This window comes from Silene latifolia, unplaced genomic scaffold (assembly GCF_048544455.1).
Source record: "Silene latifolia isolate original U9 population unplaced genomic scaffold, ASM4854445v1 scaffold_79, whole genome shotgun sequence".
In the NCBI taxonomy this organism is placed as follows: domain Eukaryota; kingdom Viridiplantae; phylum Streptophyta; class Magnoliopsida; order Caryophyllales; family Caryophyllaceae; genus Silene; species Silene latifolia.
Genome location: NW_027413701.1, coordinates 4,046,974 through 4,119,062, shown reverse-complemented (window position 1 = coordinate 4,119,062; position 72,089 = coordinate 4,046,974). Strand labels below are relative to the sequence as shown.

General features: G+C 36.4%; 4 protein-coding genes across 6 annotated transcripts; 3 read left to right on the top strand and 1 right to left on the bottom strand.

The window, feature by feature from the left end:
- Positions 1 to 24,923: 24,923 nt before the first annotated feature.
- Positions 24,924 to 28,835, top strand: LOC141640355 (disease resistance protein RPS2-like). 3 transcript variants are annotated; one of them, XM_074449164.1, is made up of 3 exons: positions 24,924 to 27,849; positions 28,094 to 28,261; positions 28,391 to 28,835. In XM_074449164.1, exon 1 carries the CDS (start codon positions 25,099 to 25,101, stop codon positions 27,808 to 27,810), a length of 2,712 nt encoding a protein of 903 aa, XP_074305265.1. In that variant the 5' UTR covers positions 24,924 to 25,098; the 3' UTR covers positions 27,811 to 27,849; positions 28,094 to 28,261; positions 28,391 to 28,835. The 3 variants fall into 3 exon arrangements, with proteins under 3 accessions (XP_074305265.1, XP_074305263.1, XP_074305264.1); XM_074449162.1 differs by having other exon boundaries at positions 28,078 to 28,261; XM_074449163.1 differs by having other exon boundaries at positions 28,078 to 28,261; positions 28,379 to 28,835.
- A 930-nt stretch (positions 28,836 to 29,765) lies between these two features.
- LOC141640357 (diacylglycerol O-acyltransferase 1A-like) lies at positions 29,766 to 43,573 on the top strand. The gene is made up of 16 exons (XM_074449166.1): positions 29,766 to 30,401; positions 33,219 to 33,299; positions 33,421 to 33,494; positions 33,608 to 33,683; positions 33,941 to 34,008; positions 34,749 to 34,872; positions 35,303 to 35,389; positions 35,902 to 36,003; positions 36,096 to 36,232; positions 38,403 to 38,484; positions 38,608 to 38,628; positions 39,166 to 39,228; positions 39,549 to 39,596; positions 41,504 to 41,566; positions 42,753 to 42,806; positions 43,031 to 43,573. Exons 1-16 carry the CDS (start codon positions 30,102 to 30,104, stop codon positions 43,133 to 43,135), a joined length of 1,485 nt encoding a protein of 494 aa, XP_074305267.1. The 5' UTR covers positions 29,766 to 30,101; the 3' UTR covers positions 43,136 to 43,573.
- A 1,310-nt stretch (positions 43,574 to 44,883) lies between these two features.
- On the top strand, positions 44,884 to 45,282 carry LOC141640381 (uncharacterized). The gene has a single exon (XM_074449186.1). It carries the CDS (start codon positions 44,884 to 44,886, stop codon positions 45,280 to 45,282), a length of 399 nt encoding a protein of 132 aa, XP_074305287.1.
- A 15,959-nt stretch (positions 45,283 to 61,241) lies between these two features.
- LOC141640356 (casein kinase 1-like protein 1) lies at positions 61,242 to 71,124 on the bottom strand. The gene is made up of 14 exons (XM_074449165.1): positions 70,930 to 71,124; positions 70,796 to 70,836; positions 66,468 to 66,537; positions 66,020 to 66,168; positions 65,842 to 65,937; positions 65,627 to 65,697; positions 65,423 to 65,484; positions 65,267 to 65,330; positions 65,099 to 65,183; positions 64,872 to 64,998; positions 64,620 to 64,702; positions 64,440 to 64,506; positions 63,993 to 64,135; positions 61,242 to 62,144 (listed from the first exon to the last, which is right to left on the bottom strand). The coding sequence occupies exons 1-14, from the start codon at positions 71,003 to 71,005 to the stop codon at positions 61,872 to 61,874; spliced, it is 1,407 nt and encodes a 468-aa protein (XP_074305266.1). The 5' UTR covers positions 71,006 to 71,124; the 3' UTR covers positions 61,242 to 61,871.
- Positions 71,125 to 72,089: the final 965 nt, after the last annotated feature.

Below are 72,089 nucleotides of genomic sequence, written 5' to 3'. Positions count from 1 at the left end.
CCACAATCGAGAGAGCAGCCCAACCCGTCCCCCTTTCCACGGGATGGCTCTTGACGGCTGATAGCGCTTGACCGGATGGAATGCGCATGGCAACCGCGTCACCTCCGAACGGGCTTTTCAAATTCGATTCGCGAGCACGTTTTGTGGACTCGCCCTATGTCATCATCTGTTTTCCTCTTAACAAAGATTCAACTTTCTTGTCAACGGATGACCGCAGCAATGTTTTGAAAAAACCAACCCTGGCCAGGATATCTTCTCCGATCATCGTTAATGTCACAGGAGGACGAGTGTTGCAGCAATCTCAAAGACGGTACAAACTCATAGCATCCTCTTTCCCGAGGTCACATTGAAAAGGGCTTCCGCGGTAGAACATCATATGTAGCATCATGAAAACACCACAGTCATTTCTCGAATACCCTTGACCTTGCCAAATGAACTCAATGTTGACAATCTTGAACCCGCCGACCTTTGCCCCTTAGACAGCCCTTTAGACACCAAATACTTCCCCATTATATTTGCCTGGACACAAAAAAACGTCATTGAGTTAACGTAGTACGACCCACTACAATTCGTTGACTTTTAAGATATCAAAGAAAAGAAAAGTGTGATTGTAGTAGCACAAAGTGTTATTTTAACTAACATAAGTGTGATTGTAGCAGAGGAAAGTGTAATTCTAACAAAATAAAGGGTTATTTTAACAGCAAATGTGACATTTTAACGAGAAAAGTGTGATTTTATTAGACAAAAGTCTAATTGTAGCAAAGATAAAGTGTTATTTGAGCCACAAAAGTGTGATTCTACCAAAGGGTCAAAAGTGGGATTTGTAGCAGAATAAAGTGTTATTTTAGCTTACAAAAGTGTAATTCTAACAAAATACAGTGTTATTTTAACAGACTACATTGTAATTTTAGCAAAGAAAAGTGTGATTTTAGGTGAGAAAAGTGAGAAAAGTGTAATTCTAACAAGATAAAGTGTTATTTTAACATACTACATTGTAATTTTAGCAAAGAAAAGTGTAATTCTAACAAAAGGGTAAAGAAAGAGTAATTGTAGATATCGGCCACTTACGGAAATACGCGCTATCCCTCCGTAAGGGAGCGTTTCTATTGGGTCATCGTACTTGCGGTTGTCGAGGTAGTCAATCTGCTCGGTGAGAAAGTTGATGCACACGCAATGTAGTGATCACCGTCACGATAAAACGGGAGAAAGATCTGCACCATGTGTTGCTAAGATCAGAACAATTAAAACTTAAAAACCATTAGACAAGATTACATGTTTTGTTACCTACCATGTCCGTATCAAGTCGGAATGGTGCACGACACATTTCACCCATGAATCCCAAACACCAAAAATGTCTTCGTCTTTGTTCAACACTTTCCCAAGCTTTTGTGCGTCCCAAATCATAATTGCGGGGACCGTAATTTGAAAAGTGTTAAATGCGTGAATGATAATTAAAAGAACTATTTTATACAAATAAAGTGAACCTTTAACCAAAAAAGTGTTAGAATTAACTCGGAAGGAGATGTTAAAAGTATAATTTAAACAATCAAAAGTGTAATTCTAACGGCAAAAAGTATCATTTTAACGGACAAATGTGCAATTTTAACATACAAAACCAACGTTTTAACTTTAAAAAGTATAATTCTAACGGACAAATGTGTAATTTTAACACACAAAGGTAACATTTTAACTTACAGTGTGACTTAGTCCAAAGAAAGAACGGGATATGTCCGAAGGTTTCATGATGTGGTTGAGTAGCAAGCACCAACCATCAATAACACCGGTCATGATTTGCTCCCCCAGGGTTCAAAGTTGCAATATCTTCCCGGTAATGAAATACCACTACTGAATTGGACCAATTGTTCCCTACAACGAAAAAATGAAATTAGCCAACAAATATATATATAATTAGCAATGTTAAGAGGCTCTTGTAAAGAATAATACACTTACAACTCGTTAAACACGTCCGATCGATTGAACGCATAGTCAATCACATATTTCCCGTCACCGAACATTGGCACTAGGAGCTCCCGACAATGCTAGGTTTTTCGTCGCAAAGCACAAATCAGGATTAGGTGCCCCACAATCAAGAGAACACCCAAGGTTCTCATTGACGTGATCCATGCATGGTAAGGGCTCACTCGAGTGAAGTAAAAAGGATGGTAGCTCGAGATCACCGAGGGACGTACGGGACCGGATAGGAATGTCAACGTTCTCCGCCTCGAAGAACGTCACCGATACCTCTTTTCTCTCGACACCCTTCCGAAGCCTTCCCAACATCCTCAATCGCCGCATCTCGTAATAAAAATAGTGTTATTTCATCATCGTAAGTAAGTGTAATCGTGCAGAGAAGAAAGTATAATTCAAAGAGACAAAATTATAATTCAAACAAAATTGAGTGTTATTTTATCACAAATAAGTGTAATTTTAACTACAAATAGTCTAATTCTAGAAGACAAAAGTGTAATTGTAAGCTACAAAAGTATATTTTTAACTTAAAAAAGTGTAGTTTTTAGTAGAGAAAATTGTAATTCTAATCAATAAAGTTTGATTTTAACTAACAAATTGTCTAATTGCAGCAGAGAAAAGTGTCATTCTAAGGCAAAAAAGTGTTATCAGAAATAACAAAAGTGTAACTTTAAGATAGAAAAATGTAATTCTAACTAAATAACTTCATCCACGGCATTACCTCCGTGATCCTTCATCAGCCCCATCCACTACCTTCTCTACCACCGACCGAGAACTTATATCCAAATTTGGCTCATCATTATTCCAACCCTCCTCATTTACAATCGGACACGATATTGGGTGCTCCTCGAACAAACGCGTTTACTTCCGTAGAAGAATATACAAAGTGCTTGTCCATTCTACGTCCATAAATTCCTTTGCACCGCAACGCATATACATATTCAGCCGCTCGTTTTCCTTTAACACCCGCTCGTCGTGGTTTCGCCTCCGCCGTTTCCCCGCACCCTCTTGATAATGTTGTTCACCAAGCGCTCTCGCATCGCATATCTCAAAGAGAGAGAACATCAACGAGTGGCAGGGGGGAAACTTTGTGTTCAAACTTCCGCCAAAGCATTATCCGCCTTCTCGCCTCCCCCCAAGCATCGGGCCCTCTAAATTCCAAAGATTTAGAGTCCACTTGTACAAGATCGTGTAGGGTTGCAGAAACCACAATTGAACTTGAACATTGGAGACCAGGTTCAACATTACCCTTCCCAATCTTGTCATCATCCTTTCCCGCCTCGGCATTCGTAGCTTCACTCACATACACAACCGCTCCCGTAGTGTCGGAGGCCACATTCACAAATTCTCTTACCTCTCCAATTCCATGGTCTTCTCGACCGACCTTTCGGCTTTCAGGGCGGTCCGCTTTTCAATAATCTCCGCAGACGAAATCGCGGCTTGAGAGGCGGTGGAACAGCGTCGGTGGGCACATCGTCCTCATTTTTTTTTCCCGCTATCTCATTATCCCCGCCACCCGCACGTCCCGTATCCATCTTCTCGCTCTTCTCGGCCTCATTTTTTTTGTCGCTATCTCATTATCCCCGCCACATGCACGTCCGTATCCATCGTCTGCTCTTCTTCCTTTTCACCGCAGATTCGCATAGAACTTCTTCTCATCCTCATCAAGCTCTTCTTTTGAATATATATCTTCCAGAGCTTCATGGTCAAATTTTGGTGGTTCTTTAACACCACCGCTTGCCATCTGCCTTCCTCCTTCGTATATATAATGTAAATCTCACGAGTACTACCAACATCCACGTCTGTGTCCTTCTGTACTCGTCTCTGTGACCATGTCCGTAAATTGGGCCAGCGAGCCGTAATATTGCACGGCCTCCATTATCCTGTTGTGTAGACACCTCCAAAGCTTTCTCACTAGCCGCATCATCCGAAACAATTGACGCGCCACCGGCCTTCACGGTCTCTACCAAGATCTGCAATCACCTCTTTCTCATTATCGGATCCATCATCCTCCATATCATCACCGTCCTCCTCATCGCCAACATTATCAACATCCTCGTCATCTCCCTCGTCCTCATCACCATTGTCCTCCTCTTCATCATCGCACCAACATGCCGCCGTACCGCCGTCATCTACCTCATCATTCTCGATATCGATCACCTGGACTTTGTTGCGTAACAGTCTTGATTTCACGGAACGATTTATTCGTTCACCATCTCCTGCATTTCCACATAATCCTTCATCCTTTGGCTTTGAAAGAATGATTGCGTGCATTGTGTAGCGACAGGTCACTAGGATGGTTCATCCCTCCCGTTAACCTTTTGAGCGTCATGGTCGCATCTCAGCATACCATGAATAGAAGACAGTAGCATTCCTTTGCATCTTCAAGTAAAGCTCATGCACAACCTACATTAAAATACGTATAATTGGACAATTGTTCAGTCAAAAGTGTTCATTAAAAAGTATAATTTTAACCTTAACAACTCAGAATTCTAATGTCCAAAAGTATAATTCCAACGGACGAAAGTGTAATTGTATGCTACAACAAGAAAATATTAACTTTAAAAAGTATTATTTTAACGGACAAAAGTGTAATTGTAACATACAAAAGTGTAATTTTAACTTTAAAAAGTATTTTTTTAACGGACAAAAGTGTAATTGTAACATACAAAAGTATAATATTAATTTTAAAAAGTATTATTTTAACGGACAAAAGTGTAATTGTAACATACTACACTATAATTTTAACTTTAAAAAGTATAATTTTTTATCGACAACCTTGTAATTTAAGCAATTATTGATTAATATCGCAATTACAATTGTAGTGTAATTGTAGTGAAAGAAAAAGTATCTTTAAAACATTAAAATAGCACTTACATCTACAAAATTCTCGAGCTTTCAACTCCTCGTCATCATCAACACCAGAAGGGAGTTCAATCTCGATGAACTTCTTCCCGTCTGAAGTTGAAGTCACTTGTAATGCCGTATCCCTAACCACATTTCCAATGGCCAACACTTGGCTCGTTATCGTGCACCCCACCAATGCTTAACAGTTCTTTTTGTAGGCACCGAGGATACTTAACCACGGACCAAGTTAGCCACCCAAACGGCTCTTGTCAAGCTCACCATGTAGTCCGTCGTAAAGCGTCTTCCTGGTCCCAAAGTGCTTAATGAGGGGCAGGGTGTGGCGACAACTCTCACCACGGAAATCGAAACGTTGAAAGTACGTAATCATTAAGAAGGATACACCCCAGAAATCTGTTTATTTTCACCAAGATTCTGCCGCAGCCTTCACCAAATTTTCCAAAGACATAAGAACACCAATCGTATGCGTAATCGAGTCCACATCTTCAACACTCTCAAAAGCTTGAAGTCAACCCCACCGTATGACGTTGGAGTTAGGAATGATGACATTGCGAGCGTAACAAACACTGCACTGCGGACCTCCTTTTTGTATTTTTTTTTAAAATATCTTAGAAGACAATTCCTAAATTAATGCCTTCATTAACCCCTTTTATGTTGTACGCTTTTCGCCATTTATCTTTCAATTGCTTGTTCTCCGGCGCTTGAGAATCCTTTTGGCGGCTTGTAGGTACTAGATCAAGAGTTTTAGGACCAAGTGGTAACATAAAACAGTCATACACGTCATGCTTGGTGACCATGAACTCCTTATCCTTGGCCCGAAAAATATACGATTCATCACTGAATGCTTTCAGAAAATCTTTAACGTACCCCATCGGATATGTTTTGAGCTTAAGCTCCAGAATACCACCGAAACCAATCCTCCGTACCGCATCTCGCTGTGCATCATTGAGCTTTTCAAGGAGCTCAACCACCGCTTCTACCGACTTGACCCACCTTTGCTACTTTCTTCGTGTCCGGTTTCGCAGTTTTGGCTGGTTTGGCAACAACAAGCTCCTTACTCGACTTAACAGCACCTTTGCTTTTTTGGACTTGCCTCGATTTAACCTCATTTCCACCGACATCCGTTAACATTACTCAAAATTCATTGTTAAATACAAAAAAATAAGACAAAAAGAAAATTTAAAATTGTAGCAAAGATAAAGTGTAATTATAGCAGCCACAAGTGTAATTCTAATAAAATAAATGGTTATTTTAACAGGAACAAGAAACTATCAAAGAAAAAGAAAAGTGTGATTGTAGCAAAGACAAAGTGTTATTTTAACTAACAAAAGTGTAATAGTAGCAGAGAAAAGTGTAATTCTAACAAAATAAAGGGTTATTTTAACAGGGAACAGAAAACTATCAGCAAAAGAAAAGTGTGATTGTAGCAGTACAAAGTGTTATTTTAACTAACATAAGTGTAATTGTAGCAGAGGAAAGTGTAATTCTAACAAAATAAAGGGTTATTTTAACAGGCAACAGTGTAAAGTGTAATTATAGCAGCCACAAGTGTAATTCTAATAAAATAAATGGTTATTTTAACAGGAAATGAAAACTATCAAAGAAAAGTAAAGTGTGATTGTAGAAAGACAAAGTGTTATTTTAACTAACATAAGTGTAATTGTAGCAGAGGAAAGTGTAATTCTAACAAAATAAAGGGTTATTTTAACAGCAACAAAGACATTTTAACAGAAAAAAGTGTGATTTTAGGCGACAAAAGTCTAATTGTAGCGAAGATAAAGTGTTATTTTAGCAACAAAAGTGTGATTCTAACAAAGGGTCAAAAGTGGAATTTGTAGCAGAATAAAGTGTTATTTTAGCTTACAAAATTGTAATTCTAACAAAATACAGTGTTATTTTAACAGACTACATTGTAATTTTAGCAAAGAAAAGTGTGATTTGATCTGAGAAAAGTGTAATTCTAACAAGATAAAGTGTTATTTTAACATAATACATTGTAATTTTAGCAAAGAAAAGTGTGATTATAAAGCAGAGAAAGTGTTATTTTAGCATCAAAAGTGTAATTCTAACAAAAGGGTAATCAAAAGTGGGATTTCTCCAACAAAAGTAGGATTTCTCCAAAAAATATGACTAATCTTAATGAATATGAACATATATACTCAAAACGTTAGTTGACAAAATACGATGATAAAAATAACGCGTTCATGTCCTAAATGTGCTAAAAATAATCGGCTAATCAAAATGAAGAAACCAAAAAAAGATGATCAAATAGAACAAGACATCAACAATGGTGACAAAGTATCGTGATCAAATACAGTCCAATAGCATAACAATGTCCAATAAATTAAAATAAACGTCTAAATAAATGAAGAGAACAAATAATAAAACCGTAAAAACCTTAAAAAAATCATAAAACTATAAAAACCCCAAAAAAAATTACCTTCTGAAGTGATTGAATGGACGACAATGGCAGTTTGCAAGTGAGCAAAGAAAATGGAGAAAAAACGATAATAAGGTAGCAAAAAACGATAAATTTGGGGGATTTTTAGAGCGCTTTAAATCTTGAAATGAATGTGGTTTAATTTGGGGCAAATGTTTTGGGGAAAAATTAATTTTGAATAATTAAGAGATGGAAAGTGGGGGGAAGTTTTTAGGACGTGTGTGTGTGTGATGTTTTGATTGACAACCCGTCGCATGCATGCTAATACCCACCCTATGAGTGGTAGGAGGAGAGAGGTAATTATTTTAGCCATTAGAATAATATTATTAGTTGCTTTTTACTTTTAATCTAAGCCATTCAATAACATGATCTAAGGGATGACAATAGAACTCATGGACTCAAGTGTAAGACATGGACTTAGATGATCTTATTACTATATATATATATATATATATATATATATATATATATATATATATATATATATATATATATATATATATATATATATATATATATATATATATATATATATATAGAGGAAGGATCAACTAAGGTCCATTATATATTTGAGTCCATAAGGTCTTTTGTGAGCCATTGGATGGAGGGAGATGGAGGGATGAGATGAACCCACCAAAAGTCATTATACAAGCAAATTAACACACTTTACTAATCCACCCTAATTAACCACTAATTTACTATATATTTGTTTTCTACCCACCTATTTCTCTCTCATCTCACACATTTCACTCTTCTCTTCTCAAAAAAAAAAAACCCAAAAATCCAAATAAATAAAAAACCCAAAAAATCCAAATAAATAAAAAAACCCAAAAATTCCAAATAAATAAAAAAAACCCAAAAAATCCAAATAAATAAAATTCATTTCTCTCTTCCTCATTCACCACCACCCACCACTATCCCACCCGACACCACCCACCGCCCACATCCACCGCCACCTCCACCACCGCCGTCGGTAATTATATAAACTCGTTTTTTTTTTTTTTTTTTTTTTTTTCAGATTTTGCGTCTCGGTTTATTTTCGTCACTTTTTTTTTTTTTTTTTTTTTTTTTTTTTTTTCGATTTTGTGTTAAATTAGTTGTTTGGGGTCGGTTTATTCTATTTCTTAATTTTTGTTAGTTTTTATTGTTATTTATTCTTTTCAAATCTATTCTTATTATACGTTTTTTAAATAAAAATTTCGGGTTTTAAATATCGTTTTTTTGGTGATGTACTTTTTTTCAACTAAGATCTACTAAAATATTGACTAAAGTTATACAAATAAGGACTAAAGCTATACAAAAATTGACTAAAGTTATACAAAAATGAACCAAAGTTATACAAAAATATACCAAAGTTATACAAAAAAAGACCAAAGTTATACAAAAATTGGACTAAAGTTATACAAAAAATTGGACTAAAGTTATACAAAAATTGGACTAAAGTTATACAAAAATGAACCAAAGTTATACAAAAATGAACCAAAGTTATTCAAAAATCGACCAGAGTTATACAAAAATGCACCAAAGTTATACAAAAATTGGACTAAAGTCATACAACAATGGACTAAAGTTATACAAAAAATTGGACTAAAGTTATACAAAAATGAACCAAAGTTATACAAAAATGGACCAGAGTTATACAAAAATGCGATTATACAAAAATTGGACTAAAGTTATACAAAAAATGAACCAAAGTTATACAAAAATGAACCAAAGTTATACAAAAATGCACTGAGTTTTACAAAAATGCACCAGAGTTATACAAAAGTTAGTCCATTTTTGTATAACTCTGGTGCATTTTTGTATAACTCTGGTGCATTTTTGTATAACTCTGGTTCATTTTTGTATAACTTTGGTTCATTTTTTGTATAACTTTAGTCCAATTTTTTGTATAACTCTCATTTTTTGTATAACTCTCGTCCATTTTTGTATAACTTTGGTTCATTTTTGTATAACTTTGGTTCATTTTTGTATAACTTTAGTCCAATTTTTGTATAACTTTAGTCCATTGTTGTATGACTTTAGTCCAATTTTTGTATAACTTTGGTGCATTTTTGTATAACTCTGATCGATTTTTGAATAACTTTTGTCTTTTTTTGTATAACTTTGGTCTATTTTTGTATAACTTCACCCATTTTTGTATAACTTTAGTCCATATTTGTATAACTTTGGATCATTTTTGTATAACTTTAGTCCATTGTTGTATCACTTTAGTCCAATTTTTGTATAACTTTAGTCTTTTTTTGTATAACTTTGGTCTATTTTTGTATAACTTTAGTCCATATTTGTATAACTTTGGTCCATTTTTGTATAATTTTAGTCCAATTTTTTGTATAACTTTAGTCCAATTTTTGTATAACTTTAGTCTTTTTTTGTATAACTTTGGTCATAAAATGTATAACTTTAGTCATAAAATGTATAACTTTAGTCGTAAATAGTAAAAAAATCAAACAATAAATATGAAAATTTTGAAAAAAAAAAAAAAGAATAATAACAAAAACCAAAAAAACTCATAATAACAAAAACAAAAAACCAAATAACAATAATAAAACCAAAAAATCAACAACCCAACCAAACCCGAAATCTAAAATAAACCAAATAACAATAAAAAAACCAAATTTAAATATCGTGTGTATAACTCTAGTGCACGCAGTGTATAACTTTAATAGACAAGATGTATAACTTTAGTCCAAAAAATCAAATAACAATAACAACCAAATAAAAAAATAACAACCAAATAAAACCAAATATGTAACACTAACAAAAAAAATACCAACAATAATAAATAACATTAAAATACCAAATCAGAAAAAAAAAATAAAAAAAAAAAAAACCAAACGAAACAATGATAACAATGAAACAAACCAAAAAATTTAACAATGAAAACAATGAAAAAAACCCACAGGAAAACAATGAAAACAAGGAAAAAAGTAACCAAATAAACACACTAATTGCAAACCCAACAAACAGAGAAAAAAGTGTGTTTATATAGCAAACCCAACACACTAATTGCAAACCCAACAAAAATAAAACCAAAGTTTTGAAAAAACCAACAAACATGACGGCGGGAAGGAGATGGTGTGGTGTGTGGTGGGGTGGGGTTGGGTCAGCGACGGTGGGAGGCAAAAAGGAGGTGAATGGTGGTGGGCGTAGATCTGGCCGCCGAGTGAAGGGGGAGTAAAGGCGGGTTGTTGTTGTTGTTGGCGGCTTGTTGTTGTTGTTGGTTGTTGTTGCTGATGTCGGTGGTGTTGGAGGGGCCGGTGGTGTTGGCGAGTTTTGGGTCGGGTGTGGTGTGGGGTGGGGTGGTCGTGGGCAGCAGGTGGGTCGGTGTGTGGAGGGGTTGTTTTGGGTTTTTTTTTTTTTTTTTTTTTAGTTTGGTTTTTATTTTGTATCAACTTGGGTTTTTTTTTTGTTTAGAGAGGGTGGGAGAAAATGAGAGAGAAAGAGTGAATGAGAGAAATGAGAGAGGATGAGTGAATGAGGAAGTGAGTTGGGAGATTAGAATGATGGTAGAGTTATACAAAATTAGGTGGAGTTGTACAGAATTAAGGAGGGAGATTAGGGAGGTTCATTTGTGACCCTTGAATGAGATGTAATCTCATCCCTCCATCCCTTCCATCCAAAGGCCCTTATAAGGACTTAGGGACTTATTAGATGTAGTGGCCTTATAAGAACCCTTCTCTCTCTCTCTATATATATATATATATATATATATATATATATATATATATATATATATATATATATATATATATTTAAAAAATAAAAATAAAAATAAAAGCTAATAACTTACATTATAGACCATCTCAGGATCGGGGACGTTTCTTAGATGTCATAGTTTCTTCGTTAACCCAAATACCTTCATCATGGTCATCACGCATATAGATGCTTTCAGTGTCCTCATGATCAGTGTCAACATCGTCGAAATAAGATACAGTGGTAGAGTGATCCATTCCCTCAAAAACGACATCCTGATCATCATCACCATTATCGGATGCACTACTCCTTCTACTCCTTATAGACAGTACAACAGACCACTTCTTATCCATAGGATCGGTGACATAGAACACTTGTTTAGCTTGGGATGCCATTATGAAAGGATCATCCTTATTATTGTCAACCTTACCCAGATTGACCAACGTAAATCCCATCTTATCCTTTCGGACACAATGGATGTTGTTATCAACCCAGTTACATCGAAACAAAGGCATTGTGAAATCAATGTAATCTAATACCAAAATTTCTTGAATAACACCATAATAAAGACATTTTCCCCAAATAGGCTTTTTATCTTTTGAAGTAGCAAAGTGCATTGCCTCAAATTCAAAACTCACACCACTATTTTGCATTGTGTTCAACGCATCTTGGTCGCGGGTGTAAAAAGTATATCCATTAATGGCAAAACTGCTGTAAAAGGTTACCCTGACATTTGGACCTAAACCAAGACGTAGTAGCCTAGGAGAGATGTCATCACCAGTTTGATTCTTATACTCTAAGACAATATTCCTAAACCACTCTCCAAACGTCTTCGTATGCTCGTTTGCAATCCACTTCTCGGTCTTGTTTGGGTAATCGTATTTGAGCTCATCTTTGTGTTGTTAAATATAAGGTTGCACCTCATCTTCGTTATTTAGCATATACGTATGGGCTAAATACAACATTTCACGTGTCACAATTTTTTCAACCCGGCCCCTAATACCTTTTCCGGTCATCCAGTCACTATGAAGATTCTTAGGAACGCCAATCAACTACTCAGGGGAAAGATGAGCATAACAATATGAAAGAGCTTCGTCTAAAATAGCGCGTTCAGCAATACAACCTTCCGGACGATACCGATTAGATGTATAGTCCTTGTAGACTTTCATCAATCTTTCGAAAGGATACTGGTATCTCAAATACACGGGCCCAAGGTACAAAATCTCCCTAACCAAATGAATTGTAAGATGAATCATGATAGTAAAGAAAGAAGGTGGAAAATACATTTCCAACTGACAAAGAGAGGTTACAACGAGGTCCTGCAATGAATCCGCGTCATCGGGATCGATGACTTTCTCGCATATGGACTGGAAGAAGAGACGAAATCTAGTTATAGCATATCTTACCTTTTCAGATAAAATGGAACGAATAGCCACAAGTAGTAATTGTTGCATCAAAGTGTGACAATCATGTGACTTTAACCCGGTGAGTTTTAGGTCTTGCATCAACACTAGGTTTTTTATGTTCGACGAATAACCATGTGGCACTTTAATTCCATTCAAGCATGCACATAACTCTTTTTTCTCATTCCGTGAAAGGGTATAAGCTGCTGGCGGTAAAAATGTACGATTACCTCTCTTCTGTGGTGCCAACTCTAGCCTAATACCCATCATTTTCATATCTTTCCTAGTTGCGGCGTTATCCTTTGTTTTACCGGGAACATTCAGAAGGGTATTGATAATATTATCACAGACATTTTTCTCAATGTGCATGAAATCGAGGCAATGCCTGACCTTCGGGTCAGGCCAATATGTAAGTTTATCAAAAAATATGGATCTTTTCTTATACCCACGAGTAGACAATTTAGAGCCGCTCTTCTAACCATAATCTATCTCAATATGCTTTACTTTCTAATAAACTTCATGCCCACTCAAAATTCTAGGAGGTTGACGAAATTCTTGTCTTCTATTGAATGCTTTCTGCATCTTGCGATAACAATGGTCATGATACAAGAACCTCCTATTTCCCATATACACATACTTACGAGAAGACTTCAAGTATTCAGACTCGATATCCTCCCCACACAATGGACAAGCCTCTTTCCCATGAACTGTGTGCCCAGAAAGGTCGCCATAAGCCGGATAGTCAGATATTGTACACAATAACATCGCTCTCAAATTGAAAGTTTCGTTCTTATATGCATCAAATACTTCTATCCCACTATCCCACAATATTCGCAAATCATCTAGAAGAGGTTCCAAATAGACATCTATATCATTTTCAGGTTGTTTAGGGCCGGAAATTAATAACGACAACATCAAATACTTTCTTTTCATGCACACATATGGAGGTAAGTTATAAATAGCCAACACTACTGACCAAGTAATATGTTGGCTACTCATGTTTCCGTGTGGGTTCATTCCATCAGTGGACAGCGCTAGACGTAAGTTTCTAGGTTCATTGCCGAACTCGGGATACCTAGCGTCGAACGATTTCCATTGCATACCATCTGCCGGGTGTCTTAGCTTTCCATCATTTATTCTTCCAGTTTCATGCCAAGTTAACATTTTTGAATCATCGCTATTCGCATAAATCCTTATGAATCTTGGTATCACTGGAAAATACCACAACACCTTAGCCGGGATACCTTCCTTATCCTTATAACGCCACTCCAAACATTTAGGGCAATTGATTAAGTTTTGATATAATTTCCGATACAATATACAATCATTTGGACATGCATGTATTTTCTCATATTTCATACCCACTCCTCTTATTAGTTTTTTAGCCTCATATGTCTTAACAGGTAGAACATTACCATCTGGAAGCAACTCCTTTATCAAGGCTAAAAAACTAGTGAAACACGTGTCACTCACCCCATTTGCCCCCTTGATATTATACAACTTCACCACAGCCGACATTTTTGTGAACTTACAACCAGGATACAGAGGTGCTTCAGACTCACACAACTTCTAATACATGTTGTTAAGGTCATCCCAATTAATAGTGTCATCACCTACATTTTGAAAAGCATTCAACTCATCATCATTCTCTTCATTATCTATAGACTCAACATTCAACTTGTCTGCTTCCAACTCTTCCAACTCAAAAAACTCGGCAAACTCAGGATCATCAGTTAGCCTTTCGTATACCTCAACATCATCTTCTTCAAAGCTATTCTCGTCCTCTAATGGTTCCCCATGAAAAATCCAACGTATATAGGATCGACTAAATCTCCACTTTTCTAGGTGTATTTTAACGTCCGGAAAAGCCATATACCTAATATTACCACATCTTTCACAAGGACATGGAATACTAGAAGAACCTTTCAAATTGTTCGCAACGACTTCATAAAATTCAGCTAAACCATCCTTATATTTGGGGTCACTCATATTTGCAGCAATCATCCAGGTTCGAGTCATTTTTCTACATTCGTAATATATAGGCAACTAATTCATAAAATCCAATAATAGGCAAACAAATAAACGAAATTCAGGAAATCAATTAAGCTAAATAATCAACAAATTAGATAATAACCCAACAAATTCACAAATTCAAAAATAATCGACATTCATAGGCCAGGAATTGAACAATCCCATATATATATATATATATATATATATATATATATATATATATATATATATATATATATATATATATAGCTTGAAGATCTTAATAAGAAATAGTTAATAAGAAACATATATACCTGATTGATAAACACGATGAGAGAGAGAGAAGACGGTGACAACAGTGACGGAGATGAAGACAGAGAGAGACGATCAGGGAGGAATGGAGGATGATATTTGTGTAGCAGTATTAGCTTGTGTTTGTGTTTTGTAGCGTATAGCAGAATAAAGCGATCTTTACGTTGTATTTGTTCTTTCTTCATAACTTCAATAACAACGGTTATTGCGTCTACAACCGTTGTTAAAACCTAATAACAACGGGTACTAATATAACCGTTGTAATTACGTTTAACTAATTTTGCGCCAAATTATTAACAACGATTATAATGTATTACAGAGTAAACTGTTGTTATTAGTTTTTCTATTAACAACGATTGTGCAAGTTTGACCCGTTGTTAAAACCAATAACAACGGTTAACAACACATAACCGTTGTAATTAAGTTTGTAAAATTTCGCGCAATCAATTTTACAACGTCTTTTGGTGATTTTCGTGAATAAGCGTTGTTAAAGGGCCGTTGTGGTTGCCTGGATTTGTAGTAGTGAAAGCAAGCTGCGTACTACACGACCACATGACATGAAATACTTCCTGAGATTGAACTTCTATCGCTTTCAGATGAGGACTGAACAAGTTAAACAGCGAACTCGGCTTTACCAAAACAATAATGTTAATAGTAATGTAAATAGAAAAATAAGGGATACAATAATTGTATAATATATCCCTTGTTGTGTTTTTTAGATGTTTATTTGTATTTATAAATAAAGTAATGTTCTTCTACAATTTGTATATTGAATTTTAATAGTAGTCTTTATCATTTAGAAGATTACGCAACTTAAAAATGGTTGTATAATCGTCTGCTAACACAACCGCTGCAAATGAAAAACGTTGGATGCCGCGTGCGGAGCACGCGACATTCCAACTAGTAATCAATAAAAATGAAAAGAAATTAATGGGGTATGAAAATATTATCAATGAGTCTCTCTTGTGACGGGTATATCCGTCACAAGCTTGTGACGGGTCAAATATCACCCACATAAGTGGATAAGACAAATATTAAAGTGCCTAGGGAGTCACAAATGATTTGTCTTATCTACTCATTTGGGTTTTACTTGAGCCGTCACAAGCTTGTTACGGATATCGACCGTCACAAATGAGAATTTGTGAAATATTATTATGTGGAATTAAATTGAATGTTAATACCACGTGGAATTAAATTTAATGCTTTAATCTATCGTTTTAACTAGATAGTACAGAACTACAGATGATACGGAGTACTTGCCAGCAATTATTGCCAAGTTTGTAAGTGTTAGTATGTGACTCATATGTCGCGAACAGAGATATGTCCGAGTAAGATTAAAGATGGGAAATAAACTAAGTAAGGTGAAGAGCTGAAACACGGGCGAGTAAGTCGTGTAAATCTACGGTCGCATGTGTTTCTGGAATATGGGGTCTGCATGCTTGGCCGAATGCTACAGTAAATTGGTCTTGTGAATTAGAAAAGTTGGTGGGCCCTATTTACACTTTTCTAATTGGTTGGCATTGATGTCACTGTAGATATGTCTTGGTTAGTCTTTGCGCAAGACCATACGGGCATACATGATACGTCTTAGTTTATTTACGTATATTTTGTTCTATTATTATTTCCTGAATAATCTTTGTTAGGATTGGTTAATATATAAACCCTACCTTAACCTAGTTATTCTTTAAGGAGAGATTTGTTAGGCAAACACATTGAGAGTTTTAAGAGACAGATCTAGAAAAAATCCGTGCTCATCTTTTGTAATCAGTAATTCTCCCGACATAGTGAATTATTCTCCCTCGCCCTTGTGGATGTAGCTATCGCATTGATAGTGAACCACGTTAAATCTTTGTGTCTTTTATTTTTTCATCTACTCCGTATCGCTTCTGCACAACAATTGGCACCAGAGCTTAGGTTTTTTTTATCCAGGGAGGAGGAGATGGCAACTGACACTATAAAGATTGAGAAGTTCGACGGGAGGAATAGTTTTGCACTGTGGCAGATAAAGATGAGGGCTTTACTAAAGGAGCGGTGCATCTAGAAACCCTTGACGCCGGGTTTCTCCACGAATGTGTTAAACCAAGGGTGACTGAGACGGAATATCCTGCCTTGTTAACAATGGAGGAGAGGGCTCATTCATCGATCTTGTTGAGTTTATCAAACGATGTCCTAACTGAGATGGCCGATGAGTCGACTGCAGTGGGGTTATGGCTGAAATTGGAGAGTTTGTACATGACAAAGTCGCTCACCAATAAGTTGTTGTTGAAACAACGTCTGTTCTCTTTCAAGATGCAAATAGGTATGTCACTTCGTGATCATCTAGACAAATATAATACTATATTACTAGATCTGCGTAATGTAGATGTTAAGATTGAGGATGAAGATGTCTTGCTTTAATTCTTTGGGTTTCTTTACCTGCGTCGTATGAGAATTTTGTGGATTCTTTTGTTCTTGGTAAAGAAACATTGACCCTAGAGGAAGTGAAGTCAGCACTTTGCACTAGGGAGTTACGACAGAAAGCAAATGTTGACTTATAAAACGGATCAGGGACAGGTTTAGTTGTTGATAATACTAAAAGGGGTGGAGTTTGGAAGAAAAAGGTTAAGGCTAATATTCCAGACACCAATACTGCTGATAATTCTGTTATCTGTTATCTATGTAAAGAACCCGGGCATAAAAGACCTAGTTGTCCTAAGTTGAAAGCTAAGTCTAATGCAGCTGTAGTTCAAAGTAAGAATTTGGAGTACGATTCTGAGGCGGGCTATGCACTTGTGATTGATTTTGTTCGTCCTATTGATCGTTGGATTCTAGATTCGGGGTGTTCTTATCATATGTGTCCACACAAGCATTGGTTTAATACTTATGAGTCCTTTAATGAGGGTCGCGTTGTTCTTGGTAACAATGCTACTTGTGAGGTAGTGGGTATTGGGTCAATCAAGGTGAAGACGGCTGAGAGTAAGAAGTGTACTTTGACTAATGTGAGACATGTTCCAGCTTTAGGGGAGAATCTTATGTCACTTGGTTTATTAAGTAATTTAGGATATGAGTTCCAGAGTAAAGGGGAGATTTTGTTTGTCATGAAGGGTTCTAGTTTGGTGCTGAAAAGTGTCAAACAAAATTCCTTGTATGTATTACAAGGTGAAACACTAACTAATTTTTCAAGTTGTGCATCCGTAAATCACGAGAAGAAGACTAAGGTTTGGCGTAAGCGGATTGGTCATAAGGGTGATAGAGGAATACAACAATTGTGCAAAGGGGATCTTCTTAACAGTGTCAAGGTGAGTAACCTTGAGTTTAATGAGCAACGTGTGTTTGGTAAGAAACACAGATTTAAATTTAGCAAGAGTACTCATAAAACAAAAGAAGTCCATGACCCTTCGGGGCGCTGAGCTTAAGGTGGAGCATCCTTGAGCGGCCCGGTCCAGGGCTAAATGGACGCAGGCCTAGTCCAGGGCTTATTGGACGACAGACCCAGTCCAGGGTATATTGGATGGTTATAGACTCAAGGTGGAGTCTATGGTGTTCTAGTGTGAGAGCTCAATTTGCTAGAACATGGCTGATATAAGTCTACTTGTGAGTGACTTGTATAGTGGTCGAGTGATTTGGAAGTCGTTTGCTAAATGCGACTGTCCGAGTCAAGGTGGAGAATTGTTAGTATGTGACTCGCATGTCGCGTACGGAGATATGTCGGAGTAAGATTAAAGATGGGAAATAAACTAAGTAAGGTGAAGAGCTGAAACACGGGCGAGTAAGTCGTGTAAATCTACGGGTCGAAGGCGTTTCTGGAATATGGGGTCTGCATGCTTGGCCGAATGCTACAGTAAATTGGTCTTGGGAATTAGAAAAGTTGGTGGGCCCTATTTACACTTTTCTAATTTTTTGACATTGACGTCACTTTAGATATGTCTTGGTTAGTCTTTACGCAAGACTATACGGGTATACGTGATACGTCTTAGTTTATTTACGTATATTTTGTTCTATTATTTCCTAATTTGAATAATCTTTGTTAGGATAGGTTAATATATAAACCCTACCTTTACCTAGTTATTTTTTAAGGAGAGATTTGTGAGGCAAACACATTGAGAGTTTTAAGAGGCAGATCTAGAAAAACTATGTGCTAATCTTTTGTAATCTGTAATTCTCCCGACATAGTGAATTATTCTCCCTCGCCCTTGTGGATGTAGCTATTGCATTAATAGTGAACCACGTTAAATCTTTGTGTCTTTTATTTTTGCATTTACTCCGTATCGCTTCCGCACAACAGTAAGCAAGGATTAATTTACACAATTCTAATTGCTACTTATGCAACTACAGAATGGTTTTACTTGGTTCATTGGTTGCGAATCACTCCACATCATGACATCATGTGCTTCACCGCATGAGAAGTGAGGTAGTGGCATAATCAGCTGGAATGAGGTTGAGGTTTTTATATAATTTGATTATTAATTTTCAAAATATTTGTCTATTACGGTATATAAATGTGTATTTTGGTCTATTACTGTATATATAAATTAAATCTGTATTTTGTTTAAGTAATTTCGTCTAGCAGTTGAAGTTCTTATGGTACTCTAATTCGTATGGTTTGGGGTAAACAAACGACTCGAATCGTAATTCATGTGTTTTAGCAAGGTCCATTCACAAGGTTTAATGGCTTATCATTTTGCCATACAAAATGGTGGGGCTTATGAAACTTATATAAATAGCAGAATATGGACCTTATTTTACGAATTTAGGTCAAAATTGATAGATGAATATCTCAATCAAAATTTTAAGGTGATGGTTGAGATCCAACAATTATATTTATTTCATATCACGCCACCTCACTTGAATTTTCATTGGGTTTGAAGAGTGGTTAGTGCACAGGTTCTCCAATACCATGTATTGAAATTGAAAGTCCAATTCGTGAGTTATTGGAGGCTGTCAGGATTTGAACCCGTCACCTTTAGGCCCTGTTCTTTTGGACTGAAACGGATCTGATCTGAATTGAACTGAACTTATAGGATGTGAACTAAACTGAACTGAACTTATACGATCCGAATCGAATCGAATCGAACTTATATGATCTCGAATCGAATCGAACTTATTGGATCTCGAATCGAATCGAATCGAACTTATAGGATCTAAACTGAATTTATAGGATCTGAACTTAACTTACACAATCCGAATTTAAATTAACTTAAATATTATTATTATTATTGTTGTTGTTGTTGTTGTTGTTGTTGTTGTTGTTGTTGTTGTTGTTGTTGTTGTTGTTGTTGTTGTTGTTGTTATTGTTGTTATTGTTCTTGTACAGTTGTCCCCAACTTTTATTGTTATGTGCACAAACTTAAAAAGTTGGGTACCACGTACAAAATGACAAAATTCGAGGGTAACACGTGAATTTTTCGTTTTTATTATTATTATTATTTATTTTTTTATAAAACCGTAACTTTTATTATTATTATTTTATTTTTTTTAACCGGAACTTTTATTAAAGATAAACAAAATGTTTACAAACTTTATATACAAACTTTTATTGAGATTAAACAAAAATTTACAAGAAAGTAGTGGGCAGCCAAAATACAACACTGATAAGAAAATATAGTCTAAAACATAAGGTAATATAATAACATTTTTCCTCTTTATATACATTGGTTTGTTCATACATTATACTACGGTTACATTATGATAAAAAATAATGAGAAGAGTGATAATTTTGAATTAAAAATAATAATGTATATATGTATCGAATAACTAATAATGTCAAATGTTTTTCCGTCGGTTTTTAAAAAATAATACTCTATATATAACTTTTCTAAACTGAATTTATAAGATCTAAACTTATAGGATCTGAACTGAACTTATAGGATCTGAACTGAACTGAACTTATAGAATCTGAACTGCACTGAACTTAAATTAAGTGACTTTAAGTCCAAAAGAACAGGGTCTTAGTCACACTGGATAATGACCGTCTATAATGAGACCGAATGATAAATATAATAGTACCTTAAGGTTTTGGTTCAGATTGTTCATCTATTGACGGTCGCTAATTCGCTATGAAGATTATTGATAAGTTCCGTTATCGGGCTCGGGCCGCACCCGCATGGAGGAGAGAGAGTCCAACTTATAAGTTCAAAGGGGTTCCATCCCAAAACCAATTGGCAATGGTGGAGTAACTCCTTGATTTATATGATAGACAACTCTCTCTATCTTTTTTCAATGTGGGATACTCACATATGCCTTTATCATTGGGTGAGTTGTATCTTGACAATTATTGTCCGAGAGAGATGGAGTACCACTCATACATAGGTAGTTTAGTTTAGTTCAATTATTAGGTGTTTTTTTTTTTTTTTTTTTTTTTTGGTGCGAAAGAGGGGCAGAGCCCCAGTTCAATTATTAGGGAGTTAACACTATGACAAGGGACTCGACTTTACATTTTTTTTCCAACAAGGACCTAAACTATTTATTTTTCCAGTTAAGGACCCGCCCTCCCTATTCCCTAATATTTCCGTCAAACGTAACGGTTGTTCACTCCATATTTTATGTAGGACCCATCAAAGCCAATTAAAGAGAAGATTCATTTTCTTTTCAAAATGGTTTAACAGGAATATTAAAAAAAAAATAATAATAAACAAAATCCCTATTATTGACCCAACTTAAAAATAAAATAAAAAAATCGACATGATCAAACACGATTTTTGACTGTTATTTGTGTATGGGTTTTTAAGGATCAAGAGTCGGGGATTATAATCTAATTCTTTCGTCTCATCCATTTGTTTATCGTTTATATTCTTTGTACACAAATTGTTGTTTAAGATAGTCATATCCGTCTTAAACTTAAACATAAAAAAGATTAACAGGTCTTCCTTAAAGACAGTTTTAAGTTAAGACACTTTTCATTTTAACATTATTTAAATTGATTGTGCGTACGTCTTAACTTAAGACCGTTAAGACAAGAATTTGTGAAAAAAAGATTGTCTCATCTTTCCAAGTCGCGTGTTAATTGACTCGTTTTAAATCTTTTAATGTCAAGAGAGACAACTATCTTTTGTGAGGGGTATTTTTTATAAAATAAAAATAAATAATTATAACGAAGGGAGTATAACCTTCAAAAATATAAGTACGGCCGAGTCCGATTTTTCAATTGAGTTTTTATTTTAGGAGTTTAGCATTTTTATATATTTTTATATTGATTGGAACACATGAGAATAAATTAATCTTAACTTTGGGTTTAATGAGTCCCACATCAATCAATACTATATATTAAATCCAGAAACAAAGGGACTTCCATGTAATTAAATAAAGTTATACAAATTAATTATACTATATAGTTTTAAATCACTAGCACCGTGTGATGGACCCGATTAAGGGATCTCAATGCAAATATTATATACTTTGAGTTAAAATTAAATTTTATAGAAGGTTGATAATTTTCCTAAACATTTGTAAGAGACTAAAACATGGTCAATTTCCTTAAAATAAAATAATTAATTAAGATGGTCAATTTCCTTAAAATAAAATAATTAATAAGATAGTCAATTTTAAGGAGACTAAAATAAAGAAGATGGTTGGTAATTTTCCTAAATATTTATAGAAAACTAGAAGATGATCAATTTTCTTAAAATAAAATAATTAATTAGTATAAACATGTATATGCTATTAATTATTATCATCATAAAATTATATATTAAATTTAAAATCTATGCAATTTTATTAAACTTTATAATTTATTAGATATTTAGATGTATAGAGATGTTAATTATTTAACATACAAAAATATAATATAAGTAGGTTATAAATAGTTCAAGGTAGATTCCATAATATATAATATTGCATAATTGTTTCGATTTGATTTAATGCATATATGTAATATATTTATATAAATATAGAATCCTCTTAAAATTGCATGCTTAAGTAGTAAAAGTAATTTCCTAAGTAAAGAAAAGAATTGTAGTAATATAGGATATAGTTATATGATAGTAATCACTCATTTGAATAGTAAAAGTAACAATATTATCAGCGAGATTAGTAAAAGTGGTAGAAACAACAACGGGAGTAGTGAAATAATCAATATTAATGCGGCAATAGTGAAAGTAACAATAACTACGGCGGGTGTAATAAAATTATCAATATTAATGCGGCAGTAGTGACAGTAACAATAATTACGGCGGGAGTAGTGAAAGTAACAATGATTACAGGCAAGTAGTGAAATGTTATTACTATTGTTTCATTAATAAGAGTAAAATATTAGTAGCGGGAGTAGTGAATTTGTCTCAAAATTTATTTTATCGTAATTTTAAGATATGTCATAAAAAAATATATTAATGATAAATTTATGGGTTATGCAACTTTAAGTAATTTTATTTAATGAAAAAAAAAATTAATGGTAAGTAGAGATAGCCCGGGCGAAGCCGGGCACAAATACTAGTATCTTGTAAAACTAGTATTGGTGCCCGGCTTCGCCCGGGCTACCTCTACTTACCATTAAATTGTCCTTTTCATTAAATAAAATTACTTAAAGTTGCATAACTCATAAATTTATCAATAATATATTTTTCTATGACATATTACGATGAAATAAATTGTGAGACAAATTCAATACTCCAGGTATTAATATTTTACCCTTATTAATGAAACAATAATAATAACATTTCACTACTTGTCCGTAATCATTGTTACTTTCACTACTCTCGCCGTAATTATTGTTACTGTTACTATTGCCGCATTAATATTGATAATTTCACTAATCCCGCCGTAATTATTGTTACTTTCACTATTGGCGTATTAATATTGATTATTTCACTACTCCCGTTGTTGTTTCTACCACTTTCACTAATCTCGTTGATAATATTGTTACTTTTACTATTCAAATGATTGATTACTACTCCCTCCGTCCCGGTCATTTGTTGTCCTTTGGTTTGGCACAAAGACCAAGGAAAGGGGACGGGGCCAATTACTAAATGACATGTGGAATAAATTGAGTGTGAATGATTAAATTGCTCATCAAGTTCATTCTTAAAATAGAAAGGACAACAATTGACTGAGACACTCCAATATGGAAAAGGACAACAAATGACCGGGACAGAGGGAGCATCATATAACTATATCCAATGTTACTACAATTTTTTTCTTTACCGACGAAATTACTTTTACTAGGCATGCAATTTTAAGAGGATTATATATTTATATAAATATATTACATATATGCATTAAATCAAATCGAAAGAATTATGCAATATTATATATTATAGAATTTAATTTGAATTATTTAAAACCTACTTATTATATTTTTGTATGTTAAATAATTAACATCTCTATACATCTAATAAACTATAAAGTTTAATAAAATTGCATAGATTTTAAATTTAATATATAATTTTATGATGATAATAATTAATATCATAAGTGTGCATGTTTATACTAATTAATTATTTTTTTACGGAAATTGACCATCTTCTAGTCTTCTATAAATATTTAGGAAAATTACCAAATATCTTCTTTATTTTAGTCTCGTTGAAATTGACCATCTTAATTAATTATTTTATTTTAAGGAAATTGATCATGTTTTAGTCTCTTACAAATGTTTAGGAAATTTACCAAGCTTCTATATAATTTAATTTTAACTCAAACTATATAATATTTGCATTGAGATCCCTTAATCGGGTCCAGTGTTATTGATTTAAAACTATATAGTATAATTAATTTGTATAACTTTCTTTAATTACATTTAAGTCCCTTGGTTTCTGGATTTAAATTTAATATATAGTATTGATATTAGCAAATACTATGAGTGTGATTAAAACTAACGGAAAACATCCAAGAGTTCCTTAACTGTAAAAAGTAATAGTTCAGGTCCTTGTTGGAAAAAAATTTGGAAAGTTGAGTCCCTTATCTTAGGTTTAACTCAATCACAAATTCTTGTTTCAACGGACACTTTTGGTCTTATTTGTCAGACGGATAAAATGTTGCCATTTTTTAAGAAAATGTAGCCAATTAATTCACAAAATGTTATGATTAGAGGTGTCAGTTTTTACCCTGAAAATGATGTGAACAATAATGGTAACATGTTATCAAAAAATAACAACATTTTATTGTAAAATGATTACATGTTACCCGTCTTATTTCAGACCAAAAGCAATGATCTTAAGAAAAACGGACCGTAACTCAATTATTAGGTGTAACGGTATACTTTTAGAGACTGATAGGAGTGTTTTACTGTAAGAAGGACGAAACCAGACTGTTTCTTTATGTGTGGTGGCTAGGCAATTGACTTATTCAAACTTAATAAGTCGACAAAAAGTTTTAATACTCAATTTGTCAGAAAACAAAATTAACTAACAGCTAATAACACTACATCAAAACTCCTTAATTCCAGTGAATAAAACTTGGTCCAAATTAAAGCACAACAAAATTAGATTGCAACCTTGTTCAGTTATTTTTAAAATGGACTTTGTGACACCTTTGTTGGGTATTATTGATACTTCTTACTCTTTCGTAGCGACTCGGGTCAATCATGTTAGAAAGTTCAGACGTAATATGAATGGGTTGATGACTAAACTTGAGTTACTGAAGAATGCTAAGGATGATCTAAAACAAGAGGTTTATCTCGCCGAGTTAGCTGGGATGAAGAGTACTAACCAGGTTGCAGGTTGGCTAAAAGTAGTCGAAAAAGCCGAAACTGAGGTCAATGATCTTATCCGTGCACAAGCTACACATCAAGCTGGGAAATGTTGCAGTAGACAATCTGGTAATGTAACTTGGTATACAAGATATAAGCTTAGCAAGAAATCGCTGAAGAAGGATTCCGAAATTAGTGAACTGATGGCTAGTAAGCCAATTATGAATGTTGTTGCTGGTGATTTGCGGCAAGTAGAAGTAATACCATCTAATCCGACATGGGGATTGGCTGCGACATTAGAGACCGCGATCAGTTATATTGCAGATGATAATGTTGGAATATTGGGTATATATGGAATGGGTGGAGTAGGGAAGACAACCCTTTTGAAAGAGATCAACAACGAGTACTTATCGAGACCTCATGATTTCGAGGTAGTTATATGGGTGAGTGTTTCTAAGGACTTTGGTGTGGATCGGATACAATGCTCTCTTTTGTCGCGGTTGGGTTTGTCATGGGATGAGAACGAAAGCCAGATGCAGCTTTCTTCCAGGATACATTCCTTGATGAGTAGCATTAAGTTCTTACTATTACTTGATGACTTGTGGCAAGGCCTTGTTTTTGAGGACATAGGAATACCTTTGCCTAATAAGGAAAATAAATGCAAAGTTGTGTTCACTACTCGTTCTACGGATGTTTGCTGCGACATGGATGCTAGTAAGACCATGAAAGTTGAATTCTTGAATGAAGAGGACTCATGGCAGCTCTTTAGGGAGAAGGTAGGTGAGACGAACGCTGTGGATTCATGTATAGAGAGTTATAAACAAGCGATTGTTAGAAAATGCGGGGGTCTGCCACTCGCTCTTATTACAGCAGGAAGGGCCATGGCGAACAAAAAGACCGAGGAAGAATGGAAGTATTCATTAGAAGCTCTTAACAATGCTCCATCAGAATTGCGAGGTATGGGAAATGTATTTTCCGTCTTGAAGTTTAGCTATGATAATTTAAGTGATGATTCATTGAAGATGTGTTTCTTGTACTGTGCATTATTTCCCGAAGAATTTCCTCTTGAGAAAGAACAACTCATAGACTATTGGATTGGGGAAGGGTTTTTAGACGGCGAAAATAATAATAGCCTCCATTACAAGGGGCACGCCTTCATAGGTTCGTTGAATGCTGCGTGCCTGCTGGAAACAGGTGAGGAAGAAAACCAGGTAAAGATGCATGATGTTGTAAGGAGCTTTGCAATATGGGTAGTTTCTAATGGAGGAAAGAATAAGGAAAAGTTCGTGGTCCAAGGTTGTAACGGACTATCTGAGACCCCGAATGTTGAAAAATGGAAGGAGGCTGAGAGAATTTCGTTATTAGACAATGAAATCAGCATGCTTACAGGGAATCCTATTTGCCCCAACTTATCAACCTTGTTGCTCAACTGGAATTGTAGTCTAAACAAGATAACTTGTGATTTTTTCCATTATATGCCTTCCCTTAAAGTGTTAGACTTGTCGGTCACTACCATCCGGGAAATCCCTAAGAGCATTGGCCAACTAGTTGAATTACGTTTCCTAGATTTGTCGAGGACTAACATAACTTCACTCCCTAATGAGTTAGGGTGTCTATCAAAGTTGAGGCACATGGATTTGCAGCGAACTCATTTGCTTAAAACAATCCCTAGAGAAGCCATTTTGAGACTTTCAAACCTGAGGGTGTTAAACATGTATTATAGCTATGGAGAGTGGGAATCGCCAACACCATCTCTCGAGATGGAAAGAAGGAAAATAACATTTTCAGACCTGCAATGTTTGAAGCACTTAACTGCACTTGGAATTACAGTTGCCGAAAATTCTGCTTTGAAAGAACTTTCTGGTTTTGACAACTTGTTAGATTGTATTCACTATCTTTTCATAAAAGGCTGTCAGGGATTGAGGTATCTAATGGTAGCCTCTGCTGATGGTGGTGGGGAGAAAGTGAGACGGGTAAGCATCTATAACTGCGATACTCTGGAAGAAATAGACTTGGGTTCCGATGAAGGGATAGATTGGTTGCCTAGTCTTGAGGTTCTATCTTTGCATACTCTTCCTAATTTGAGAGCCATTTGGCGAAAATCAGTAACCCCTAGATGCCATAGAAATCTTCGGTACATTAAGATATGGTTTTGCCCAAACTTGAAGAATATATCTTGGATTTTGCAGTTACCTAAGCTTGAGAAACTTTATGTCTTTCACTGTGAAGAAATGGAAGAAATTATAGGAGAAAATGATATTGCCGAAGGAACAGAAGAGCTACATTTTCCTCAACTCAAGATTATATCATTTCGAGGTCTCTCTAAGCTAAGGAGTTTCTCCAAAGTGGTACTAAACTCACCAGTGCTTCAGTCTATAGCTGTGATTGATTGTCCGGAGCTTAAGAAGCTGCCATTTATGTGTCATTGTACATCCGATTTGCCGACAGTGCATTGTAGCAGGAATTGGTGGATGGACTTGGAGTGGGATAATTACGTCTCGGCCTCTAGTTTAGTACCTCAGTTCATTGCAGTTTGATTGATTGCAAACAAACAGAACAACAAAGTACACAGTTTGGTAAGTTTCAACTCTTGAGTATGTCATTTCATTTCATTTTATTTATGGATTCATGCTGCCCGCGGTCACTGCTTTTTACACCCGATTAACTCCCCTTATTTCACTCATTTGTTTACCTTTTATATTCCTTTTGAGAATTATTATAATCAAAACTTGACAAGGAAACAAATTATTGGGGTGGAGGAAGTATAAAGTTTGGAAATGTAACTAACAGTGCTTCTTCTGAAGCACACACGGACAACAGCTCCAACATGTCCAACGTTTTCATCAAGGGACATATAGACGGTGGACAATACAGAAGATTTCTTCTGAAGCCACTGGCCTCAAGGACCTATATTCAGTGGGTTTCAGCTGGAACAAGATCAATCAATGAGGGGTCAAGAGCCATCTGAGGAATGATCATTTTCTTAATGTTAGTGACTAAATTTTGGCTACTGACCCTTGTTTTCTCAATGAACCGTTCCTATATTCATTTAATTTTTTACGACTTTTTTTTATCTTTTCACTTTTGATTATGTTCTCACTTCAGGTTTGCTTTCAGGCAGGACAGGCGGCAGGCAATAGGTAACAAGAAAGATGTACCATTGTACTCTATCAACATGAATACCTTCCTGAAATAATGTGTTAATTCAGCTTTTGCCTTCAGCGAAACCTTATCTGTGTAAGAAATCAGCTACTCTACATCAGATTAATTATTCTGCTACCAGCAAGAGTGTTTGACCCTATACGATCAGAGTGCAGCCGAGAGTAGTACCATCAAGTACAGAAATCGGGTGGACATCAAGTGGCTAGACTAGGCGGTACATCTAAGGCCCTTTTTTTGGTGGTTGTCGTGTGATATTGTGTAAATGATACGATCACTATCAACTGTCGAATAATCCCCTTCACTTTGTAATAGTAGTGACTTTATTGCCTTCTTTTACCCACACAAACGCCACTACTATCCGTTCACTAATGGTTCAATCAGTAGGAACATATTTGATATATGATTATGACTGATCTTAACGATTATGATTATGACTGATGGTTGAAGGCTTGAAGCAAAAGCCAAATCATATATGAATTCTATTTATGATAGCTCTGTGCCTCTTTCTATTAGGAATACTAGGAATGCTGCATCCTGCAAACCACACTAATCCTAGTCTATCAATGACATACAACCGACGTGGAGCGATAAACAATATACACAAGACATTATCACATAAGTCATACAACACCCAAATTCAATCTAACCCGAATGTTTATTATCATAGGCTGGTTGTTAAAAATAACTTGATAACAACCTAACTGAAAACAACCGATCCCGAAATGACTTTATGAACCCGACTTAAATTCTTGCAAACCCAATAAATCCAAATTCATATTAATCCAATTTGAACACGACCTGATTGACCCCTTACAAGGTCTACTCGTGACTTAACAACTAAGATAGCCACCAACATAATACACTTTACACTTTCCCATACGTAAGGCAAAATATCTCCCCTTGCAACTCGATGTCGGCATTAAAAGTTTAAAACTTAAAAATGATTCGCAAAAGGAAAAAGAGCGTAGATGTTACTAAGAAAGATTCCAAGTTCAAAAGAAAACTGACTTATGAAATAAAAAAGATTTCAAATTTACTTAAACCATCGAAAGACTCCACATCAACTAAAATTTAAATTGAGAATTAGTAATTCATTAAAGTAAAATTAAATTTCCCCATGGTCATGAAAAATATAACCAATAAAAAATAGTTATGCCATTTATTTTTTATTTAGTAATTAAGAATTAAATAAATTAATAAAAAAGTGTGTTAGTTAATTTCCATCAATTAATACTAAATAAGATTCACCATCGAAAGAATTGTAGAAATAAATTGTTGTTCTTCAAAAAATGATGTGCGAAAAAGAAAATGAACTAAAAATGAAAGCATTGATGCTCTAAAAGGCTACACATCTCTGCACATCACCTCCTCTCTCTCCTACCCTTTCTTAACACTTAACCATATACATCCAATTTCCACCATCAATCATTTTCAACCTCCATTTTTAATCAACATTCTTAAGTTTATTCAATCTCCTTCATTTTAAACGCAACACTAATTCAATATACAAATCACATTAATCATACTCTTCAACTCCTTCAATTCTCAACTCTTTTGACTTTTCTCAATCAATTGAAAGTTTCCCAATTTCGGATATTTTTGTTGTCGAATCTTATTTATTTACATGTGCATGAAGTTATAGAAGTTTCCAGAAAACCTAATTTCGATGTCGATCTCCGAATCGCCGGAGACAGTAATAAGGCGGCGAAGTGTTAGTAATGAATCGCCGAGGAATAATGACGGTGATAGGATTGTTGATGAGAGTGATGTGAATCCTAGAACTAATTTCGAGAGCACTAGGTGTGAAGTTGAAGGTGACGGTGACGGTGAAGGTGAAGATAAGGATGTTAATGGCGGACGTAGTCAAGATTTTCAAAATGCGATTAAGTATACGTATCGACCTTCTGCACCGGCTCATCGCAAGATTAAGGAGAGTCCGCTTAGTTCCGATGCCATTTTTCGTCAGGTTTGTTGCTTTTGTTGATGCTTATTGTTTAATGTTGTTTTGAATTTTGCTTTTATGATGTTCTCTGTAATGTGTTTAGAATTAGGTGATTTAACGGTTTTATGTACAACGGAGACATTAACGTTTATTGGTCATGGCTTGTTCATATGCTTAATTGCATGCGACCGACTGTCTCATATGTATTCAAGTCATAATGAGTGAAGAATACCGCGTTAAATGACTTGTATGCATAAAATTGTACCTAAGTTTTGTATAATTATCAAGTACTGTGAAAGGCTCATGCATGTAGGGCAAGCAATTAATCCTATTATTTATTACATGAGAAGCACAGCATTAAATTGCTTGATTGTATTCCTACAACCGTCTGATGTGATGTTTATTTGTGTAGTTAACTTATGGTTTTAATTACTGAAAGCCATGTGTAAGCTTATTTGCAATGGAATTTCTTTTTCTAGTTGTAGTTTCGAGAGATAATTTAGAGACTAATGTAAGTTGAGGGAAGTTTCTGATTTTTGATGCACTTACGAAAGGTAGGAAGAAACACAATAAAAGATATACAGAGTATGAGTTATGGCGAAGCTTGTTTGTTTGTCACATTTTGGCTCCTTTTAGACGGAAAGACAACTAGTGCTCACTTAGAGATGAAGTTTCATGTGTATCTTTGTCCATGGCACTTAGTTGAATAGTGTTAGCTTAAGAATGTTATAGTTAGCCGATTATGTTGCTTGAGGCACTCCCTCAATTGTACTCAACTTCTAGTGTTTGTGGGTTTTGGGTGTTGGGACATCTCTCTCGCATTAAAGATCTTCCCAAATCATGTAAAGAACTCAATTGGATGAAATAGTTAACATGTAAAAAAGTTAATAGGAATGAAGTTGGTGAAATTGATTACTAGATTGGACATGATATTAAATCGTGATACGTAACACTCTAGCATACCATGAGTCCATGACACAATGGTGTAGTCGATAGAAGCTTTTGTTTTTGTATAGGTTATAGGCAATATTAATCAAAATATCAAATATAGTAATGGCCAAAAACATCTGTCAAATATTTGGCGTAACTAACAATAATGAGATTTTAAAAGATCATTGCAAAAACGGAATTTTTTTGCTTCTCGGGGAGGGGGTCATAGACTCATAGTTGTAACTCTTTTCTTACCACAAAAGGATGCTTATTTAGGACACAATGATTGAATATATAAGGTTAGTATACATCAATTGAATCATTTTGCTTTGGTTTGTCGCACTTATATCTTAAAGACCTTTTGATTCACTAGAAATGTAAATTAAGATATGAAGATTACCACTTGGACAAGGGGTAGGGTTAATGGGTAAACGAGTTGCCACTTGGAGAAGGAAAATTGAAGAAACTATATGATCAAATCAAATACTCCCTCATATTCACTCATTTTTCCCCCTTCCATTTTGTACAAGAAATAAGAAAATAAATTTGGACCACACAAACACTCTACTCCACTGTACCCCATAAGCAATTGAATTTGGACCACACAAAAATTTTCAAAAAAGGAAAGAGGGAAGAAATCCGACTACCATGAACAAGGAAAGAGGGAAGAAATAAGTGAATAGGAGGGAGTATATGATTTAGGAGGTATTCCTTCGAAGTAGATAGGTAGGAGTTGTTGATCAACTTGAAGGATTCATGCGAGGTTGTTGTTCTTAGTTTAAAAAGGAGCGAGACACTAGCTAAACGCCTCAGTGCACCTTAAGTATGTCATTTAGATCATCTAACGTAGTGCACTACTATCCCTAGCTTTTTAGTTGCATGTAAGCGGTCTTTAAAATCCAAATAAACGTGTTGCATATGATTTTACTTTTAGGTTATGTTTGAATTAAGGGATTTGGAGGGAAAAGAAAGGGAGGGAGAGTAGGGGATTTAATATCCCTTGTTTGGATAGCAAACAAGGGTGGAGGAAATGAAGGGGGAAAGATTTGGAGGGACCCATTTTTCCTCCTTCAAAGCAAATCAAAATCTCTTCACAATAGGCAAGATTTGGAGAGAAATAGTGTCCAAACACACATACTCTATTGCCCCTCCCCTCCCTTTCTCTTCCCTCCTTCCCCCTCCCCTCCATTTCCCTCCACTTTTGCTATCCAAACACACAACTATGTGTGTAAAAGCAATGCACCTTGTGTCAATAGAGTGCGTGCCTTTACCTCGCGTCTTTGTGTTAATAAAGCGCGCGCCTTTCCTTGCCTCATACTCCTCATTTTCACGGACCGGAGCCTCACGCTGTGCCAGTGTCTGACACTAGACACTTAGACATCTCATTACATGCGAAAATGGTAAAATATGCAAATTTTTCATAAATTAGCCAAGGACATGCACCCTTTCGGGTATTTCTGAAGGAGTAACATAGCCTATGTTAAGCAGCAGCAATTGATTCCAAGATCAAGATTGAAATAACATGTAATAGCACGGATATTGTTTTATCTTAATATGATGGTCTCAGATTCTAGTTTCTTGGTATTCTCGAGAGCAGTAGCTTGTGTTACAATCAGTTTCTAAAGATGATGTTATGCCTTCTTCGACAACGCCATGGTTAGCTTTGGTTAACAGAGATAAAGGCATAAAATCTGATTCTAAGATCTTGAGTTGTTGAATAATAGCTATGTTAAAATAGCCTTGGCTAAGATGCTATGTAAAATATTGCTGATTCGTCCCTTACATCTCTTATTGCACTTTCATTGGTATTCTAAATATTAAGTGATTAAGCGCTTTTTATGATATTTTTTGTTTGATTGTATCTATTTAAAACCACGTGATATTGACCATCATAATTTTGATCACTTGCAGAGTCATGCTGGTCTCTTCAACCTCTGTGTAGTAGTACTTGTCGCGTTGAACAGCCGGCTTATCATTGAGAATCTAATGAAGGTTTAGTGTTAGTGAACTTCGATCGTTCTCCTCTTTACTCATTCGTCTATTTAGTTGACTACCTGGCTTTATTGTCTTTTCCAGTTTGAAATGATTGTTTTTATCTGTTAAACTTTTGCAGTATGGTTTGCTAATCAGAGCTGGTTTCTGGTTTGGCTCAAGGTCGCTCAGAGATTGGCCTCTTTTTATGTGTGGGTAATAATCTTGACACAGCTAATATTGTGACAGATCATTTGACAAGTTGTAGAGATAGTGCTGCTTCCCCTTGTGTATTTTTGGCTATTCCTGATTTTTTTTTTCATTTGTAGTCTTACACTCCCAATTTTTCCGTTGACTGCTTTCCTGATCGAGAAGTTGGCACAACGACAGCGTATTTCTGATCCGGTAGGTGATAACTTACTGTGACTTGGTAGCCGTTTCTAGCCTGTTGATAATTTCTATACTTTGTGGTAGTTAGTGCGTTCTTGCTTTTCTTGTGGGCTGAACCGGTGGTGCTTTTAATGATACCCCTCTCCTGGTAGTTCAAAGGAGTGGGAGCCTATGTAAAGTTTTAGCTCTTCCAATCCTGTCCGTTATTGTTCTTTCTACTAGTAACTTTTTTTTTTTTCCATCACTCGTTAACCACACAAATTTCTGGTCAGGTGGTTGTCTTGCTTCATACACTTAATGCGGGGATCTCCATCTTATATCCAGTTTTTGTAATACTGAGGTTGGTTTCCTGGACTATCTCATGTGTGTATATGATTTTAGAATAGTTAGACATGGAATATATTCCTCTGAATTATTTTTGGATACTATTATTGTTCTTGTACATGGAAAACTCTGTAACAATGTTTGATATATTGAGAACATGTGTTCTCTTTTTTGATAGTTTAAAATGACCAATGTCTAAGTTGCTTTATTTTGCCCTAATGTGGATACCTTGTTCAACAGTCTTTTTCACTGAGATTTTATATCTTATGCTTTACCTATCACTATTGGTTTTGTTTAACCAAGGGCGGTCATGTTTGTTACATCATTGAGACAGTTACAACACAAAAGGTTCATCTAGCAAATCATTTAAACTAGTTTTTCTTGTATCCTCTTTACTCGGTTGCATGTACTGGTGGATGTGAAGTCCCTTCTTACATTTGAGGAAGGCCTTGGTTTTGGACCATGTCGTCTTCATTTTTTTTGATAGAAACAATGCTAGATCAGGTTGCTAAGGGTCTTTATCATTTTGAGCATCAGATCAATGTAAGTTTCTTTTAAGAGGGCGCCAAGGGTGTGATGGTCAGTTACACAAAGAGGCGAAATTAATGAGTATAAGAAAGTCAAAGTTGAGAGTTGAAACCGCAAAGAAACATCTCAAACAAGTGTAAATCAGGCAAAATGGTCATGTAATTATCAGATTCGTTTCCCATAATCTGGGGAATTAACTTATCATCATAGGATTTAGCAATTTTGCAGGTGTGATTCAGCTGTCCTTTTTGGCGTTGCACTAATGCTCTTTGCTTGCACCATGTGGTTAAAGTTGGTATCATACGCACACACAAACTATGATATGAGGGCTATTGCCAAAACTTCTGCAAAGGTAATGAAATCTTTACCTTAATTTTCTTCTTTGTGTAACTTGACAACTTGTGGCATAGTTTCATCTTTTCGTAATACGTGACATCCGTACACGACATAATGATATCCGTTTCAACTAAAACATGTGTGTAAGTGTCATGTGTGTGCGTTCATGCCTATGTGCTGAAAGTCGCACTTGAAATCTGCCTTTCAATTATCAGTTGCCTTATATCTGTCCTGCATCGCCTGTCCATTTCTGGGTTCCAAAATGTCGTTATTGTCCTTGTTGCAGCTCCTTTAACAGCCAATTACACCACATTTACTGTTAACTGTGTCGAGTAATTTTTTGTTTGGTCTCATAAGTTGATTGTTTGATATAAGAAATGTGTCTTGGTCAGCTGGGATGTAGTATTTGTACTCTTCCTTATTGGATTTTTTTTGTTTGGTTTCAGGAGGATAAATTGACTGCAGAAGTTCCTTACGATGTCAACTTCAGGAGTATAGTGTACTTCATGCTTGCTCCAACTCTCTGTTACCAGGTGATTGTCATCCTTGACCTTTAGGTGCTTTTGTCTTCGCTATGACCACGTAGTTGATGTTGACAGAAGTATGGTTTTTTCATGCGTAACCTTCACATATATAGCATATTTGGGCCTTTTTTACCTCATATCAATGCATCACGATAGTTCTCTTAAGTTCTGGTAAATAAAATATCAGGATCCTTTACTCAATCCACTGTACTTATTGGTAATTGTTTCAGAATGATATTGATGCCTTTTGTTTAACTGCGTGGTCGATTGTTTAGACGCATATAAATGTCATTTATGCTTCATGAATGTTCCCTACCTGACTATTATAGCTGTTCTTTCTTTGTCCATCTAGACTGTTCTAGTTTTTTGCATGTTTTTTTGCCTTCTGTTAATCTTTGTTGGTGAATAGAGTGTACTGCTGTTTAATTGTTTACTTTTTAAAACACAACTTTTTCTGGTCAGTGTCATTTTATAGCGTTTTGATTTTGTCACTTACATCTTCTGGCTTCTTTATTGTGCAGCCAAGTTATCCTCGAACGTCTCACATTCGAAAGGGATGGGTTGCTCGACAACTTTTCAAGCTGGTGATATTTACTGGACTGATGGGCTTTATCGTTGAACAAGTCCGTATATTGCATCCATTAAACTTCTTTATTAGGGGCCTCGGTTGAATTCTAACATCATCTTGACATATATTATTGTGTGTTTTTTGTAGTATATCAACCCTATAGTACAAAACTCACAGCACCCTCTGAAGGGCAACCTGTTGTATGCAATAGAAAGGGTTTTGAAGCTCTCTGTCCCAAATCTTTACGTGTGGTTATGCATGTTCTACTGCTTTTTTCACCTTTGGTAAGTTGTCCTCTTGGCTACTTAGTTACTTTATTCTTCAAAATAATCCTACATGGAATGGGCATTCCAGTGTATTCTACGGAGTATTAGTTTGCAGCTTTGTACTTAATTACTAAAATTATCATTGCTAATGAGTAAGGACTTCTTAGTTGAGAGACTTGTGATTGTGTACATTGACGCTGTTATGTATAAGAAGTTTATTGGTAGCACAAGAGATTAAGAAATGAAGTTAAAATTTTGAATAAGCTGGTCTCTGGATTGTACGAGCTGTGATAATCTCCTGAATTCTATTTAGATACAGTATTTGTTCAAGCTTTTTTAAGGTCTTATTAGTTATTACTTGCACTGGTTATGTCTCACTTAGCGATGTGGTATATAGATTGGTAGTTAGGTTCATCAACGAGGTGCTGTGCTGCTTAAATTATGTTCACTACCTTATGTTTATGATAACTGAAATATGCTTATTCATCTGGTTTTATTGAAATGATGCTATAATGACTATTAACGGAACATATTCTACTCTTCTAATTTGGGCTGTACAGCCATCTTAAACCTATTATTTCTCCTTCTTTCTCTTATAGCTGTTGCATGACTTGCATCTACTCATCTGGTAGCATCAGACATGTCTTTTACCTCTTCTCTCAGAAATTTCTCGGCTTAGATTTAACAAAAAAGTTCACAGGACTTCTCCTTTCTTAACTTGGGACTGATAGGTGCAACTTTTGAAATTTTTTGCGTGTGTTTTATCAATGCTGTGAAATTACCATTTTGGAATGTTTTTTTATTACTACTTCCTCCACATCTATTTGTTCCTCACATATGGTTTAGGGCTTTAGGCACGGCTATAATGAAAAGGACTTAACAACCTTCACATTAAAACAAACCGACTCTATATTGAACTAGTAATAACAGAGAGCTATCAGCCCGCCAAGCCGCCGCCCTCCACCAAACTATCACCAATTCTAACTCGCGTGACCACCCAAATCACTTCACCAACCCAACACTTAACCCTGCTACGGTACCACCACCGTCACGAGAATGCCAACCAGCACAAACGGAAAGACGACCACCGCCAGCTTTGTATGACGCCGGAGAATGCATCCATGGTGGTCATTTTCGAAAGTTTTATATAACCTTGTAAATCTAGTGTTTTATGTTGGGTTTGGGGAGGGGTGGAGGTCGAACAAGGAGGACGTAGTGATGGAAGAAGTTGTTGATTGCCCAAGCAGCCCCAATTGTGGTGGAAAGAGATGATTGCTGGCAAAAGAGCGTGTTTCATGGTGATCGATCGTTCGGTGATGAAAGGAGGAGAGAGGAGATGAGGACGGTGGTGACGCCGGCAGAAAACAAGAAGAGTGAAAAAGAGGGCGGCGGTGGTACCGGTGATCTTAGGGAGGAGAGCAGTGATGGTGTCGGTGGTCTTAGGGAGGATAGTGGTGGGCTGATGTTTCCTCGATAAGGGAGGTAGGTGGTGAGGAGGGAGGTTAATGATGTTTATTGGTTGGGTTAATTATAAGTGGGTTTGTTGGGATATATGACTAATATTAGGGATACAAAACACACACTAATGAACATCAATTTTGGAAATGTTAGGGGAGGATAAGGTTATGTGGTCAATAAAATTGCCATTTTTGGAATGAAATGAAATGGGAGGAGCAAAAAGATATGTAACAAAGAGGAGGGAGTATAAAGTATTCAATCTGCTCATGTGTTCTCCTCATTCTCAAATTCTTAACCGCGTAGATCAAAACTTCTGGTCTTGTTTGGTTTAGAGCCTTTGTATGGATCTGAATATCAGACAATTGAGTCTGGATTGTAGCTTTAAAGGAGAAAAAGATGGCGAGAAGGAAAGGTTGAGCTGTTGAAGAGACCTAATATTTGTTGGGAAACTCATTTGTTCGCTTGTTTGTTTTCTTTCAATCAAGCCTAATTTGAAGCTCGATGTAAAAAGATAAAAGTTTTACCTCTTAAGTTCTAACCAAAACATGGAATCTGATGTGCTTATTGTAGGGCTTCTATTTCGGCAAAATTGTTGTGTAGACTGCTGATCATGCTGGATCCTCTTTTTCTGATTATGACTGAAAAAATATATGCTACAGTCTAGAATCTAGATATCATGCTGAATTGCTGATGTACATAAACAATCATTAATGCTGCCTTCTAATTGCAGGTTAAACATATTGGCCGAGCTCCTTATGTTTGGTGACCGCGAGTTTTACAAGGATTGGTGGAATGCAAGAACATTTGAAGAGGTATACATTTATCTTAAGTTTCAGCGAATGCCCATAGGAATACATGAGTTGCTAATGGTTTTTTTTTTTTTTGTGAACTCTATTTTGTTGCATGTGCTTGCTACATTGATAACTTTCTATCAGTATTGGAGAATGTGGAATATGGTATGTATCCTTACTGAGTACTGTCTATTTAAGTTTTTGTGAGGTTTGCCAGACATGTATTTCTATCACATTGCCCACAGTATTAGGTAGTTATGTTTAGAAGGCTTGATACAGTGAGCTAGCCAGTTTGGATAAAGCGAGTTCACTATGTCCGTTCGGTACTTCTGTTAATTTTGTTTTTAGAATGGATGGATGAGAACTGAGAAAGAAACTTCTAGGTGGATTAAAATATGCTCGAAATGGACAAGTAGCTGACAAAATTGTAGGGAATTATAATCAAATTTTGAGGGAGAACTGTTTTCTTTGACCCTTGTTTAATATTCACGTTGGGGAACTTTTGGGGGACCCTTGCCAAAAAAACACTGAAATGGCGTGGATGTAGAGTAACACCTGCTGCCAGTTTAAATGATTCGCATCCCCTAGCGTATAAAATTCATTTATAAGATGTGTCATTTTAACTTCAACTGCTATATTCATGTTTTTTTAAGTTATTATATGTGTACTGTCCATTCATAGAATTCACTTGTTTTGCCACAGCCTGTACATAAATGGATGGTTCGGCATATCTATTTTCCATGCTTGCGGAATGGAATATCAAAGGTTTGACACTACTTAGCAAAATGTGTTCTGTTCTGGATCATTATGGCTTAGATGCTTGTTTTTCCAATTCCTCTTTGCTGTCAATGATCTCCGACAGATAGTTATACTGGATTTGTGTGCGCTTCCTCTTAAGTCTTGATGAACCAATTGGTAGACAATAGTCATCCAGCAGTATAGACTCTTAAAGATTTATTCATGTTACATAAACAAGCTGTCTTCATATCAATTCATCATTAAGAAAATCTGTTTGGCTGCTGCCTACAGTTCATTGTCAGAACTCGGTGTTACTAAGTAGTTCATAACCATGCATTTCCTTCCAGGGAGTTGCGGTGCTGATTGCCTTTCTTATATCGGCCATATTTCATGAGGTATATTTTAATTTCAATCTCGTAAATACTTGTGCAATGTTAAAGCCACTTTGATGTCTAAACTTTGTGATATGAGTCCTTTCATGTTATAGAGTTCTTCCTTAAATTGGTAACCGACACTAGCAACTAGCTTGGTTTGAAGTCATTTTAGGATTCTACCTCTAGTCGAATTAGGCTTTAAGTTACCACAGTATTAAATCTCAGTTTTAATTGTGGTCGTAGTATTGGCTGTCATGGCATATTCTCGCTAATAATTGTCATATCGCCTTAAAACGTGCTAAAATGCGTCGCGGTAAACTCGAAAACCTTTTATAGCTCCGTCACGCATCGGTGTCGTGTAAGATATTTAAAACGATGGCTTTAACCTTTGATTGCCTAGTTCATAGCCAGATTGCTATGATGAAATTCAGGGGTTAACAATGAAACTTCGCATGCGGAAAGCTTTGGTGTTAAGAGTAATCTAGATAAGCCTGTTCTCTGCCCTTGTAGCCTTGCCTATTGTCTATCCTTTGGTATCCTCTTTGTATCACTAATATACATAACACCCCGCCTCCAATGGGGAGATCCTCCATTGAATACAAGAAGAAAGTCCAGGATCCCTTCCACAAAATGGAAATAATTTTACGTTTTCATGGTTTTGCGTATCAAAGAAAAGTCAAAACGCGATTTACCTCTTGTTTATCTTCATTTTCGTCTTGTTTGTTGTCGAGATATCGTTTTATTCGTTGTTTAAATCATGTCGTTGGTTGTTGAAATCCTGTTGTTCTTTGTAGAAATAATGTTGTTTGTCGTCTGAACTGAAAACGATATTCTATGAAGCGTTGTGAAAATCGTTGACGCTCGTACTTGAAATTGAAAAAAAGGAAAGAAACCAATTTTACAGTTTTAGAGAGAAAGGGCAAAACTGAAATTTTATGAAAAGTTGGGGTTAGCTGTGAAAAGTAGGGGAGAAAATATAGAAGCTCCCTTAGATAATAAATATGTCTCAGGTTAAAAAAAACGATAATATCTGGTGAGGGATGGATGACGGATTGACGGGTGAGATTAAGCTTTATCCATCCACCATCTATCCGTTTCACCCGTCATCCGTTAAGTCAAAATTTTCATCGTTCTTTCTAGGGTAGGGTGAATCGGATTTTGATCGGCTGCAGGTGAAATTGGCATCCTACTAAGTACTAATGTATCTTTGACATACCCGTCACTTTTTGTCGGAGTACAGAACACTTGCTTTTTATCTAATATCACAGTGCTCTATGTCAACTGTTTTTCCATTAAAATGTACAATATTTGTATCATGTTTTGCCCCTCATAAAGTCACAAGGTCTCGAATTGTATTCTTTCTTATGTATGACCAAATGTGGATTTGTAATAGTGATCTTTCAAAGCATTCTTCTACAAAGTTCTAGCAGTTTTCCCCTTGCAAAGTTACACTTTTTGCAAGAATTTTGTGTTGGTCAAAACATTCTTGTTGGTCAGCCTCAAAACTAAAGCGGAGTAGGAAGTACCAATCTATTTAGCTTGGATAATCTACAAATTAGTAATCTTATTGGAACCTCATAGAATTTTTAGCTATAAAGGGTACTTAAACTAAATCTTTTTCAAAGTTTTGGTAATTCACTTTTGCAGACTTGCTTCTACAATGGGGACATATTGTCACATTAGGGCACAAACCTTTCGTAATTGTGTCTATCATATACGGTGAACACAAACCTTAACTGACTGTGTAGGCTTTATTTAGCCTTTGAGAGCTTGAAGTGTTACAGTAGTGTTATTTACTGTGAGCACAACCGATAAACCCTCTAAAAAGAAGGAAAATTGTCCGTATTGAACTAATAAACGTTTCATGTATGTTTTCTAGTTGTTGATTTTGACATGCTATGCCAACACATTTGGAATCTGTTTTGCAGCTTTGCATAGCTGTTCCTTGCCATATCTTTAAACTATGGGCGTTCTTGGGCATTATGTTTCAGGTAAAGAATCCATTCAGCCTGTCCAATTTTTTTATTTCTTTTTCACTTTCAGCAACTCTCCTATAGGACTGTCCTATAGCATAGGACGGGCCCAATAGAAGAGAATATAGCCCAATATGAGGTTAAAGAATAGAAAAGTAAAAAGAATTCGTATTACCTTCCTTCTCCACTGTCACCACAAAAACCTTCTACCACAACTATAATTAACGCCCTCATCACCGCCACCTCCTCCACCGCCTATACAGTCCACCTCCTCATCTACCGGCCACCTACTCCACTTCTCCAACCACCGTCACCTACTCCATCGCCACTCTAACCCACATCTTCACCAACTCCATAGCTGCCGTTCTCATCAACATTGTTCCATCTTTTATCTCCTCCACAAATCAATTTGGGATTTGATTGATCTTCAAATCTCAAATTTAAAAATTGAGATTTCATACTTCTAAACTTCTATTATTTTTTATTTTTATTTTTGACTTAAATACCCATGTTTTTATTTTGAGAACTTTGAGTTGAAAATTATGAGGTTTATATTTTTATTCTATTTTTAATTTAAATACTCATGCTTTTAGATTGAGAACTTTGGGTTTTAAGTTGAAAATTATGAGGTTTAAATCAACTCAAAACTCTTGCATAATTAACTCATAACTATAATTGGTCCATAATACACATAATTCAACATCTTAAGGTTGTAACTTCAAAACACAAAGTTTTAATTTTGAAAACTCAAGTATTTGTTCTATTTCTTTTCAATACACAAGTTTACAGTATTACATGCTTTGATTTTGTCAAGTACGTTTTTTAGACTGATAACTTTCAATTTTAGTTTGAAAATTGAATATTTTAAATAACTAATTAATTGCCCTGAGATGATGTTTGTGTGGAGGAGTTAGGGAGGAGTGTAGTTGACGTTTGAGGCAGCAGTTAGAGTCGTCGTTTGTAGGTGGCGGGATTAGGGGCTGGGTGTAAACTGTAAATTGACTTAGGGAAGGTAGCCAAATAGTTTGAGAAATGGAGAACGCATAATTGTGATTTGCTATCAAGTTTTGGGCTTTTAGGTAACAGGCCGGTCTTATGCTAAGAGACCGTCTCATTAAACAATTTGTGTTCACTTTTTTTTTACTGATCAGCCTAAGAAATCGCTCCTAGTAGCTGACACTGCTATGACATATTTCTGTTACAGGTTCCGTTGGTTCTGATAACAAATTATCTGCAGAGGAAATTCCAGAATTCGATGGTATGTTTGAGTGTATTTTTTATTTGTTTTAAGTTTGATCTAAGAGTTAAGCAGGTAACACTGCCATTTGCTAACCTGCGTAATATGAATACACACACACATATCATTGTGATCCGTCTGTTAGCTTTTTATATGGTTAGTTTGTTGTTTCTGCAACATACAATCAGGGATTCTTTTTTGGCATGTCTACTACAAATTTCTGAACCTAATTTCGTCTATTTCAGGTGGGGAACATGATCTTTTGGTTTATTTTCAGCATTTTTGGTCAACCGATGTGCGTGCTACTATATTACCACGATTTAATGAACAGAAAAGGCCAGTTATCATAGGCTTCTTCTACAATGCTGACTTGTGGATGAAGTAAATTTCATTCATTGGTTATAATACTTTTATGCTGCTACACCAGGCAACGGTCTTCACCATGTCGTAGCGGCACTCTTGACTTGCTTTTCTGTACAAGCAATTTTGAGGGAAATGACATTGAAATTATGCTAAATCCAATCACACATGATCAGGATTTTAGGAACTTCTGGGAAACTGTACATGATTTGCTTTTGTTTTCCCTTACGTCCTGTACTGATCTGCTCTTTATAGCAAAGCCGGGGCCGTTTGTTTCTGTCTTTGGAAAGTTCATCGTTTTGTTTTAGTGAACATTGTACCATCTCCGTATGCTTGCTGGATTTCTGCTTGTGATTATGACTACCAAGTGTTCGGTGAAAGATGTGAAGTTGACCAATTTTATAATAACCCAAACTAGTACGTTTGCAGCATCCTTAGTCCTTTCACAGTTTCACTTGGTTTTTGCCAATTTGTGAAATTTTGTAATTTCCAAATATATTGAAAGGGTTAATATCAGAAATTCAAAGAATTAGAGGAAGTCTAACTTTATCCATTAAACAAGTTGAAATTTTTGATAAAAGCCGGCAAAATCTAGCCGGACTACAAAGTTTGACTTGAAATGCTCGAGACCCGATTTGAAGTAACATGGAAATTTGAAAAATAGAATTGTCCAATTTGAGGTCAAACTGAAAACCTTTACAACCAGATTGACTCTTACTCACCCATAATCGAAATCAAAATCGATTGCAAAATGATGGGCAACTCCATAACGACTCAATTTGATTATATAGTGTAAACATGAATTAGATGACACTACACTTGCACAAAATCTCATTAAACCATTTTCTCTCACAAATGACCCAAATAGAGGAGAGAGAGAAACACATGGGAGTGCCCCCACCTTGTCTCCCCTATCCATTTTGTGAGTGGCATTACCTGTCACTTACTCCGATCCGTCTTCAACGAGACTAACTGGTACTTATTTTGATTTATCATAAAATTTATTTTAACTAAACTGAACTGAACATAACAAATGAAATTAAATAAAACAACATAAAATTCAAAATTTGAGATCCATTTATTCATTTCACATTTCTTTTTAGGATCTTGATGTCTTGCAATTAATATTCACAAATTCTCATTTGTGATGAATATATCCGTCGCAAGCTTGTGATGGGTCAAATACAATTAAAGTGGGGTAAATAAGACAAAAGCAAAGTGCCTAGAGAGTAGCATTCTGTTTTGTCTTATCTACCCCCCACATGATATTACTTAACCCGTCGTAAACTTGTGACGGATTATAATCCGTCACAAGGGAGACTTACTGATTAATATTATGAGCCTAGAAGACATATACCGTTGCAGCAAAAAGTTGACGAAGCATTGAGATAATCAGTCATTACATATTGAATTGTTGCATGACCAAAACGTGTTCCTTTCTCTGACCACTCATGCTTTGCAGTTCAATGTTGACTCACCAATTATTCTGTCAATTTACTTTGGAAACAAGGGAACATAGGTAGGAGGCCGCAATTAATTAGAGCAATTTCCGCTTCATTAATAATAACCCCACTACTTTTCACATGATAGATACCCTCAACAATTTGCTTTATAAAACGTATAATACCAATAACAAAAATGCTCATTTCACATTTTCAGGAAGAATCCTCTTATCACTTCCAAATATAAATTCATTAATTATCTTATAAGACGGTTTTATAGGAGACTTGCAGGGTAGATGGAAGAATATAGATGCAAATCATATAGTGATGGAAGAATGGAAATAGAGAGGTGCTCTTCCACCTCCTCATATAGTGGAAATAATAAACATACTTCAGAAACATCATCAAATAGTAACAATAATGGAGTTGTTTTTGAACATATAAGAAGTTACAGTACATCATCATCATATGCAGCAACATCAGTACAACAACCACCCAAAGAGTTGAGGAAAGACAAAAGGGTAAATGGGTCATTTTCAAAAGCAGCATGGTGTTTTGGAGATCCAGAAATGCAGAGAAAGAAAAGGGTTGCTGGTTATAAGAGTTATAATGTACAAGGCAAACTTAAGAGGTCTTTTACTAAGAGTTTTAGGTGGATTAAACACACATACTCTAATATGGTTCATGGTTCTTAATTTATTTACTGCATTTTAAACATGTAATTTTATCTCAAGGGAATCAACAAATTTATCCAAGTTTCAGTCTCTATTTCCCTTATTAATATTGGAAATTTGTATACCAGATTTGCTGACCAACTGATGATTATTTCTTTCTACAATTTCCCTTATTAATATTGGAATCAACAAATTGCCTTTAAGTATTTCTCTATGATTTGTGATGGCATGGTCTCAAAATTCTTGTGCAGTACTATAGTGTGATACTGTTTATTTCATAGCGACGGCCGACGAGTGAACAATGAGAATTCTGCTGCGGTTTCAGCCTTGTCTAAATGGAGACTCAAACACATTGATTGAAATTGGCTGCATGAGTGAATACGTTTCTCAACGCTAGACTATAGTGGTCCTTGAATTTTCATCTAAGCATTGGTTGAAGGTCACACTTCTTTCCTTTTCCGTTGACATTTAAACTCAAAATCACAGCTTTTCATCATAGATAATTGCTACTTGAAGATCAGATTAGACATTACAAAGTAACTTGCCAACTTATAACAATAGTAATAATACATATGTAAAACCCGCTTCCATATGTGTGTGTACATGTCTACATGCTTAATCTGTTCACACAGTCGAGATGCTTAATCTGTTCTCGGTGCTATATGAGGGAAGGTGACACAGGTCTACATGCTTAAAGGGATTGAAAGTACTACTCATATTAATAAAGTGCACTTTTTTTTCCTGGTTATCTAGGCAAAAGAACTCCAAAGTTAAGCGTGTTTCACTAGTCCTAGTTTTAGGATGGGTGACCTCCTGGGAAGGTCCCGGGATACGCATGAGTGAGAACAAAATACGCTGGAAACAGGGGCGGGATTCAAATCTCCGGTGGGCTAAAAAATTTACTCATCGAAAAATTTTCTTTCTAAAATGCTATATAAGACTTGGACTTGATAATTATACGTGGTTTGCCCTAAACTGCTTCATTTTAACGTATATTTCGCGATATTTGAAGCAACAATAATTTTAAATTATGAGATTTTTGAGACATTATACTACAGATTACTTTAATTTTTGTGCAATAAATAAAGTGACTATGAGTATGGGGTAATGGGGTGGGCATTTTGTATGAGAAGTATAAAAACCTCTAGCCCAAGTAGCAAGAAATGCAAGGATAAAATCATACAACTATTACAGTCTACAACAAGAAATACGTGTTAAAATAAGATAGATATAATACAAACAAAAACGTAAGAGTAGGGGACAAGTATTCTACCATAAGACCAAGTGTTTCTTCATGCTTTTATGTTACACCTTGTTATATACGGAGTATATTTTTGTTTCTTCAGAAAAGAGGTTGGGCTCCAGCCCATATAGCCTTTGGGCTGGATCCGCCCCTGGCTGGAAAGGACCCGTGTTGATCTGTGGGTCATGTACACAGCCTGGCGAGTTATAATAAACACTTGGGCTCCAGCCCATATAGCCTTTGGGCTGGATCCGCCCATATAACTATTTATGGACTCGTTCTTTGACATTCTAAACATCTCATATTGTTGCTTGAGAAGGTCAACACGGTGTTTTCTCACTTGGGATGTCCCTTCATAAGCAAGTACAAGAGAATCCCAAATAGATTTTGCCGTAGGACATCCATAGATTCGACTAACTTCCCCCTCACTAACACACCGTTGAAGAATCGACATTGCTTTGGAGTTCTTTTCGGCAAGTTTGAAGTCATTTTCATTGTAATTTTTTTCCTCTTTCGTTTTGGTGAAACCGTTTAAGATATCGGTTTCCTCAATAACAAGAGGTCCATTTTGGATGATGTTCCAACATTGATAGTCTATACTTTTGATGTAATGTTCCATTTTGAGTTTCCACCATCCAAAATTCGCACCGGTAAAGACCGGGATCTTGGAGTGTTTCTCGGAATCCATTACCCACGAATCAAACTCTAAGGCGATTAGCCTCGATCAAGAGCACGAGGCTCTGATACCAATTGTTGAGTTTATGGATTCAAGTACCTAAGAGGGGGAGGGGGTGAATTAGGTACTATTTAAAAAATTTAACTTCAACTTTATTAATTTAAAGTGAGTTGTAGAATGAGAAGAGACATGAAAATACTTCGAATAATATAGAGAAATTAAACGAGTATTAAAATGAACGTTTGCTGAAGTATGAAGGTAACAATTGTTCGATGTAGCTATTTGTCTCGGTTTATGGAGTACAGATCAGACAAATGTGACAAAAGATGTGGAACTCATATTTTGAAAGTTAAGCAAAGCAAATGCAAACGAAAAAAAGAGCAGCGGAATAAAACGAATAAGATCAAACACGAGATTTTTGAATTGGTTCGGCAAGAACTCAAGTGCCTACGTCCAATCTACTTTTTATTGATTAATTTTAGTGATCTACTCCGACTACTAAAAACTCGTACAATAAAAAGACAACAACCTACTTCGGTTGTGACACAAGTTCAATAACTACTCCGTTCTAGAACAAGTCAACTCGCAACCTACTCCGGTTGCCAAAGAGTTGAAGACTACTCCGTCCTAAACTCTACACACAAACTTAGAATGTTATAAGGATCAAGTTTCCACTAGCTTATTCTTAAAAAGAATTGAGATGAACAACTTTTACAAGATCAACAATTCATAAGTGAGAGAGTCTAGTATATTAAAGTAACAAAGAGCCCATGATTGTAACACTTGAAGACTTTTAAAAGTTTTGCAAAGTAAAGACTCGGTTTTAAGCTTTTGAAAACAATTTGCAAACTTAGATTAAATCTCAGAAAAAGTCTTGAGGTTTTGAGAGGATGAGGCACGCCTTTTATAGGGAGGGTAAGCAAGGTGGGTTGTTAGGGTTTTAAGGGTCAAAGACCATCACATGTGATGAGTCTCAACAACTTCCCAAACTTGCACAAAAGAGGGTTCTTATTCAAAAGGCAAAGGAGAGAAAGAGTGTTTGAAATTATCCAAAAGAGATCATAAGTTTTCAGAAAACAAAGAATGGAAAACAAGTCACATGATGACAAGCTTTCACAAAAATGGCAAAAAGTAATCCTTATTTTATGAAAGACCAAAGAGTCAAATTTGCACAAAGGGGAAACAATTTGAAATGATAATTATTCAAACCACTTTTTCTAGAAGGCCAAATCTTTGCAAAAAAATCTGAAGGTTATCTTTCAAAATATAAGACACGTAAATGACTTTTGAAAGATAAAAAGAAGTTCAAGTGTTACGAATTAAGGCAACGGTCCAGGCTGCTGTTACTTGTGAAAGTAACAGTGGTCTTGACTGTTTCTATTTCTTTAACATACTCTACTTTCTAACTTGTACATTAGATGACGCCTAGGACTCAATACAATTGGGTAATCAATAGTTCAACACTTCTTAATCCAAGCTTGATTTAACCAAAAATCCTGAAAAGGTAAACTAAGATAGCACACATTAAATGGGCATGTTATCATCAATCAAAGGAACCCAACAAATTCCCCCTTTGATGATGACAAGCCCTAAAACGAATGTAAGCAATGTAAACAACTTATTTCAAGATTTACTCAAGCAAGATCATATGAGAAAAAGAACTATATTACCTCATGAAGCAAGAATTTAAATCAAACTTACCATGACAAGTTTACATTGCCCCAAAACAAGAGTAAAAGTTGTGAAGGTTAGGCCTAGTTATGAGTTAACCAATATGCAAAGAGATTAAGAGCATGAGTTTACCTTTTCCCCCTCTTGACATCATCAAAAGGGCAGGGATGTCAAAAGCATTCAAGAGCAAGCACGCATAAGAAAACACAAAAAGACACATATAGACGTGACAAGATAACAAGGTCAACACAAACATACGGTTTAAACATAGTCTAACCATAGTTCCCCACGGCTAAAAGTAGTTTAACATACACCACCAAGCAAAATATTACGAGTGAAAAAAATAGTTTTTAAGAGGGCGCAACAAGGTGGGGACAAAAGCAAGGTAAGGATAATATAGGAAGGGGAGTTTGGTTACGGGGAGGAGGCTTGGTCACCATCCGACTCTTCACCCAAGGGGTCTTCATCCAACGGGTCATCTACACCATCATCACCGTGCTCCTTGGTTGAGACAAGAGTGGAGATGATATCCACTTCTCCACGGATCATATCCACAGTGGAGGCAAGATCCGAGATAGCCACATTCTTTTGAAGCGCATCTTGCTTCACCCAAGCACTCAAATCCGCAATAGCTTGACATACTTCACTCAAACTACCCGTCCCAACTTGACTAGAAGACCCAACCTCCGGATCTGTCTTGATTTTCACAGAAATTAATGCATCATTTTCCACCTTAATCAACTTTTTTCCCATTTGTCTGTCACTCATTATGTCACACATATCCAAAGATCCCATACTAGTGCTCACTAACACCCCGTGTGCCTTAAGCACGATTGACAACCACATTCCATAGGGGAGATGAAGCACACTGGAGGAGGGTTTACGGAGTTTGGTCGAGATAAGATCAAAACGCTTAAACATTAACCCAATAAAATTAACCTTTTTATGAGTGGCAATATGATATATGAGGTATTGTTGGGCTATGGACAATTTTCCCTGGTCACCCGAAGGGTAAAGTGAACGACAAAGCATGTTAAAGACTAATCGGAGAGGAGGGGGTATGGAGGTATTGCTGACAGGACCACAAGTGACGGCTTTTGGACAAACAACTTTGGCAACGGCTAGGGGTGAGGCATAAGGTACGTCAACCCAAGTTTCAGAGGGGGAGATTATTGTAACCTCCGGTTGGGACATTAAGAGCAGTAGCGAAATCTGATTGAAATAGTTTGAGCGGCTTACCATTAACTTTAGCCGTGAGGAAATCACCCGATTTATCCACTCGGACCGTTGCAAAGAACTGAACCACTTCACTGACAAACACGGGTTCACGAAGTTCCAATAGATTTTCCCACCCTTGAGCCATAATCATATCCCGTACATTGTGAAAAGCGGGAGACTCAAACCAGGACTGTTTATAGACCCGAGGAGAGTGAATGGCTTTAGGTGACATCAATCGTTCACAATTTTTGTAGATAGAGGTGGGAAGATCCAAGCTTTCGAGTTGTTCCCAAACACGAGCCATATCCCATTTGGAGGTAAGTGACACTGAATCTGATGGGGAAAGATACACCAATTTTTTCTTTGAGGGTTTGGATTTTTTCGAGGGAGGTTCAAGGGATGGTTCAACATGGGAATCAATTGTCGGATTGAGAGTGGTAGATCCGGGATCAACTTCACTGTGCTCGACACTTTCTGAGATTGTGGGTAAAGAGGTTTCGGTAACTGGTGCTTTTCTTTTGTTAGCTTTCTTTGCCGGAATTGGAACGGAATCAGCAGGTTTTGTTGAATTCACATTTGGATCACATGGAGTTTCTTCATTATCATAAATATCCACAGTGACGGTTTCGGTGGAGGAGCTTGGGACTGTAGTACCCTTCTTGCAACCACCTCGAGTTCGACGCCCAATCATAGTGGAGATTGGAACGTCGTCAGATGGGACCGTAGTTGGGGGAATAGTGGCGAGAGGTGTTGGATGAGGGCTTACAGGTTCTGGGTTAGGGGTTGGTGATGGATTTTTGGATGGGTTTTGATGTCGAGGAAAGGCTTGGGAGTCCTTTTGGGATGGCATTGTTTGTGAGGTGGGTGGTTGGTCTGATGTAATGGATGAGGTAGTCATTTTTACGGTTTTGATGGGTATAGTGGTATTAAACGAGGTTTTGACCATGGTGGGTAAAAAAGGTTATAGGGTAGGTGAGATGGAGGGAGTGGAAGGTGATAGGTTTTGTGGGTTGAGGGATTTTGGACGGTGGGTTGAAGGAATAAATGGCCCAAACAATAAATGAGGCAAGTGGAGGTAGTTGGCCCAAATTTATTTGATCACTCAAAATTACAAGCAAGGTAGCATAATATAAACGTAAATTTAGATATGAGGTTGAGTGATTATCGACTCACGAGTATGGTGTCAATTTTCGGTCTAAAAATGATATGAATGCACTTATAACACTTAAAAACATATGTCCATTTTAGTTTAATCAATTAGGGAAATTAGCAAGACTCACACTAGAAATCACAAGCAATTAATTAACCCAATTTCTAGTCTAAATTTCTCAAAATGTTCTCTTGTAAGTGGCTTAGTGAAAATGTCGGCAATTTGATTTTCGGTTTTGCAAAAGATAAGTCTAACATGTCCTTTCTCCACATGATCACAAATGAAATGATGACGAATATCAATATGTTTGGTTTTAGAGTGTTGAATAGGATTTTTGGAAATATTTATTGCACTCGTATTATCACACATTATGGAAACGGAGTCAAAAATAATACCAAAATCCAAGAGTTGTTGTCTTACCCAAATGAGTTGAGAACAACAATGTGCGGCACTAACATACTCACTTTCGGCCGTTGAAAGAGTTGCCGTATTTTGTTTCTTTGAGCCCCATGAAATCAAGCAAGGACCCAAGAATGTTGCAATTCCGGAGGTGCTCTTTCTATCTACCGTGCACCCCGCATAGTCCGCATCCGAAAAGCCTATGAGATCAAAAGGACAATGTAAGGGATACCATAAGTAGAGATCTTGTGTTCCAATCAATTACCGAAGGATTCGTTTAACGGCTTTAAAATGGGATTCTTTCGGATTTGCTTGGAACCTAGCACATAAACAAACACTAAAGAGAATGTCGGGACGACTTGCGGTCAAGTAGAGAAGTGAGCCTATCATACCTCTATACACCTTTTCACTAACATTCTTACCGAGTTCATCTTTGTCCAATTTGAACCCGGCTACCATAGGTGTATCATGAGACCTACCATTTGTCATCCCAAATTTCTTAAGCATTTCCTTAATATACTTTTGTTGATGAATCATGATTCCCTCCTTTGATTGTTTAATTTGGAGCCCAAGGAAAAATCCTAGCTCACCCATCATGCTCATTTCAAACTCCGATTTCATTAGTTCTGAAAAATACAAGTAAAGGAGTTCATTTGTTGCACCAAATATAATGTCATCGACATATACTTGTACAACCAACAGTTCATCTGACTGTGACTTTAAGAATAATGTTTTGTCAACGGAGCCTCTTTTAAAACCATTTTCAATAAGAAATTTAGACAATCTATCATACCAACACCTAGGTGCTTGTTTTAGACCATAAAGAGCTTTGTCTAATTTGAAAACATGGTTAGGCAAATCATTATTCTCAAAACCCGGTGGTTGCTCTACAAAGACATCTTTTTCCAAATATCCATTTAAGAAAGCGGTTTTAACATCCATTTGGAAGAGTTTAATGCCTTTGTGAGCCGCAAAAGCTATAAGTAATCGTATGGCTTCAAGTCTAGCTACCGGTGCATAGGTCTCATCGTAGTCAATACCTTCTTGTTGGTTATAACCTTGCACCACTAGCCTAGCCTTGTTCCTTACAATTTCTCCCGAGTCATCAAGCTTATTGCGAAAGACCCACCTAGTACCAATTACGGTACGATTAGGCGGTCTAGGTAATAAGTGTCATACCTCGTTTATTTTGAATTGATTGAGTTCTTCTTGCATGGCAAGCAACCAATCTGCATCAGTCAGAGCGACTGTTACATTGGCGGGTTCAATTTGAGAGAGGAAGGCATTGTGGGCACAATACTCATTGAGATGAGCAAGATTGTTAAGGGATGATCTTGTTCGAATTCCCGAGTTGAGATCGCTTGTGAGATTGGAGAGTGGATGAGAGCTTTGATGTTTCCACTTCTTTAGGACAATGGTTTCTTGTTCCCCTCAGCAGCATCAGTCACAGTGACTGTTTCCTTTTGCTTAAAGTGATCTTCATCAGCACTGTTTTGGGTTGATTCAATTCTGGAGGTGGAGGCAACAGTCGTTGGGTCTGTTGCATCCAGAGAGGAAACATCAGCAGGTGTACCACGTGTTCCCCCTGAGTTGCAGCTTTCCTTTGAAGGTAACAGTCCTTGTGGCTATTACAAGTCAGCGTTGGGAGCTTCTATTTCCTCGAACACGAAATCTTTTCGAACAAGACCAATCTCAAACTCATCATCATCATCTTCTTCTTCCACGTTTTGTACCTGTCCAAGCACACTAGATTCATTAAAAATGACATGGATGCTTTCTTCAATCAACATGGTTCGTTTATTGTAAACTTTATAGGCCTTTTTATGATCGGAGTAGCGAATAAATACTCCTTCATCACTACGTGGATCGAACTTACCCAAGTTGTTTTTACCATTGTTATGAACAAAACATTTGCTTCCAAAGCATCTAAAATATGAAATATTAGGTTTTCTTCCACGTAGTAATTCATAGGGAGTTTTATTCAAGATACTCCTTATCATGACACGATTATGAATGTAGCAAGCGGTATTTACCGCTTCGGCCCAAAAGTTCTTAGGCAACTTACTACATAATAACATTGTTCTAGCCATACCTTCAAGGGTTCTATTCATCCTTTCAACCACACCATTTTGTTGTGGGGTTCTAGGAGCCGAGAAGTTATGGTCTACACCATTGTCATCACAATAAGCACCAAATAATGAGTTTTCGAATTCGGTTCCATGATCGGTTCTTATTGAAACAAGTTTTAAGTCAAGTTTATTTTGAATCTTTCTTAACCAAATTAGAAACTCATCAAATGCCTCATTCTTAGAGCTTAAGAAGAGTGCCCAAACAAACCTAGAGTAATCATCAACAATGACACACACATAACGACTACCACCTCTACTTCTAGTTCTCATTGGTCCACACAAGTCTATATGTAGAAGTTGTAAAGGTTGAGATGTACTCAAAATTCTTTTGGATTTAAAGGAACTTCTAACATGTTTGCCTCTAGCACATTCATCACACACTTTATCGAAATCAAACTTCATATTGGGAATGCCTTCAACTAAGTCGAGTCTTTTAAGGGTATTGAGAGTTTTAGTACTAACATGACCAAACCTTTTATGCCATAACCAAGGATCATTGTTCATTACACTCATGCAAGACATGGTATGACCGGATAGAGTGTTCAAATTAGTTAAGTACACGTCTTTGACACGTCTTCCTTCGAGTATTAGTTCATTAATAGTGGCATCAATTATTCGACACACATTAGCACTAAATTCTACAATATTACCCTTATCACAAAGTTGAGAAATGCTAAGGAGATTATGCTTCAAACCTTTGACAAGCCGCACGTTGTCAACACAAAGTAATGATGACTTACCAACCTTTCCAATGCTAATTACTTCACCCTTTTTGTTGTCACCAAACCTTACCGTGCCACCATTATATGCTTTAAGTGAGAGGAATTGGCTTCTATCACCCGTCATGTGACGAGAGCATCCACTATCCAAGTACTAATTGCGGCCGCCTCTCACCAAGCCCTACACAGGATTAGATTTTGAGTTTAGGAACCCAAACAAACTTGGGTCCCCTTTTGTGATCAACATATCTTACGGTGACTTTCTTAATCCATATTTACTTTATTATTTTGATGTTCTTGTTAATGTCATCAAATCTTTTTCTACAAGCATTGAAGACATGACCATTCTTACCACAATAGTTGCAAATAATGTACTCGGGAAGACTAACGTATTTCCTTCTTCTAAAATCAGTTTTAGGCTTCTGGATGCAACAGTCTGTCTGACTGTTCCATTTGAAGCCCAAATCAGCAACTTTGTTACATCTCTCGGTTTGACTTGTGAGAAAGTTCAACACGTTTTGACTTCCTTCCCATTTATCAGTGATGTTTTTAGCACTTACAAGTTCATTGGTCAAGTCATTGACTCTGGAGAGGAGATGCAAATTATTTTCTTTTTCCCTCTTGAGTTCATCATTGTTTACACTTTCGATAGACAACCTTTTCTCAACTATGAAGTCATGGGTGTGGTTATTGAGTTTAGACACGAGATATCCGATTTTTTCTTTGGACTCTTCATATTTAGATGTCATCTCATCAAGACGTTTGTTTAGATCAACGAATTCATCGGATCTATGATGAGGAGTAGATCTAGAAGTGCTACACTCGGGCATACCCTTTTGAAGAAAAGTAAGCCTCTCATGAAGAACCTCTATTTCTTTCTTGAGACTAACTACCTCACCTTTTAGACACTTGTTTTCATTGACTAAACATTCAATTTTCTCATTGGACTTGTCTAAATGTTTGTCAGAAGCAACAGTCCCAGACACTGTTTCTCTTAGGTCTACTACAATCTCAAACACAAGGTCATAGACTTCATTTTCGAGAGCATCTTTGTCCCTCAAAAGATCATCACGTTCCTTGGTTAGTGAGGAAACTTGCATCACCAAGGTAGTGTTGACATTTTCAAGGTCAGATACGTCCGTGGGGGTCATCCTAAGACGCTCTAGTTCTTTAGTCAAATGTTTGTTCAACTTGTTGACTCTTTTAACTTCATCATAAGCCTCAGAGGTGACAGTGACGCTGTCTGTTACTTTTAGTTCATTTTTAAGATTAAAGTTCTCTTGAGCAATTTCCTCAATCTCATTTTGCATTACCTCAAGCTTATCATTTTGAAATCGACACTTATCAAAAAGTTGGTCAAGAAGCTTACATACTTTCTCTTTGGAGTAAATTCTAGCCTTGGCCTTTAGATGATTTACCTCGTTGTCGGAATCGGATTCGGAGTCATCGGGATTAGCCATGAGGCATCTTAAGTGTTCGAATTTTGAGGTTTTTGAGACTTTGTCCTTAAGATGACTTGTAAGACATATTTTAGCCTCTAGTTCCTTCTCGATGAGTTCCTCATCTTCCTCGGAGTCGGACATTCCCCAAATAGCACTCATAACTCTATGTTTATAGTCCTTTTTAACCTTTTCTCTTCTTTCCTTTGATTTGATATCATCCCACTTGGGACATTCTTTAATTTGGTGAGTTTTATCACCACATTTAAAGCATCCCATGGTGGAATTAGGTCGTTTCTTAGGAAAGCGTTTTTTCGAGTAATTATTAGTGAACCTTTTGTTCCTTGACCATTGACTAACCCGGCTAGATTCCTTGAGAACATAGCAAACTCGTCTTCCTCCTCATCTTCTCCATCACTTGGAGAGGATGTGAGGGCGAGACTCTTTCCCATTGAGGACTCACTAGAATGCTTGTCGAGATTAAACTCATGAGCCATTAGTGATCCTATTAGTTCATGAAGAGATAGGGTTGACAAGTCTTTAGCTTCCTCTGTGGCGGTGACCTTAGGTTGCCACTTAGAGGTTAGACTACGAAGGATTTTTCGAATGATGTCCTCGGACTCGAAATTCCTTCCTAGACTCATTAGCTCATTAATAATACAAGAAAAACGTGAAAAAAAACTAATTATGGACTCGTTCTTTGACATTCTAAACATCTCATATTGTTGCTTGAGAAGGTCAACACGGTGTTTTCTCACTTGGGATGTCCCTTCATAAGCAAGTACAAGAGAATCCCAAAATAGATTTTGCCGTAGGACATCCATAGATTCGACTAACTTCCCCCTCACTAACACACTGTTGAAGAATCGACATTGCTTTGGAGTTCTTTTCGGCAAGTTTGAAGTCATTTTCATTGTAGTTTTTTTCCTCTTTCGTTTTGGTGAAACCGTTTAAGATATCGGTTTCCTCAATAACAAGAGGTCCATTTTGGATGATGTTCCAACATTGATAGTCTATGCTTTTGATGTAATGTTCCATTTTGAGTTTCCACCATCCAAAATTCGCACCGGTAAAGACCGGGATCTTGGAGTGTTTCTCGGAATCCATTACCCACGAATCAAACTCTAAGGCGATTAGCCTCGATCAAGAGCACGAGGCTCTGATACCAATTGTTGAGTTTATGGATTCAAGTACCTAAGAGGGGGAGGGGGTGAATTAGGTACTATTTAAAAAATTTAACTTCAACTTTATTAATTTAAAGTGAGTTGTAGAATGAGAAGAGACATGAGAATACTTCGAATAATATAGAGAAATTAAACGAGTATTAAAATGAACGTTTGCTGAAGTATGAAGGTAACAATTGTTCTGACTGTAGCTATTTGTCTCAGTTTATGGAGTACTGATCACGGACCAAATGTGACAAAGATGTGGAACTCATTACTTTCGAAAGTTAAGCAAAGCAAATGCAAACGAAATAAAGAGCAGCGGAATAAAACGAATAAGATCAAACCCAAGATTTTTGAATTGGTTCGGCAAGAACTCAAGTGCCTACGTCCAATCTACTTTTTATTGATTAATTTTAGTGATCTACTCCGACTACTAAAAATCCGTACAATAAAAAGACAACAACCTACTCCGGTTGTGACACAAGTTCAATAACTACTCCGTTCTAGAACAAGTCAACTCGCAACCTACTCCGGTTGCCAAAGAGTTGAAAACTACTCCGTCCTAAACTCTACACACAAACTTAGAATGTTATAAGGATCAAGTGTCCACTAGCTTATTCTTAAAAAGAATTGAGATGGACAACTTTTACAAGATCAACAATTCATAAGTGAGAGAGTCTAGTATATTAAAGTAACAGTAGCCATGATTGTAACACTTGAAGACTTTTAAAAGTTTTGCAAAGTAAAGACTCGGTTTTAAACTTTTGAAAACAATTTGCAAACTTAGATTAAATCTCAGAAAAAATCTTGAGGTTTTGAGAGGATGAGGCACGCCTTTTATAGGGAGGGTAAGCAAGGTGGGTTGTTAGGGTTTTAAGGGTCAAAGACCATCACATGTGATGAGTCTCAACAACTTCCCAAACTTGCACAAAAGAGGGTTCTTATTCAAAAGGCAAAGGAGAGAAAGAGTGTTTGAAATTATCCAAAAGAGATCATAAGTTTTCAGAAAACAAAGAATGGAAAACAAGTCACATGATGACAAGCTTTCACAAAAATGGCAAAAAGTAATCCTTATTTTATGAAAGACCAAAGAGTCAAATTTGCACAAAGGGAAAACAATTTGAAATGATAATTATTCAAACCACTTGTTCTAGAAGGTCAAATCCTTGCAAAAAATTTGAAGGTTATCTTTCAAAATATAAGACACGTAAATGACTTTTGAAAGATAAAAAGAAGTTCAAGTGTTACGAATTAAGGCAACGGTCCAGACTGCTGTTCCTTGTGAAGGTAACAGGGGTCTTGACTGTTTCTATTTCTTTAACATACTCTACTTTCTAACTTGTACATTAGATGACGCCTAGGACTCAATACAATTGGGTAATCAACAGTTCAACACTTCTTAATTCAAGCTTGATTTAACCAAAAATCCTGAAAAGGTAAACTAAGATAGCACACATTAAATGGGCATGTTATCATCAATCAAAGGAACTCAACATAGTTGTTCTTGCTTGTATTTTTTGAGTTCGCTTTTGCATTCAACTTCTATAATGTGTGAGATTCCGGCTTACTATTTCTGTTGGTTAGCAACTTAGCATGTGTTAAATTCATACTCCCTCCATACCACACCAATGATAACATTGACTTTTTCACACTTGTAGAGACACGTTTTGCAACGTAAATATCTTTTGTTACGCATTATTAAAAGTTATAAAAATTTGATATTCTTATAGCATTCATGACGATAAATCAAACAAGATCTCACATGACTATATTTTGTCTTATAGATTAAGAATAATATCAAAGATTTCCTACAACCATGAATAGTTGCAAAACGGTCAATGTTACCATTGGTCTGGTATGGAGGGAGTATGAGATTGTGTAACTTTTGAATTTAAAGAAATTTGATGGGTTTTAGAGTTTGTTTCGTGTTCTTAATGTCCGTAATTAATATTCGTAGCTTTTATAATCCTCGTAAAAAAAATAATTTAAAAAAAAGAATCAAATAAATGATTGGGATGAAAGAAGCAAATATAAATGAAAATAGGAACTACTTTCTCCGTCACGGTCAATAGTTATCTATTTTTATGTTGGATTGTATCATTGAATAGTTATCTATTTCCATTTTTGGTAACCATTTGTGGGCCATTTTCCATGTGTGTATGGGGTTAAGGCTCTGTTTGGTAAATGGCATATTGGCCAAATTTCAGCATATTGGAGGGGTTTAGCATGTTTGACTTACGAATATGCTATTTAGAGCGTTTGGTTAATGGCATATTGAAATAGCATATTGGGGTCCAATATGCTATTTTGCAATATGATGCTACTACTAGCATATTAGGTTAGCGGATTAGAAAGAAAAAATATTGTCTTATTTACCCCCTTAAAAAATATTAACCTTCCTTTTATATATTAAATAAATAATTTATTCATATCCTTATTTATCATTTTACAAAGAATCTAAACAATCTGCTAATCTAAAACTGTCAATTACCAAACACCTCTAAAACAATTCTGCTAAATAAATCTGCTAGTCAAACCCGCTAAATCATTATGCTAGTCAAATCTGCTTTCTAAATCTGCTTCTGCTAATATTAATCCGCTGTTTACCAAACAGGGCCTAAGTGATTTGTGTGGTCCAAATTCACCCATGCTTATTTTTTTAATCTTTGTGCCAAAAGTAATAGATAAATATTGATTAAAGACGGAGGGAGTAAATGATTTAAAAATTCCGAGTAATACTCCTAGAGATGACAACTATATCAAGAAGTTAATGACATTGTCCAACATGTACTCACGGTTAAAACTGACATTATATGTGTTGTCTCTGAGAATTCGGTGGCCCTGTTCAAAATTTGTCATACGGGGCCCTATTTATTATGATTTCCTGTTATTATGTATGTCGATTTTTCATTTATAAAGATAACTAATTTTTAATTTTACGAAAAAATAAAGATCAGTTATAGAATAAGACGGTTTTACACTGTGAAATAGGTCTATTTTTAAAAACAAAAATATTTTTGATGCTAATAAATAAAAGTTGTTTTTTACATAATGGGACCGTCTCACACAATAATTACTCCAATTTGTAAACTTTGGCTTATTATGTTTGTGTCACGATTTACTTTTATAAAAGAATTAGCATTACTTTATTTTTAAAGAAACCCGGCTCCAGTAATGCATTTCTCGTATTTTATTGACATCTTTACTTTTCTTATTTAATTGACAACTTTAATGATAAGGTTAATCATGTACTCCGTATTTTCAAATTTAATTAACTCAAGCACATAGATAAAGTGTTTTCATATTTTAACAAAAAATATACTTATATATTTATTATGAAAGTAAGTGATTCAACTATTTTCCCCTTGTATATGGATAAAAGAGTAGAGCTATTTGCCTTAAATATTAACGAACGGACCCATCAATCAGTTCGTTCCACCGGGTTCAGGAAGGATTGGATATAGCTTAGTTCGGATCCTCTCGAATTGGGCTGGATTCATTTTAATTGTTAGTCAATTCAAGTCATCTTTCGGTGTTCTACAATTATTTCAGATCAAATCGATTTGAAATATACATCATCATTCTCATTTGATTTTGTATGTTTTTCAAGTATGAAAAGTCTATCGATTACATTACTGCTCCGTCAGATACGTTTTCCGTTAGAGAAATCATTTCCAATTAGGGGTTATTTCAAGTTCACAAATTCTCATTATAGACGGACAATATCCGTCTATACATATAGACGGATACCATTTCTCCTCACAAAATACCCATTTGCCTTAAAGTGGAAACCACATGGGAGGTACCCCACCTTGTCCCCCTACCCATTTTATTAGAGGTCTTTACCCGTCAATACGCCCCACCCGTCTACACCAAGACCTATTGTTTCAAGTTGGATGCAGCCATATGCTTCTTTAGGAAAGTCTAAATGCCGTCAACTCATGACCAAAAAAAATGTAAATATGCCAAATGTCGGTTGCTTTCTAGCATGACAGTACTACTTTCCATTTTCTTGGAAAAAAGAAGTTACAAAGTGTGCCCCTCTCCTTCGGACACGAAAAATTTATCATGGCAGCTCTAAATGTTACGAAGTATTTGGTCCACGTACACCACGGCTATTCCTAGCTTGCCTGGAAAACCCAATTCCAAGAAAAGGAAAAAAAAAAAACATGAATCCAATCAACTGTTTCATCTTTATCCGACGATCTTTTGAAAGCATGATAAAAATGGCCACATGAAATACTGTTCATATATTGCATTCTTGGACACTCCCAAGTGGCGTAAATGTAAGGCATAAGGAAGCCTATATTTGTGATATTTACAGCATGAATACAAAAGATTGACATTCTCTAAGGCAGATGGCCAGACGCGACAGAAAAGGCACCCTCCTCTGGCCATGCCAAGTATCACGGTCCGGTACTTTTGCGGCTAAAGTGCGGCTCCTTACACCAAGCTTGCCTTCAGGAGGCGAGGCAAGGAAGGTGGAGATGAAATAGTACAACAAATACAACATAGCTGAAAAAATGGCAGGCAAGGACAGGAAAGATATTGACAATTCGTGTTACTCATGAAGAGTATAATAATACGGAGTAATAATTTTGGTGATTTCACAACAAGGGTATGTGTGTATTGGCGAATCACGAAAGCAACCTTACCTCGCCTTTAAGTATGAGTAGTGGCCGCTTCTTGCTTTCGTTCATATGCATTGCCATTTCTTAAACTCTTCAATTAAGTACAAGATCCTTCACCAGGGCAACCACACCATTTTTTCCCAGTAAATTATTTATTACATTCATTGTTTCAATGAATCCTTTCATCATCAAATTGTAGACTCTGAATTGCCTTGAGCGCAGAGTCATAGGTTTTAGAAGATGATTGCTTCTCACCGGCAGAACCAACTGGTGAGCTTCTCTGGCCGCTTGAGAACCTCGGAATTGTTGTGGGACTTGCCTCAGCAGTACGAGAGCGGGATGGATCTGAGTCGTTACCTCCTGTCAACGCTTCCCGGCTACTTGGAATAGCAGCACGCTTCAATAAACTACTCGGGCGCCACAAAATATTTGAGCTTGACAACTACACAAACCACAGTAAGACATGAAAACAAATATTGTTATGGCAAGAGAAACTTTGAAGGCTAGAAAGATGCTACTTTTAAAGCAGATATGCAGGTGCAATTCTAGTAAATTATCAAGACAAATTACCAAAATATTAAATGAGATTCTAATGGGTCTAATTTTAAGTTTAGCGCATCCTCCATTTTTAATCCTACCTAAGTTTGCTCCTGCCCAAACTAATCCAAACTTCAATCAATTATTTTGGTATGGACCTCAAATCTAATAAGGTTAGAATTACATTAAAAAAAAGTACAGGTGACAAAAAGTAGCCCCAATTTTCTGACACATCGTATGTCTTACTACCTCTTCTTATGACCCCACCCATGATAAAAAAATGTGTAAAAGACATCAAGTGAATGATGTGGGAGAAGGTAAAGGCATAGGGACAGAGGATGAGAAAAGTTTGACAAAGTGGATTAGGGTTTCGGACATGGTATCAGCTTAGGCGAGGCCAAATTGGATAAGTGTTGGAATGGGTAACGGGTGGTTAGAAATTGATGGTTGTGGACTTGTGATGGTGAGGGCAGTTGTTTGAATGGGTGACAGATTGTAGATGGCTGTAATGAAGGTGATGGTGGGGGTGAAGGGCGGAAGTTGGAATGAGTGGCAGGTGGTTAAGATGGTTGTTGTGGCCAAGAGAGGTGGCTAAGGAGTATGAAATTACAGGAACTCCCATAATTCTAATACCGTTAAGAGAATGGTTCAACAATATTCTACTGATAGTGGAGAGAATTTATGAACATTGACCCAATTCTTCACATTCGACCCAATAATAATCCAACCCTAATATCACCCGATGAGAAATGGTCCCGACTGAACCTGCTCTCGAGCTGTAGTATGACAATCTGATTAAGGCGAGTGATCAAAAAGAACTTGAACTGAACTAATCGAAACCACGGCTAACCCGAATGACACCCATTCGATTTAATCGGATACAATTACACAAACCCGAACCAAAACCACGGCTAACCCAAATGACACGCATTCGATTTAATCAGATACAATTACACAAACCCGAACCAACTGACCCCGCTTTACAAGTCTATCAGAAACGGAAGATATGCTAAACTTGAGATCATTGCCTACTAAATTTTCCAATATAGAATTTATCACAAAATACCACGAAATAATGAAGGAGAATAAAATATGGACATCAATCACACACCTACATTAAAGGTATAAAAATATTGTTATCGGTGAAAAAACTGCACCATCAGTAATCAATATCACCGTGACTCGACCAGAAACCCGGATAGAATGCTGAATTGGCCAATCCAAAAGATTGCTGGACCACAAATATATTTGACCCAAAAATTACCCAATGCAAACCAAATGACTCACTAATTCGAATCACACTTAAAACTATCTACATTGAAAATAACCAAAAATGTCATACCCACATGCAATTACCCGACCAAAGATGACTCATACCCCGATATGGACCAATTTGAAGTATATCATGGGAAGCAATAAACTTAGAAAAATTCCTTCCAGCACCAGCCTTTCAGAAACTGATCCATTTAACTTGTTACTCTTTAATAGTTAGTACACCTCCATTACAAACGTGTTTGCCCTAGGTGATGATTACTATTCCCAATTATAGAAGTAGTCTATATTTCATAGTACCACTTAGCTACTGCAGCCAGCCAGCACTAGTCACTATTACTCCTGACTCTCATCCGCGCTTCCCTTTAGTCCCTCAAATGTACAAACACAAAAATAAATTCATTATGTATATCTGAAGACATAACATAAAGTGTCGCACAACATGGTAGCAAAAAAAAAAAAAAAAAAAAGAAAGACTGACCGTAGGATCCTTGCTCAAAGTGGCATCATTTACAGGTGAACTTTTCTGCTTCAACAAACTTCCCGAGTTCACAAGTGATCCTGACATTCTCCGTCGAGAATCGTCTACAGAAGACATAACACCTGGCCGGCCTGCTTCGTCGCCTGAAATCAGAGAAATATTTATAAAAAGAAGATAAGCAAACATAATGAGTTAATGACTTCTGCTGTAATTCTCTCCGCCCAACCCCCACCTGCCATATATTTCTTTGCACTAGTGTCCTGAACTGTTAAAAGAGCTAAAATTCACACTTTCTAAGTTAACCGCATGGAGAGTGTGAAGGTTTGATGGAAAACGGTAAAACAATGCCTTGAGTTTAACACTGAACTTGAGCTTACCAAAGTAATACGTTGAAAGAGCAAGAACTCAAATAAAGCAAGCACCACAACATAACAACAGAAAACAAACCTGAAATTCTTTCAGTATTAGCTGCTGGGAGAGGGGGTACTGCTGCACTAGTTCCAGCACCAGCACCCTAACACATCAGAGAACCGCCCAAAAAGAGAACAGAGAGGTAAGGACTTTCTGAAGCCATATGTAAACAAAAGACAGCATAGATATATACTTGGAACAGCACGATATACTTACAACAGCGCGAGCTGGAGGAGTAGCTAACTGTGATTGTTGGTACTTCAGAATGGTCCAGTCAAACACATAATCAAATTGGAAACCTGAAGTGAAATTAATTTCTCAAATAAAAGCAGACGAAGAGAGTATATTTAAATTGTTTCACAAAGAACAAAATTTAAGAGATGAAGAGGCAAATTTAAGTATGAGGACTTTGATACTTGATCTTGATTTTAATGTTATGGAACACAAAGAAAAGATAAACAAGCACACCTTCACGAATGAAAAGGTCGCGGAAGTTTCTCTTAAGGTAGGTGTAGTCTGGTTTGTCATCAAACCGTAATGACCGGCAGTAATGGAAAAATGATGCGAACTCAGTTGGATAACCACGACACAAGGCCTGGAAGTATAAAGTTTCAGTATCACTATTAGATATTAAAGCAAACAAAAAACAAAACAAAAAACAAAACAAAACAATGAGCGAACTCCATATCCTGTACCTCAATTGGTGTGGAAACTTTCTTCTCACTAATTTTATCATACTTCTGTTTCTTTGTTCCAGCCTTTAGTCCCTGCCAAGGAAGACTAGAAAACAACGCGAAAATAGTGTGAACTGTGAAACATTGAAGCTGGTTGAATAGCATATAGACAGAGGAAGAATCATTTACCTGCCTCTTAGGAAGTACATCAGCACATAGCCAAGGGATTCTAAATCATCCCTCCTGCTTTGTTCTAGAATACGAAAGTCAAGTCAAATAAATAGGCGAAAACTCCAATGGAAGTACAATGCTAGAAATTAACACAAGACTGCAGAAAAAACATACCAATTCCAAGATGAGTATTCATACTAGCATATCTAGCGGTTCCTGTCAGGTTTTTGTTTTCTCTGCATTTTTTTGAAACAAAACATCATTAACGTTGGTCTAGCAGATCATTTCTAACGATTCATAATTAGAATCTCCAGTTTTAAGAGATATGCCAATGAAGATCACCAATAACCACAAGGAAACTGTCTAAACACTATTTACCTGTATGGAATATGTTGATGAGTGGTGGTATCTCTGTACTTCTTGGCTAATCCAAAATCAATAACATAGACCTAGAAAAGAAACAACAGTTAGATGTTAACAGGTAGACGTAGTCTTTCTAATATCTGGAAAAGCTTCACTAGAAGCCAGACATAACCCGTGTATATAAAAGAAATACCTATCACGGGGACACACCTAAAATCTAAAATAAATACCTGATTCGCCCGCTTGCCTAAGCCCATCAGGAAGTTGTCGGGCTTAATATCTCGGTGCAAGAAGGACTTGGAGTGTACAAACTCGATGCGATTAATCTGAAGGATGAAAGTTGAATATAACAGCAACATTCTGTGGAATAATTAGTAAATTAAATTAATCACAGATATGGAAAGTTACCATTTGATCCGCCAGCATTAAAACTGTCTTCAAAGAAAATTTTCGGCTGCAGAAGTTAAATAGATCTTCGAGACTAGGCCCAAGTAAATCCATTACTAGAACATTGTACTCCCCCTCAACGCCATACCATCTCACATTTGGAATTCCATCTACAAAGAGAAGTATATAAATCAATTTAAAATATGTAAACCAGAACGGTCATATTAGAAGAACACAAATTCTCATTTGTGACGGACATATCCGTCGCAAGCTTGCGACGGGTCAAATACAACCCATGTGAGGTAGATAAGACAAAAACAAAGTGCCTAGAGAGTAGCATTTTGTTTTGTCTTATCTACCCCACATGGTATTATTTGACCCGTCGCAAGCTTGTGACGTCACAAGGGAGACTTGCTGTTAGAAGAATGTCATGAAGTATCTAGGATTCCAAGGGCAAAGATTCCATTACTTCCTCCCTGCAGGATCCTATACAGCTTGGACTCATAAAGCAGTTGAGGATGCTTTGTCTTGACACTTTCCTGAAAAAATAAATGCAGGAGACATATACAATCAGGAAATGAAACAAATCAAGACAGCAAAACAACACAAATGTGAAGATCTAGCAGCTATAAGAAAAAAAAACATTAAAAGGAAACTGCTAACAAATGGAAAAAAAAAAATTATAGGTAGATACAGGAACACTAGCCAAAATGAAGGAATAAAAGAGTAAGGATTCAGGACACAAAGTTGGTAACACAGTTATCACATAGGTTAACAATGATAGACTCGTAACCAAGGTTGTTAGGAACGGGATCCAACTTTGGATCGATGGTGGAGGGGTAGGATCGGATCGTGGGATCAAATCGAGGATTGTTCGATCCTACAAATAGCTTGGATAAACAAGTTTATGTAAAAAATTTGGTATAACTTGTGATGTACTCCCTCCGTCCCGGTCAATTGTTGTCCTTTGGTTTTGGCACAAAGACCAAGGAAAGAGGAGAGGACCAATAACTAAATGACAAGTGGAACAAATTGAATGAGAATGATCAAATTACTCATCAAGTTCATTCTTAAAATAGAAAGGACAACAAATGACTGAGACACCCAAAAATGGAAAAGGACAACAAATGACCGGGACAGGGAGTATAATGTTAAAAGTCAATTTAATAACATGAAATCTTTATAGCCATAATATTAAACATTACATTTACCTTTAATTTAAAGTTGTAAGTAGAAAGAAACAACAATTTCACAAAATTAGAACACAAATAAGCCTTTTACGATCTTAAACGATCCTACCATCGATCCTACACAATCCTGTACGATCTTATGCGATCCTACTCGTTCCTAACCGATCCTATGACGATTTGAATCGTATTCCACTTTTTGGATAGTATGATCGTACGATCCGGATCGCGATTTTAACAACATTGCTCGTCAGTACACAATGGGCCTAGTATCTCAAAATACCACACAATAGACTTTAGCTTTGTAAAGAGGCAACCTCAAATCCATAGTCTTAGTTTTAGAGCCATGAGGGCACTGAGACAATGAGTACCCCGTGGAAATGAGGAACAAGGCACAAAGTGAAGGTGAACGCCCCATGCACATGAGGCGTGCCAATTTTTCAACAAAAATTGTTTGACATACAAATACTTTGCATCAAACCCTTTATTGAAATTTTGAAGAAGGTTAACGTGTAAAATAGGATAATCAGATAACAAATATATAAGAATTAGAAGATAAACAATTATAAAATCCGCAATCGTGGTGTATCTTGTTTGTTGCACCTAATGCGTAGAGAGTGCCTACGGCGTCCAGGAATTTGGGAATTTGGATACTGCGTCACTGTTCCTTGAGCTTAAGCGTGTCCGAGGCATGCGTTCAAAAACTAAGGCGGTTGTAGGGCCACCAACATCATCCACACACCCATATCAAAAAGATAAAATAACAACAAAATATAATTCCCCATTGTCTCATACTCATCATCCCATAACTATGAAACATTCGAAGTTCAAACCAAGAAACAACTCAAAGAACGAAGAGCTAACTAAACCGATTCAACTGAGTGTACATCCCAAAGTTAATTCCCAATAGAACTGTGAACCTTGGAATAAGATCCACCGACACAATTTTGAGCCTAATTAAATATGTAACCAATTGCACCTCAGGTAAAAATAGCTCAATTCACCAACAAAGAAGTACTCCCTCCATTTGCTTTTGTTCCTCACATTTGATTTTGGCACGGCTCTTAAGAAAATGCATTAATAGCGTTATATTAGACCAAACTACCTTGCATTAGAAATTTAGAATACTAATCTCATCACTCGGCACCCACCCCCACTAAACCATCACCACCACACTCCCAGCACACTATTCAGAGTTCAGACCACCAAAACTACTAGCCGAAGCACACCACCACTCCACCACCACACTCCCACCCCCTTTGATGCAGCACCGACCACAACTACCCAAAGCCTATCGAAACGGCGAACACAGCAATGGTGCTAATTTTCGAAAATTAGAAGTATCTCCTCGTATATGTGAGTTTTCGAGTTTGGTTTGGAGAGGGAAAAGGCTAGAACTTAGTCAGGAAAGAAGCTTGACGAGGGGCGATAGAAGATGGAACGAGGTCATGGTGGTTGCCAGATCAGGAGCAATGTTGCCAGTGAAGAGAGGTCCTAGTGGAGCACTCACTGAAGTTGTGCCAGGTGTTGCACTAGCCTTGTGCAGCCCTAACGGAGATCGTTTAATGTACATGGTGGTCAAGAAGGTTATGGTGGAGGCAGATGGGCGGAGGCAAAGGTGGAGGTTGGTTCGAAAGTTGGAGGAATGTGTAGTGGTTAGCTCAGGTCGGAGGAAACTAGGTGATTTAATGAAATGGTGGAAGGAACAGATCAACAAAAGCAAATGGGGGAGTAGCTCTTTTGGGCAAAGGGCTGTGGCGTTTTTTATTAGAATCTGCTTCTTTGTGACAGCCAACATCTAGAAATTGTTACGGCTTCTAGAGTAATGGATGATATTCTTTGTCCGTAACTTCTAGCAAGTATGCTTTCCCTTGGAAATTTCATTCCTAAAACTTCAAACCAATAGTTGCGCTTGATTAAATCAAAGGTGGGAAATATGTTAAATTCTTGGAAAATGGGTGGAAAACATGTATGCTTCTCTGTTTTATCCCCCCGCATTCCTGTCTACTTCATATTAATGCCATTGTCTCAAATTTGAGTCAACTTTGTGTGCCATTCATGGGAACTCCATTTGTAAACGTCAGTGTATGAGTGGACTTTCGTTACTTTGGAAGATATTGGACACTGTTATTTGATGGCATGCCCATGATAGAATTTGGAAGGTTTATTATTCGGGAAATTAAGAGTTTTATTGAAAGTATTCATCGCAATGGTAAAAGGCAATATTCACAATTATGACAATCTCATGAGGCGAAGCCACGGTACTGCTATCAATCCTATATATTAATTCCAGAAACCAAGGGATTTCAATGTAATTAAAGAAATTTATACAAATTAATTATACTATATAGTTTTAAATCACTAGCACCGTGTGATGGACCCGATTAAGGGATCTCAATGCAAATATTATATAGTTTGGGTTACAATTGAAATTATCAATATTAATGCGACAGTAATGACAGTAACAATAATTACGGCGGGAGTAGTGAAAGTAACAATGATTACGGGCAAGTAGTGAAATGTTATTACTATTATTTCATTAATAAGAGTAAAATATTAATAGTGGGAGTAGTGAATTTGTCTCAAAATTTATTTCATCGTAATTTTAGGATATGTTATAAAAAATATATTAATGATATATTTATGAGTTATGCAACTTTAAATAATTTTATTTAATGAAAAAAAATTAATAGTAAGTAGAGGTAGCCCGGGCGGAGCCGGGCACCAATACTACTTAGTCCAATACTCCAAATGTGAGTACCATATGATGGAAACATTTTTACTTTATTGTGAAGTTGCTTGGTCAGATTGATATTTTTAAAAAGTATTGGGTGCGCTATGGATCAATTAAGGGCTTTTGCACTGCTAAACTTCAATACAAGGGTAGTACCAAACACAAAGAATAACCACGGAGATGCCATAGGTGTCTCTGGTTGGACCTTAAGTACTTAATTCCCAACCAAAAATGTGAACACTTTCAGACGCTAGACATTCTTTGGACACCATTTGAGGAAGGGATTGTTTTCTGGCTTCTTTGCGTGTTAAAGTAAATATAAAACGAAACTGGGGGCTTTGCGAAGTTTACTATGAGGACTCTTTGTCTTCTTTTGATCCTTAATTGATCTAATGAGATTTTAAATTTCTAATCGCTCAATCTTCCAAATGATCCAATTCTCCTATCTAAGAACCATTTAATGTTCGTAAACCAAACCTTGTAAATTTGCATTAACAGCAAATTTACCAATTACTCGTACAGCAGTATCAACCTCGCAACAATCTAGTCACCTCGGGAAAAGAATCGAGCAACCCAGTTCGTGCCTAACAAAAATACTGCTCTCCTACCACGAAATAATCATTACCCGACACATCACTCACCATTCAACCCCGCATATACTTCACACAAAACAAGTTCAAATTCGAAACTTCCATTGCATAGAATTGAAACTATATTCTAATCCCTAATTCCTCGCAACGATATCATCTACCTCAAATTCATATAATTTCAGTAAAAACAACTATCTCTAACCTAACCAAAACAATTACTACAAACAAAGTAATTAAGCAAATTATACAAAACTAAATATATGATCATAAACTATAAACCACTTACAAGCTTAATTGCGATTTCTTCATTAGTCTGAATATTCGTACCTAACAAAACAACAACAAAAATTAACAAAAACCCCAAATCAATCAAAATTAAAACTCAATCCATAAATTAAACAGTTGGATTAAGAAAATCACCGAGATAAATTTCTCCAAAAGAACCACTTCCGATCTTACGACCAAGTCTATACTTATTCCCAATACGAGGCTCCATTTTTCGTTGTTTAATCGATTAATCAGCTGAAATAATTACGGTGAAAGAGCGATTAAGTAAACTCTAAGGAAGGAGAAGAACCCCATCAGATGAATTTAAAAAGCGTGCGAGAATCAATGAAGAAAAGAGTAAATTGGGGGGAAATTAGGGTTTTAGTTGGATGATTAAGGAAGGTTTTGGTGGAGGATAGAGAAAAGGAGGTGAGGTGGATAGTGTTGTCAGTGGTGAGGTGTCTTTACTTTAAGGAAGTTTCTCATTGCTTTCTTTCTCTATTGGCTCCAAATCTCCAATTCATTTGTCTCTAGATGGGTTATTTTGGTCTAAACTCTAAAGTAATAAAATTGAGATTTTTTAATTATTTTACCGTCAAATGTGACTACGAAAAACAAGTTATTATAAGCAACTGTACCATTTTTTTTGGGTCATGCTCAATCATGGACATGATTTACTCAATCATGTACACAATTGACCAATTTACCCTTTCATTTCCCCCAAATTTTCAATTTCCACTCTATTCAATTCTCCCTCCCCCACCCCTGCCACCACCCTGTCGCCGCCCTTCCCTCGCCCTGATCGCCACCGACAACCGCCCTGCTCGCCACCGACCACCTCTCCCCTTGTCCCTTGCCTCACTTGAACAACCGAACACAACTGCTCCTTCCCTCATCTCCCTGCTCACGCACCCAAAATGGATCGATCGACCACTACAGGACACCACCGTCGACCACAGCCCCAACCACCACCACCGACCAGACGGCCTTCCGACCGCCACCACCGTCTCCCTCCTCTGCCACCCAAACCAACTCTTACCCAAAAACCCTAATTTTACAAATCCTAATTTAATTTATCAAATGATTATTTACATCTACTTAATTTGATACAAAGAATGAAATAATCAATCAAAATTAAGAATTATTACTTGATTATGAGAATTAAGATTAATAATTAAGAAATTTGATGAAAACTTTGATTAATTTTAAGAGAGAAAAAAAGAGAGAATTTGTTTTTTGTTCATTGGAATAAGGGTAAGGAATGGAAAAATTATGACAAAAAGTCCGTGAAAGAGTAAAACGTGTACATGAAT

What these genes read in the sequence shown, in the direction of transcription:
- LOC141640355 (XM_074449164.1), top strand. Translation starts at nt 25,099, where the DNA reads ATGGACTTTGTGACACCTTTGTTGGGTATTATTGATACTTCTTACTCT.
- LOC141640357 (XM_074449166.1), top strand. Translation starts at nt 30,102, where the DNA reads ATGTCGATCTCCGAATCGCCGGAGACAGTAATAAGGCGGCGAAGTGTT. An exon ending in TCATTGAGAATCTAATGAAG is followed by an intron (nt 33,300 to 33,420) that starts GTTTAGTGTTAG and finishes AAACTTTTGCAG; the next exon opens with TATGGTTTGCTAATCAGAGC. An exon ending in TATCGGCCATATTTCATGAG is followed by an intron (nt 39,597 to 41,503) that starts GTATATTTTAAT and finishes TCTGTTTTGCAG; the next exon opens with CTTTGCATAGCTGTTCCTTG.
- LOC141640381 (XM_074449186.1), top strand. Translation starts at nt 44,884, where the DNA reads ATGGAAGAATATAGATGCAAATCATATAGTGATGGAAGAATGGAAATA.
- LOC141640356 (XM_074449165.1), bottom strand. Translation starts at nt 71,005, where the DNA reads ATGGAGCCTCGTATTGGGAATAAGTATAGACTTGGTCGTAAGATCGGA. An exon ending in TAGGCAAGCGGGCGAATCAG is followed by an intron (nt 65,698 to 65,841) that starts GTATTTATTTTA and finishes TTTCTTTTCTAG; the next exon opens with GTCTATGTTATTGATTTTGG. An exon ending in CTTTGAGCAAGGATCCTACG is followed by an intron (nt 62,145 to 63,992) that starts GTCAGTCTTTCT and finishes TGGTTTGTGTAG; the next exon opens with TTGTCAAGCTCAAATATTTT.